At 39.9% G+C, this 70,248-nt stretch overlaps 8 protein-coding genes across 16 annotated transcripts; 7 read left to right on the plus strand and 1 right to left on the minus strand.

The window, feature by feature from the left end:
- The first annotated feature begins 943 nt into the window (after nucleotides 1-943).
- On the plus strand, nucleotides 944-4,988 carry LOC124111907 (scavenger receptor class F member 1-like). Of its 2 annotated transcripts, XM_046471811.2 has the most exons (5): nucleotides 962-1,430; nucleotides 1,725-1,780; nucleotides 2,023-2,065; nucleotides 2,360-3,241; nucleotides 3,510-4,988. In XM_046471811.2, exons 2-5 carry the CDS (start codon nucleotides 1,754-1,756, stop codon nucleotides 3,608-3,610), a joined length of 1,053 nt encoding a protein of 350 aa, XP_046327767.1. In that variant the 5' UTR covers nucleotides 962-1,430; nucleotides 1,725-1,753; the 3' UTR covers nucleotides 3,611-4,988. The 2 variants fall into 2 exon arrangements, with proteins under 2 accessions (XP_046327768.1, XP_046327767.1); XM_046471812.2 differs by lacking the exon at nucleotides 2,023-2,065 and having other exon boundaries at nucleotides 944-1,430.
- Nucleotides 4,989-9,556: 4,568 nt separating this feature from the next.
- On the plus strand, nucleotides 9,557-13,675 carry LOC124111902 (scavenger receptor class F member 1-like). 2 transcript variants are annotated; one of them, XM_046471796.2, is made up of 5 exons: nucleotides 9,557-9,740; nucleotides 10,786-10,863; nucleotides 11,040-11,082; nucleotides 11,810-12,595; nucleotides 12,858-13,675. In XM_046471796.2, exons 2-5 carry the CDS (start codon nucleotides 10,828-10,830, stop codon nucleotides 13,139-13,141), a joined length of 1,149 nt encoding a protein of 382 aa, XP_046327752.1. In that variant the 5' UTR covers nucleotides 9,557-9,740; nucleotides 10,786-10,827; the 3' UTR covers nucleotides 13,142-13,675. The 2 variants fall into 2 exon arrangements, with proteins under 2 accessions (XP_046327752.1, XP_046327754.1); XM_046471798.1 differs by lacking the exon at nucleotides 9,557-9,740 and having other exon boundaries at nucleotides 10,787-10,863; nucleotides 10,970-11,082.
- Nucleotides 13,676-18,773: 5,098 nt separating this feature from the next.
- LOC124111900 (platelet endothelial aggregation receptor 1-like) lies at nucleotides 18,774-22,092 on the plus strand. The gene is made up of 5 exons (XM_046471794.1): nucleotides 18,774-18,833; nucleotides 19,165-19,229; nucleotides 19,409-19,996; nucleotides 20,182-20,293; nucleotides 20,835-22,092. The coding sequence occupies exons 2-5, from the start codon at nucleotides 19,175-19,177 to the stop codon at nucleotides 21,484-21,486; spliced, it is 1,407 nt and encodes a 468-aa protein (XP_046327750.1). The 5' UTR covers nucleotides 18,774-18,833; nucleotides 19,165-19,174; the 3' UTR covers nucleotides 21,487-22,092.
- A 1,967-nt stretch (nucleotides 22,093-24,059) lies between these two features.
- On the plus strand, nucleotides 24,060-30,817 carry LOC124111908. 3 transcript variants are annotated; one of them, XM_048399843.1, is made up of 6 exons: nucleotides 24,060-24,718; nucleotides 26,394-26,458; nucleotides 27,738-27,820; nucleotides 28,021-28,074; nucleotides 29,235-29,337; nucleotides 29,585-30,817. In XM_048399843.1, exons 3-6 carry the CDS (start codon nucleotides 27,745-27,747, stop codon nucleotides 30,165-30,167), a joined length of 816 nt encoding a protein of 271 aa, XP_048255800.1. In that variant the 5' UTR covers nucleotides 24,060-24,718; nucleotides 26,394-26,458; nucleotides 27,738-27,744; the 3' UTR covers nucleotides 30,168-30,817. The 3 variants fall into 3 exon arrangements, with proteins under 3 accessions (XP_048255800.1, XP_046327770.1, XP_048255799.1); XM_046471814.2 differs by having other exon boundaries at nucleotides 24,060-26,458; XM_048399842.1 differs by having other exon boundaries at nucleotides 26,394-27,820.
- A 3,524-nt stretch (nucleotides 30,818-34,341) lies between these two features.
- Nucleotides 34,342-37,074, plus strand: LOC124111904 (multiple epidermal growth factor-like domains protein 10). Its single transcript, XM_046471800.2, has 5 exons — nucleotides 34,342-34,462; nucleotides 34,725-34,765; nucleotides 35,142-35,181; nucleotides 35,378-36,286; nucleotides 36,704-37,074. Exons 2-5 carry the CDS (start codon nucleotides 34,730-34,732, stop codon nucleotides 36,787-36,789), a joined length of 1,071 nt encoding a protein of 356 aa, XP_046327756.2. The 5' UTR covers nucleotides 34,342-34,462; nucleotides 34,725-34,729; the 3' UTR covers nucleotides 36,790-37,074.
- A 445-nt stretch (nucleotides 37,075-37,519) lies between these two features.
- On the plus strand, nucleotides 37,520-41,587 carry LOC124111905 (multiple epidermal growth factor-like domains protein 10). Its single transcript, XM_046471801.2, has 4 exons — nucleotides 37,520-39,145; nucleotides 39,325-39,364; nucleotides 39,560-40,471; nucleotides 40,792-41,587. The coding sequence occupies exons 1-4, from the start codon at nucleotides 39,113-39,115 to the stop codon at nucleotides 40,866-40,868; spliced, it is 1,062 nt and encodes a 353-aa protein (XP_046327757.2). The 5' UTR covers nucleotides 37,520-39,112; the 3' UTR covers nucleotides 40,869-41,587.
- Nucleotides 41,588-43,620: 2,033 nt separating this feature from the next.
- LOC124111903 (multiple epidermal growth factor-like domains protein 6) lies at nucleotides 43,621-53,759 on the plus strand. The gene is made up of 8 exons (XM_046471799.2): nucleotides 43,621-43,798; nucleotides 44,025-44,924; nucleotides 45,146-45,260; nucleotides 45,766-46,216; nucleotides 46,924-46,936; nucleotides 51,057-51,974; nucleotides 52,309-52,396; nucleotides 52,638-53,759. The coding sequence occupies exons 1-8, from the start codon at nucleotides 43,744-43,746 to the stop codon at nucleotides 52,771-52,773; spliced, it is 2,676 nt and encodes an 891-aa protein (XP_046327755.2). The 5' UTR covers nucleotides 43,621-43,743; the 3' UTR covers nucleotides 52,774-53,759.
- A 2,806-nt stretch (nucleotides 53,760-56,565) lies between these two features.
- Nucleotides 56,566-65,333, minus strand: LOC124111906 (scavenger receptor class F member 1-like). 5 transcript variants are annotated; one of them, XM_048399839.1, is made up of 5 exons: nucleotides 65,154-65,333; nucleotides 64,365-64,769; nucleotides 59,160-59,210; nucleotides 57,728-58,672; nucleotides 56,566-57,465 (listed from the first exon to the last, which is right to left on the minus strand). In XM_048399839.1, the coding sequence occupies exons 3-5, from the start codon at nucleotides 59,191-59,193 to the stop codon at nucleotides 57,389-57,391; spliced, it is 1,056 nt and encodes a 351-aa protein (XP_048255796.1). In that variant the 5' UTR covers nucleotides 59,194-59,210; nucleotides 64,365-64,769; nucleotides 65,154-65,333; the 3' UTR covers nucleotides 56,566-57,388. The 5 variants fall into 5 exon arrangements, with proteins under 5 accessions (XP_048255796.1, XP_048255798.1, XP_048255797.1 ...); XM_048399841.1 differs by lacking the exons at nucleotides 64,365-64,769; nucleotides 65,154-65,333 and adding exons at nucleotides 60,336-60,510; nucleotides 62,938-63,615 and having other exon boundaries at nucleotides 57,728-58,621; XM_048399840.1 differs by lacking the exons at nucleotides 64,365-64,769; nucleotides 65,154-65,333 and adding exons at nucleotides 60,336-60,510; nucleotides 62,938-63,614.
- Nucleotides 65,334-70,248: the final 4,915 nt, after the last annotated feature.

The following is a 70,248-nucleotide window of genomic DNA, read 5'->3' on the forward strand; positions in this document are numbered from 1 at the left end:
CAACATGCCTTTATCTGACGTGCCAACGTCCTATTATCATTTATACTATTCTTAACAATGAAATGATATAATCACGTGTACATAAAGTGTACATCACTTCTGTCTTTCCTTCCCCAACAACACAGCACGCCGTTAAATAAGTGAAATACTGTTCAAAGCCGCGTTATACCTATTCAAATTAGGGTCAGAATGTTATTTATCAAATACCTGCAATACCCCCATCCCACCTCACACACACACACACTAACACACACACACACACACACTCTCTCTCTCTCTCTCATACACACTCACACACACACTCACAGGCGCGCGTTCAGTTAAAAACGGACACATGTGCCCTCCGTTGCTTTGATCAATTCCGAAGTACTCCGTGGGAATTCAAGGGTATAGAATGGGGCCGATGTAGCCTATTCTTGTCGTGAGAGGCGATTTAGACAGATCAATTGTCAGATTGAGGTAAAGTGCATTTATATGTCACACGTTACATAAGCTGTGTATGTACAAACATTAGGCATATAATTGAAAAGTAAATTCCAGGCATTTAATGTTTATGATATACACTAAGACAGTGAAACACATATATACATAAAATATAAGAATGATACTATTTGTATCCTGTGTAAAACAATATTGCGCATGGTATATTTCAGTCACATCGTGAGGAGAGAAGGTTCTATATTAAAAGTAAATACTCTTAGACTGTATAAAATCTTGTCGTCGAAGGACAGTAAAATAACCAGAACATCACAGATTTTATTTATAACTAGTATGTAACCATAAAAAGATATTACTATACAGAACAATACAGATGGCCAGCAACTGAAGGTAGATCAGCATACTGGGGACCTTGCTGCGTGCATGGACCCCAACAGGATTTACACCATCCCTTCAGTAAAGGCGATTGTACGCAGGCTTAGCCACAATTAAAATGACAAATATTCTGCGCTCCAAGTAGTAGATAAAAATGCATGGAGAGTGTCTAGACAAATTGGTTTCCAGTATTAAAACGGGGCGTGTTTAAATATTCTTTGAATGACATGGACTTAGGATATCCCATCATGGGGACATTCATTTTACACTACTGTGATTCTGTAACACCGCTTTGAAAAACATTCAGCTCGTTAAATTCTCTTTCATTGTTGATACAGTTTGCTCTACGATTTAGGTGTTTCACCATTGAACCCACCGTGAATGGTATGGAGTAGTTGCCGGTGTCTGAAGACTCTCGTCATTCATTGCGTATTATTACTGCCAGTCACACATGTAGTGTGTGTATTTGTGCAACCAAAGTCAGAGGAGTCGTCGATACGGTTGTCAGATATGTGTACAGTCCCGCAACTATTTGAGTATTTGTACGTAAAGTGACAGTAACTCGTCAAGTGGATATTTCATTACATTACGGATATCATTAATTACGACTTTGCAAGGTACGTAATTTCACACAAGAAATACAGTTTCAACCTGATCTGAGGGTTGACGAACTGGTAAACACAACCTCTAGATCTGTGTCTACCTTTTTCCGGAACCCAGGTGATCATATTTCTAGAAATTGTTGATTTGTGTTGTCGTACTTCCACGATGTTGCTCTAATATCAATGACTGGTTTGTCTGGTCCAGAATCGGTTATTTGCGGGTCGCCGCTAGATAGCTAGAACATTGCTGCACGGCGGTGTTAAACAACACTCATTCATTCAAGTCATATGAAAGCAACTATGTTCCAGGTGCATGTCTCGAATGACAAGCCGTCACTATGGCCCAAATTGGACGAATAACTTTAGTAAGTGGATATCTTGTTTTTATATTTGCTTCAAATGACAGGTCTATAACGGTATATGAATATTAACAACTTACCTTTATAAAATGTACTTCGTTAAATTCATTTTAGCTATAATGGATGCTAAATGTAGGATATTTAGGCCCATTTTAGTTATTTCGAAATATTTGCAATAAGCCTTACTTAACGAATGGTCAAATGTTATAATGATGAGTAAATGAATTGTGCTTCATTTTCCCCTTTAGGGTGTTCTAGTGACAGTGGTTGGGATTGTCGTAGATACAGCAGGTGGGTATTAAGTCTGTGTTTCATAATTTCATATTTAGTATGGACAGTACTTGGATGGGTAATTAATTAACACCGAACTATGTTAATCTGCCTGGTTGGTCTCATGCTTGCTTCATCTTATAACGGGGCGATAGGGTAGCCAAGTGGTTAAAGCGTTAGCTCGTAAAGGTTCGATTCCCCACATGAGTACAATGTGTGCAGCTCATTTTTGGTGTCCCCCGCCGTGATGTTGCTGGAATTAACGGACGTTAGACCATTACTCACTCACTCACTCACTCCATCTTCAATTTTTAGGTGCAGCTGATGTGGACATTGCAAGGTGCATGAGAGAGTCCAATGGCAACTGTCTTGAGTGTCAGTACGGATGGTATGGGCCTCAGTGTTTGAATAAATGTCGATTTTGCTCGACCACTGGATGTGATCAAACAGGGATATGTGAACAATGTCAGGCTGGTAGCTCTGGGAAATATTGTAACTCCAGTTGCCCTGATCACTGCAGACCGGCTAGAGATAGAAGTGTGAACTGTGAACGGGATACTGAGAAGTGCCAGGAAGGATGTAGGCGTGGCTGGTGGGGGGACACGTGTAACCAAGCATGTAGCACACACTGTAGGGAGGGAGCATGTCTCCAGATCAATGGGGACTGTATCGGTGATTGTGAGGATGGTTGGTGTGGAGTCCAGTGTATTACAGCATGTCCACAAGGATGTGTAAATAAAAGTTGTTCTTTCCTTGGCAAATGTTTAGATGGTTGCAGTGCTGGTCTGTGGGGAGAGGAATGTGATAAGACTTGTAGTAAGGCTACCGCAAAGTGCTTCCAGGGTAATGGCACCCGTACGGGTGAATGTAAGGACGGATGGTACGGATTGCAATGCGATACAGTCTGTTCTGTAGGTTGCCTGACGGGGAAATGTGATGCGCGATCAGGGAGGTGCGAAGGTGGATGCAAAGTAGGTACCTATGGGGAAACATGTGAGCGTGAATGTAGCTTACAGTGTCGGGGTTCCCAGTGTGATAATAGTGGAAGGTGTGTGCAAGGTTGTGAGGCAGGGTTTCAGGGCAGCTCCTGCACAGCAGCATGTCCCTTCAACTGCCTGGCATGTGAACAAGACACAGATGTCTGCACAAAATGTAAAATAGCAACTCGTTGTCAATCAGCTCAGTCTGATATTTCAGGTTTGTATTCCTATGATTTCAAAGTACAACTGTAACATATCGTTCAGCCATGTGTATATATAATCAACAAGAGTTTTCTATAATGAGCTACGATGTGTGTTAAGCTATAAGCTATGTTCTAACAGTCGTTACATATATTTGCTTGTCTTCAAATTGAAGATGCCTTTCAACTTCAAGAAAAGGCAATGGTGATAATAAAACTAAGATATATGCATTAATGCATAGTTTGACACTAATGATAATAACATACCTATTCTCTCCCTTTCAGGTAGCAGATGCTTCCATATTGCTACTATTTTAATCGAAGCCTCAGTGATAATCAGTTTGATCGGTGAGGTCGTACTGAATAGAAGCACATCATCAGTTTGACCAAACAGAAAGAGGTATTACATTCAAGGACTGTTTGGCAGTTGGCAGTTGGCAGTTTCACGAGGCTGTCAACATCCACAGTATCAAGGAGAAAGCAAAATCGCTGCATTGTGTATATCTATTAAGCTTACCTACTACGTGACTGTTGATCTCGAAAGAGTGATCTGTACATAGTAACTGAACTGAAAATGTCGTTGTACATGTCGTTTATGAGCATATCAAATTCATATCAGGTGTCCCGGTGAAGTGGTTATTCATTTCAATGAGAATGTGTACATTTACACTTTTTTTTTGTCTGTGTATTTATTATTGTAAGTTGTAGCAGTAATAGTGTCAACAACGATCAGTTCTACATGCAAGAAGTTCCATCCGTCGTGAAAAAAACTGTTCCATGGGAATAATTCCCCTAGAGAAATAGAGTACAAAGAAATGGTTTCACTGCAGGAATGAACAATTCTTTGACGGTAGCGCATATCAATTATGTGTATTGCACATACGGCCGAAGCCCAAATTCATATTATGCACGTTTGCACATGTTAGATGTTGGTATACCAGTTTCTGCTTTTCACAGCTACATTGAAAATATCGAAACGTCGCAGCTCGTTTAGTTAAACAGTTGACTTATCTACTGATTCATGGATAAGATATTTACTGGGTATATACTCCCTTAAAACGTTTTCTAATCGAGGGGCAAATACACAGGACATGAAACAAGTCCTCAGTGAGGTTTACAGCGGGAACACAGGCGATGGGAGTAGGGCGCCCGACATCTTTATTCATTTGACTTGCAATTCGAGTACGAACAAAACAATTTGCAAATTATACAAAAATGAGTAAGCTGTAAGATAATTGTGTTATAGTAATAGCTGTTACTATTAACTGTATATATGTATCATATGTACATACTAGACCATTCCTTGAGGAATATATATGTTCCAGTGATGTAGTCTCGATATCAAGAAGTAAAAGTTCTGACCACCATAGCAAAGTGCGTTACATCGAACATCTCTTTTTAAAGGGCACATATTATCTTTCATATTTTTGCCTTTATGTATTCTTATTGATGAATAATTTGATTGTTTACATGTGTATACATCGTAAGTGTAGAAGAGAACAATTCAACAGTTTCACCTTTATAACTTATTGAACATTCATAGTATAATCTCTACCCATCGATATGTGCTACGTTATGTGTTATAGTCTTCTATATTTAAGACGCGAATCTACCGTTACCAATATGTATTATACTGGAAGATCTAGACGTTGTAAGATTATTGTGTCTGAATATTTTAGCTATTTTGTTCCATTCATTTTAACAACCTGTTAATAGTCAATGGAATAAATGGCAATGAATGTATATACAAAATTAAAGGTTTACTAAATGAGTGTGTATATTGTCTGTTATTGCTTCATTAAACAATTGCCTGTTGTTGTTTCAGTCAATAACAGTCCCCAACAGTCGTTTGGAGTGACGGGCGATTGAGCAGCCTAGTGGTTAAAGTGTTCGCTCGTCACGCCGAAGATCCGGGTTTAATTCCCCACATGGGTACAATGTGTGAAGCCCATTTTGGGTGTCCCCCGCTGTGTTATTGCTGGAATACTGCAAAAAGCGGCGAAAAAGGTTAATAACTACGCTACGCCAACTCACGTCTTCAAATTAATTGTTTGACAAAGAGAGTGAGTCAGTGAGTTAGATTAACGCCGCTTTAAACAGTATGCTTGTAACATTCAGCACGTGAGCTTAATGTGGAAGAAAATCCCGAAGTGATGTGAGTGTGTATGTGTGCGTGCGTGCGTGCGTGCTTGCGTGCGTGAGCGTGTGTGTCAAACGTGTGTCTATACTCGGAGGGACCTCATGTACAGTAACTGAGAGTACAGTGGGGTACAGAAATAGAAGGGCACATTTCAGTATTCTTACTCTCAAAAATAGATTAGTCTAATGATGTTGAAGCACTGTCAGAATACTGAATTTTGCCTGGCACTTCACATTGCACCTCCAAACTGAGGTCCACGGCTGACGTAAAAGAGCTCTCATAGAAAGTGTATGATTCTTTCAAGGCAGAATGTTATAGGTAGGCCATTTCATTCAATGTTTAAAGGACGAGCAATGATAAGAAAAAAAATTCACCCCCTGGAAATTTCACATTTACGAACGAACATATTTCTTAAACGTTTTTCTTTACTTAAATGCAGCAGAATTTCGCCAAAACATGCAAAACAAGCAGCCATATATTTTTTAGTTTCAACAAAACCAGGAAGCGCATTACTACAGGATTTTGCTGTTACTTGTTTAGAGGCCGCCGTCAACGTCGGATGGCAGAAGTACTGCTGAGGCAATAAACAAACATTTACTTTTGTATGCAAGTTGTGTGTGCGGCTGGTGCTACCGGTAGAACAGGATCCATTCATATTATTTTCACTGCTTTTTCGCCTCTTCCTTTCAACGGAATCTGTTTCGGCGGATGATCGAGACTGATTACTATTCGGCGTTGACTTTTTGTATTTACAGTTATTCAAACATGTGCTTTGGAAAGAAGAAATACACAAATGTGGCTACAGATACAGAGAGGTCGGTGGGGCAAAACGTAGAGTGCTTTGCGAGCAAGCAGACATTTTCCAAATGAGAAACCATTAGCTTCACACAATAAATTAAAATGTGGATAAGGTTTCGAACCTGTATATGTGGAGGACACATGGCCCAATGCTACCCATACAGCGAGCAATCAGTATGTACCAAAGGTGGGTTGTGGGAGTCCGGCAGAAAGCTACCTGTAGGTTGATCATTTGCCATTCAAGGTGTAACGTGAGGGTTTCCTCCCTGGAAGTTCCCCCGTTTTCGGGGCAAAGGCAGCAGACAATAATGACTTTTACACAGAAAACAACTGCGCAATGTTCATAGAGATGGTGAGGTGAGGTGAAATGGGGTTTAACGTCGCGTCCAAGATTATTGCACTTATATAGCGACGTGCATGCACGTGTGTGTGTTTTGTGTGGCTGCTTGTACTAGTCCGGACTGATGCCGATTTATAGTGCTAGCTCACTGAGATACCATGCCGCAGTTTAACATGAATACCCCACCCAGACACAGTATACTGACTCCGAGCCGACCAGTCCTTGTTTTAGCCCCTGAATGCCGAGCGCCAGACAGGGTAACAATCATAGAGATGGCGCAGAAACAGTTTGTCACAGCCTTTTCCAAAAGGTCCATTGGACAGTTCATCATACCACAGCGTGCAGCACCCAGACACAAAGGTGCCAGTCTCAAATAACCAAAAAAGGCGATACAGTGTCAATAATAATCCAAGTACTCAACAAGACTAAAACTTGAATGTGTTGTATTGTCAAAGGAAATGCAGGTAGGTATAATACTACGTTCAAACTGAACAATTTAAATTTTTTGTTGTTAAACAATCACTTGGTCTGGTGAGTGTAGCAAACTGTCAGAGACAGTTGACGGGCCCGTGTTGAGGACGCATCAAGTAACGTAGAGCTGGCCTACAGGTCGATAGATGACCTCAAGTCAACGGCTTAACCTTTGGTCATTTATGTAGAATCAGACAGTAGTGATTCGGAGTATGAATTTAGTGACTCATGTTTTGAGATGACCCCTTTTCATCCCAACTGTGCTACCAGTTGATGCGCTCCCCTTTGTGTAAAGACGTTTGACACAACTATGTAAATACAGTTTTTTTAACAGCCATTTCCTACGGACATTTCCAACAATCAAATTTAAGATGTGAGTTGATGTGAGGTATTTATTAACTATTGTGATGTCACTATTCAAATGCCACTTCTACTTTCTGTCTAAAGTTATGAATTCATCCGCGTTCCTTTGCTACAAACGGAGTGAACATGTTTGTCACGTCCTAGAGTAATAGTTTCTCTTACACAAATAATCCATCTCCGAGAACATTTTCAAGGAATTTACAACTGTGGCAGGTTGTTTGACTCAAATGTCTGAAAACCCTCTGTGGCGACTTTCTATTCAGGCTACGAAGGTTCTGTGAAGGCCCAACTCTCGAGGAGATGTAACGTATTACTTACTAGCCTTTTATCAAATCACGTCTATAATTAACATAATTGTCCAGAGCGATACGACACGACGTCATGAAGGAACACGACGTATGGTTTGTTAATGACCAATAAAATGTCATGGGTCCTTTGCCTTACATATCTGTGCAATAGATCATATGCCGCTGTACGAAGTGTACTGTCCTATAGCTAGTTACTTCAAGAGACCTTACGTCAGACGCTGGTAAACCACAATATATACTTGTATACTGCAGCGGCTCGTGTTTTGAACAAGCTATAAATTTAAATTGAAGACTGGTGGGGTGAGGTGAAATGGGGTTCAACGGCGCGTTCAAGATTGTACATTTAAATACTCTATTGACAATAACTGACGTTGCATGGCCTGCAGTGAGAAAGCATTATGCGCTAGGGTCGAGTCCGTCGAGACCGTCGTCTACACACATCGTTGCTACCGCATTACATTCAGTACACAAACCTAACTTGATAGCATAGATAAAGGAGTACGACAAATATATATGGATCGATTATCTGGTTTCCTTGTAAATTTCATGTTTTGCTTTGATGACCTAGGGTTAGGAATCATCATGCTATTGAATTAGTTTCACCCTTATCTTGCAAAAAAGCAACTGCAACGGCTTGATTATACATCACGCAGACATCTTCTCTACATGAGGAAGAAGATATGCAAAGTGCATGTATATATTCTATTAGCATTGAGGTGAAGTAAGGTGAAATGGGGTTAAACGTCGCGTTCAATATTATTGCCCTCATCTAGCGACGTGCATGCACGTATATGTGTGTGAGTGTGTATGTATGTGCGTGGCTGCTTGCATTTGTACTAGTCTGTTGAGATACATGGCACAGTTTAACATGAATACCCAACACAGTATACTGACTCCGATCCAACCAGTCCTTGTTTTGGCCCCTTAATGCCGAGCGCCAGTCAGGGTAACAACAAAAACATCTTTTGATGTCTTTTGTTATCACGGAAGCGGTTATTATTATAATTTAGACATTTGATATTTTGTTAACTGTTATCTATGGTTAATACGTTATGCATTGAATTAAATAGTCAATTGGGATTTATTTTTGATCATGTCTTCGTACCTTTGTTCCGATTACAACGATACTGATCTAACGGACGACCAAGTTGACATGTGACACGCGTCGGATAGATATTCAGGCAACGATACATGATTTAATCACGCGGCTATATATCCGTCCTGTCAACCCGGACGTTGTAGTGTAGACAGCTGATTACAGGTGATCCTGTTTCTCGGGGAGCCCACCCCACTTGGTTGTGTCACGTGTCACATCGGAGTATACGCAGTTATTATGCCTTATCTTGCCACCACAGTTGTAAACATTAACATTGAGGGCATCCTGGAAAAACACAAATCGTTCACGGGAATTCCAAGAAAAAGTTCTAATGCATGGCATTATATGTTTTAAGGTCTTAAAATGCGTTGTTATATGTTTGATCAACGTGAACCTACTGTGGAACTTTTCTGCATTACAAACTGTAGACAATTTATTCAGTAAATTATATCAATTATATTGTCTTCTTTGAATTATGATGATGCTGGTGTTAGTCAGATGACGTGTGGAAGATGTGGATGTGCAGATACCAGCATTTGTACAGCATGGACGTGTGACATTATCAGGTTATAAACCTTTTACAAGGCCTCCATCATATTCAGATTATATCTTGTTACAGTTTCTTTACCTTACTTAAAGCAGATTTGAATACCTTACAGTGCATGCCCATTCAAGACTACTCATCGTATTCAAAACACAGTCCCTCTCATTGTACTGTGTACAGTACATCCACGCTGATGGGCAGGATAGACAACTAGGACGTAGATAAACGGCTGTGACGTACATAGCTGATGTAATCATCTATATATACCCCATACCGCTGCCTGTGTATACAGTACTGTTTTAGTAGTCAGGTGTCCACCAAGGCTGTCGGTTGTTGACTGCCCGCTTCATGTGAAGTCAGGTGAGGCCACCCTCGCTGTTCTGCAACCCAAGCTCGCTGCCGTGTTCTCCTGTTCGCTGCTGGCTGCTGCATGACTTGGGTTAAGAAGATTTAACTGCAAGTATATTCTTTCAGTTTTTGCACGAGCGTTGATGGCGACTTGTTTCTTATTAGAGACATTACATATATTGTTATTAGTCTGGCCAACTATGCATCACTTATCATGACTTTAATGATAACTTTTTCTCTCTGTAAGTCGGGCCAACTCAAAATCAGAGTGACATCCCTTTGCCATCCCAGGATCTGATGGTCGTGAATCAGATGCTTTGTCTGTCAGCATTATGAACTCGGGGGTTTCTTACCTGAGATGAGAGTACAGATGGCCAACTCGCCTTCTTGACGTTTCTTCATCTGCTAGCTTTGGACCGAAATTTGGTCATTACGTAAAAGTTTGCTCTCATATGTTGTTTTGGCTCGTTTGTCTAAAATGATTGACCTGTCAACAACCTCTCCACCTTTAGTGTGTGAGTGAGTATAGTTTTACGCCGCTTTTAGCAATATTCCAGCAATATCACGGCGGTTGACACCGGAAAATTGGCTTCACACATTGTACCTATGTGGGGAATCGAACCCGTGACGAGCCAACGCTTTTAACCGCTATGTCTTCTCCACCTTTAACGCCGCGTGTACGTATCCGGACTAATGCAGACTTCAAAGTTCTAGTTAACTGAGATACCATGCCGCAGAATAGCAGAAGCTCGGACACAGTATACTCCGAGTCCAGTCCTCTGTTGAGCTCCTAAATACCGAGCGCCAGTCAGGGAACAACAAGTACCATCTTTCAATGTCTGTTGGTATGACGCGACGGGATCGAATCACCAACTTTCCGCTTTCCGGGCACACGCTCGATCTACTTGACCACGGAGGCGGCACTTTCAGCTTTTGAGAAGAGGAAACGTGTTGTATTCGGGCGACAGAAAATATTATAATTTTTTTATATCTCTCCAATTTGTAATTAAAATCTCCACAATTGACATTATATATGGAGCGTTGCATATATAGAATGATATCCCCTTGATATGTCTTAGTTTTAAGGCATTTATGACGTATCGCTACCCTTCCCTCGATATGATGATATTGTAATTACCCCGTGTTGTTTCAGAATCAAGGATACTGAGGGTTAACTGAAAGAGACACCACCACCATGACACGGCTTCATCATATGCCACTAAAACATCTAGTAAGTAATAACAACCGTTTTAATGTCAAATATGCCAACGATGATTATAAGCACCAATGCAGAGACCTGAGTGTTGTAGTGTATCAGTAATGCGTCTATGTTACAGTTACAGGTGATTCCTACACAGCTATATGAAATTGGTAAAAGAAATGCCTCAAGTCTTTGTTTCTTCCTAGTGTTTGATGCTGACCATGTACGCTGGACCAGCAACAGTCGCAGGTAATTATGTGTGTTATCATACTTCTTAGAAAATGAACTACTCTGGAAAAGTTTTAGTTCTAGCCTTCATACAGTGTTATAATACCACGTATATCTCAACAGTACTGATGGGCATGGGTGGCCATGTGGTCTGGGTTGTCGAACTTGGCTGCGCTGGACATGGCAGCGTCCCAGTCACCGTGTGAGGATCCGCTGATTGAGGTTTCGCATCTCTGGTTCTCATTGGTTAGCATCACCATGAGTTTCACCAAAGTGGAACATATGTTTTAAGTTTTGAACGTCCTACAATTAAGCTAACAAAGTAAACTAACATACACAATTATTTGTGCTGTTTATTTTGCTATCATTTTAACTGGCGCCACATTGCAAAGTTTGAACAATATATTATATCGTTCTGATTTATCCCATTTCATGGATACGGGGGTTTTTGAACTACACATGACCCAGTGTGCTCGACGGCAATATGACAACTGTGTGGATGGTTACCAGGTGGGGAGGGGTGGTGGGGAGAGACGTGTAACAGAACTGTGAAGTCAGAACATGTTATCAAGGCACCGGTAATTGCATTGGTAACTGTAAAGCGAGATGGCACGGCCAGCGTCGTAGGAAAATATGTTCACATATGTTCCTTAATAAAATTGGTGAAACTATGTAAATTAGCATGGTATTAATATAGTTCAAGATACCAAAAATAATTTGTGAATTGATCTTGATCTTACCATTACAGGTGCTTCCAAGATACACAGTCCCAACTGTGCGAGGTGGCATAGTGGTCAATGTGTGGAATGTTACTACAGGTGGTTTGGACCTCAGTGTGAGAGAAAGTGTGACAGGAACTGCTGGACCACTGGGTGTTATAAGGGTACAGGAATCTGTGAACAGTGTGTGCCGGGTAGATACGGAAGACACTGTAACACAAGATGTCCTGACAACTGTAGATCGGGTAGAGACGGGACTGTGAACTGTGATCGGGGTGGCGGGAGATGCCAGGAGGAGTGTAAGGAAGGTTGGTGGGGAGACACGTGTAGCAAGCGATGTAATAGTAACTGTGAGGGTGGAGCATGCCATCAAACATCAGGTCATTGTATCAGTGACTGCACACATGGCTGGCACGGACTGCTCTGTGACAAACGGTGTTCAGTTGGGTGTCGTGGAAACCGCTGCAGTTGTGTGACAGGGGTATGTACGCATGGGTGTGAGAAAGGCTGGTTAGGTGAAACATGTGAAGAGCAAGAACAGCGAAGAGAATGTAGTGCCACGTGTAAAACGCATGAGTGTGATACGAATGGGAGGTGTTTGAAAGGATGTATAAATGGATTCAGAGGCAGCTCCTGTAACGAAACATGTCCGGTGAATTGCCACATTTGTCAACAAGACACAACGTCATGCACGAGATGCGAACACGGATGGCAGGGACCTATCTGTACCAGCAGAACTATCACACATCATCATCATCGCCCGTCCAAAAAGGAACCGATATTCGACTCACTTGATTCCCCATCTGTACCAAAAGGTATGTGTATCAGAACCAATAGTGAAGCAGCCAGTCTAATCAAAATGAATGTTTCGGTCCAACTGCTTAACAAATGGATCCATCAAATTATTGTACTTTAATGGACCATTGGACATTGAAGTTGTTTAGCTGAGGAATATATCCTGGTTAGTTGAATTCAATATATTGATGATGTATGTTCCTGTAACATAGAAATGAAAACCAAAGACGAAGAATAATGCCTTTGCTTGTTAATGTTTTGGTATCATTCTCTTCCTTTCAGGTAGGGCGAACAGCAGGAATAATGGCAACGTGTTGCTGGTCTTGGTAGCTGTGATTATCAGTGCGATGGGTCACATTGATCTGTCATGTTATGCCTATGAAACAGTCCGAATACAAGGAACCGTACGATACATCTTACAAAAGTTACGGCTACACGTAAAACGGTTGTGTGTGAAGATTGCACGCCATGAGTGTACACTAGTTCATGCGTTTGTAAATTGGCGGTTTCAAAGGCCGTCAATATCAGATTGTATGTCCAGTGGTACGGTAATATTCTCACCGTAGTTTGTTCTCACATGATGCTTCAATATCACCTGCATCGAATGCAATCTTTTATGCTAACTGAAAACATGATTGAATTTCTATCGTTAGATTTCTTAACTATTTACAACCCAAACATCGAGTTGGTCTCACATTTAAGAATGTGTCAAGGGAAAGTAACTCCAACATACTTCACCGTCATAGTGACATTTGGTTTCATCATCTTTTACATTCTTCATACCATTACTTCGAGAACGTATCAACTCAAGCTCAAGTGTGTTGACCATAGAATAGAAACATAGGAACTGATTGGCCGTCAAAAGTGGTATTTCTTATGATGACAAATGTGCACCATGAACAAAGTAAAAATATTCATTTGTTTATTGTTTTCATTAGAACTACGTGTGGGAGAATGAGGATTCGCCTGATTGGTCTCCTGATTTGGCAACTGTTGTACAAAGAAATAATGTGCTGTCAAGCATTGAGAATCTGTTTAATCCTGGACACTGAAAGTCCAGATGTATATGATTTTAAATAAAAAGATATTTTTTTAAAACATGATGAAGTTGGTTTTATGCTGTCCTGGCTTGTACATGTACAGATTCGATTACATGTGTCTGTCATCGTGTGCAGAGTTGCGCCCCTTAGGCGGGCCAGAAATCTATGTCGTGGGTTCGAATCGCCCTTGTCAGCAACATGCTCGTGTTTGTGGGTTTCACCAATGTGGTAAATGTCTAAAGCCTGCATCAAATGGAACTCGCCTGATATGCCGTGATATAACTGATATACTGTTCAAAGCGGAGTTAAAGTAAAATAACTCACTGACATGAATAACAACCATGGAAGGGAAAAACCAAGACATATTATTTGGAATGGAAGTGAAAACTGTGTGATGTAAATACTTCATTTACTGTTGAATATTGTATCTGAATGTGATGGTTTAATACGTCCGCTAGATCTCATTCGTATAAGCACATACTACTTTTCAGTATCTTCCTTAATGTCCAGCTCGTTTAATTTTCTGTTAACCTGTTACTTGTATACCACTACTATGAACGTATCAGCAATTTCACATCGAAATTCACCCTTTTCATTTAATTTAATCGACTTGATGTAGTAGTTATTGACTCAGTCATGCATGGTTTCCTTTACACACACACACCCTTCCCAATGTCCCAAGTGTGACACGTTTGAGCATGTGTAGACCTGTTTCTTTTGTATGTTCAATGTTCCATCAGTTAAAACATAAAGCGAGGGTGTCCTGTTAGAGGAGGTCCAGACTAACGAGATTCCGCTTTGTTGCATCCAGCTATGAAATTCTCGAAGTCTGATTCTGAAATTGATACTATTGATATTATTTTGGACGAAAGCAGTATAGGATTACTTCATTTATCATTAATGGCTTTCGATAGCGCCTCGTGTCACGGAAATAAAATATTACTTAAAACTGAATTCCTACAGATATCCATTTAAACTCACCTCAATCGGTCATTGTATGGTATGAAACAAATATTGAACTATGTTGCCTTGTGAATGCATCCCATTGTGATGCTGACAGGGTTTATCAGTCTGTGATAGCCAACTATCTACATCTTCGAGAATCCTCCTCGATAGATATGTGACGCGATGCATTTAGCACTGCATACCTCCGTGTTAGATCTCCATGTTAACAGTGCAACCACGAACTGAATCATTTATCATATACAGTCGAACCTCGTTATATCGAACCTAGCGGATCCGTGTTGTAACTTTGTGATATCCGGACATTCGAGATAATGAGGCATGAACATTATATAATAAAGTGGCCTGGACTGGAGAAGAGGTTTGAGATATTAGTACGTTCGAGATATCTTGGTTCGAGACAACAAGGCTCGACTGTATATGTTGGTTGCTAACATGGGGATCATGGAGGCATATACAAATGTATGTATATGTAACAAAAGAATTTGACTCTATGCCTGTCGGTACATGAGCTCTTAAAACAGCGACACATGATCTTCACCCAACGTATAGGGGATGTTGTATATCAATACACTTCATCACGCTCTTAAGGAACGCAGAATAGCTTATAACATTACGTGAAACTACATAGTGTCATTAAATGCTGAAGTTGAGCACCGATAAATGTTAAATAAACAAGAGTTATTATTGCCGTAGTTGGAGATCACTTACCTGCAAAAAAGATAATTAATATGACATATCTACCAGGTGTGTGGACCTGCGTTTGCACAATCCAACAGTCACAAAAGCAGTACTGTAAGGATCTCTTCAATGATTGTACTTACATGGTACCACACTGATATACACATAAGTGAAATGAAGAACACATATGACTAAGATATGTCATTAAACACCTGCTCAATTTTTTTCATTTCATTCTACACACACACATATTGCATGCACTAACGTATGCACATGCACATGTACCTACACATACCCATACAAACATACATGTACGAAGGTTCGATCCTACACTTTATATCGCAGACTAACCTAGGGAGTATGCAGCAGTGAGCCGATCTCCAAATATCCGAGGGATCAAACTCCACTACTTGCTGATTCAGCACTACAACCACCACAAATCCAGGTGAGGGGCTTGTGCATTTACAGGTGTGCACAAAGCGGAAAGTTAAACACACCTGAAAATCATGTTTCGTTTCAACTAAGATTTTGAAAAATTTTGCGCTTTGCAGGTCTGACATTTATTGAACTAACAACACTGGGATTATGCTTGTTATTTGTAGATGTGGGCAACACTGAAATTATGCATGTAATATGTAGATGTGGGCAACATTGGGATTATGCTTGTAATTTGTAGATGTGGGCAACATTGGGATTATGCTTGTAATTTGTAGATGTGGGCAACACTGGGATTATGCTTGTAATTTGTAGATGTGGGCAACACTGAGATTATGCTTGTTATTTGTAGATGTGGGCAACATTGGGATTATGCTTGTAATTTGTAGATGTTGGCAACACTGAGATTATGCTTGTTATTTGTAGATGTGGGCAACACTGGGATTATGCTTGTAATTTGTAGATGTGGGCAACACTGAGATTATGCTTGTTATTTGTAGATGTGGGCAACACTGGGATTATGCTTGTAATTTGTAGATGTTGGCAACACTGGGATTATGCTTGTAATTTGTAGATGTGGGCAATACTGAGATTATGCTTGTAATTTGTAGATGTGGTCAACATTGGGATTATGCTTGTAATTTGTAGATGTGGGCAACACTGGGATAATGCTTGTAATTTGTAGATGTGGGCAATACTGAGATTATGCTTGTAATTTGTAGATGTGGTCAACATTGGGATTATTCTTGTAATTTGTAGATGTGGGCAACACTAAGATTATGCTTGTAATTTGTAGATGTGGGCAACACTGAGATAATGCTTGTAATTTGTGGATGTGGGCAACACTGGGATTATGCTTGTAATTTGTAGATGTGGGCAACACTGAGATTATGCTTGTAATTTGTAGATGTTGGCAACACTGAGATTATGCTTGTAATTTGTAGATGTGGGCAACACTAAGATAATGCTTGTAATTTGTAGATGTGGGCAATACTGAGATTATGCTTGTAATTTGTAGATGTGGGCAACACTGAGATAATGCTTGTAATTTGTAGATGTGGGCAATACTGAGATTATGCTTGTAATTTGTAGATGTGGGCAACACTGAGATTATGCTTGTAATTTGTAGATGTGGGCAACACTGAGATTATGCTTGTAATTTGTAGATGTGGGCAACACTGAGATTATGCTTGTAATTTGTAGATATGGGCAACACTAAGATAATGCTTGTAATTTGTAGATGTGGGCAATACTGAGATTATGCTTGTAATTTGTAGATGTGGGCAACACTGAGATTATGCTTGCAATTTGTAGATGTGGGCAACACTGGGATTATGCTTGTAATTTGTAGATGTGGGCAACACTGAGATTATGCTTGTAATTTGTAGATGTGGGCAACACTGAGATTATGCTTGTAATTTGTAGATGTGGGCAACACTGAGATTATGCTTGTAATTTGTAGATGTGGGCAACACTGGGATTATGCTTGTAATTTGTAGATGTGGGCAACACTGAGATTATGCTTGCAATTTGTAGATGTGGTCAACACTGAGATTAAGTTGCGTTAAACCCAACTCACTCACACTCTTTAAATTTCTATATTAGATATGTCAACACAAGTGGACAAAGGTTTCTTCAAGCGCATGTCCCAATCTTAGAGGAAAGCGTCAATGTGATATAGAGTGAGTGAGTGAGTAGTTGGGTTTAACGCCACTTTTAACAATGTTCCAGTTATATAACGGCGTGTGAGCTTAATGTGGGAGGAAAGCCCGAACAGATGCAGGTCTCCAACGAATCCGGCCCATGAGCTTAACGAGCCAGACGAGTCAGTCCCTCAACCACTAGGCTACCCCACCGCCCCTATAGTTTGGTTAAAGATGTTGAGTGCATTTATGAGCTTGGAACAACTCTAAAATAAGATATTAATAATTTCCCCCGACTTTTAATAGTCATTAACGTTTTACTTCCTTTTTAGAAACATTTTCATTGTTTTTTTGTTTTTTCATATTGAACTACACGTACCCACTTCCGTAACATATGCATGCTGAAACATGCTGACCCTGGATGGCTCGTCTTATATCTGTCTAAGGATTTATGAAGCATAGCAATTTACCTGACTTACCCGTCTGTTAACACATGCTTTCATGATTTAAGTCAATCAATGCAGTTATACTTGGTAGTTTGACATAATAGTATAACAATTTCACACAGGGGATAATACATTAGTACAATGTCCTGTCTTCAAATAGTAATCGTCGAAAGGACCCTTGTTAATATTAATCATGAAACTGGAGCCTGACCATACTGAAACTAAAAATCATGCTTTCTAATTGATCAGTTTGCTAGTAATCACCTTTTAATTTCACGTGACGTCATTCTACTTTACAACGAAATGTGAATGCCATGTCCTTGTATGCTAACATCGTTTAGCTCTGTCCTCAAAACATACCTCATATATTTCAAATACTAGTAGTTGAAAATGTTAATACTATTTTAAAGTATAAAGATGGATGCAAGAATATGTTTTCTCTGTACATTGATCTGTAGGTAACTATTATGCCAAAATATTGAATTAAAAGTTGGTTTATGAAGGCAAACCATTTTGCGAAAATCAGTAATTGGATAGTCCCAGGTGCAGACGAGTGTGAGTGAGTTAGCTTTTAACAGTATTCCATTTATATCGCAGCATGTCAGCTTAATGTGTGAGGAAAACCTGATGCAGGTCTCAGAAGTTTACTACTTCGGTGAAACCCACGAACACGGGTATGGTGCTGACAAACCTAGAAACATAATCGGGGCGAACCGGGATTCGAACCCACAATCATATGTTTCTGGTGTGCCCAAGGGACGCAACTCTGCACAGCGAATCGCGGCGCCCTTAGACGACTGGGCCACCCGTGCCCCCGGGTGCAGACGAAGAAGCACACTTAAGAGGAAACATTTATCAAATCAGTGTAGGTTAGTAAGAAACAGATATAATGAAACAGATATCTTCCGCAATATTCCCTTGAAAACTGAGTCACTGCACTTCGTTGCAGTTCCTGTAACAGGCTTAATTTCCTTTCTGAACAGTTTCCCTCAAGAATCAAACAACTTTATAGTTGTCAAAGCAGGACGACACACGAGAACGCGTACAGAGGTAGAGTAGCCTTTACTTCTAGACAGATGTATATTGAAGCATAATGTAACTGAATAAATAAAGCCTTACGGCTAGTTATATTTAATTCCACCTCAGAAGGAAGTTCTATGTAGTATGTATCTTACTAAATATATTACTTAAGGGGCATATGGATACTGACTTGACCCCGACACACTTGGGTAGGCAGTGCATACAACTCGACCAACTGGTGTCAGAGCATTCACTTTACAACGATTCACAGATGTAGGCTTATGATATACATAATAATTGGCAATATCGTATAAATAACTCTGGTTAATTCAATGTAAACATACGTCATCATTGTTTTCAGTAGAGGAAATATGGATTTGACTTGGATATTGTTAATCTATTCATCGCTTGATGTCGGAAGTTGGGGTACGTATACATATTACTATATATATATATATATTCATTTGTCTAAATACACATTGTTCCTTTTAAATGCTATGCATTCATATCAATAAATGACTTTCTCATAACCTGTTTACTTGGTACCAATTCACTTCCTGCATATGAAACAACATCATTCTTTGCTTAAATCGTTTTTGTTTCAGGAGGCAATGATGTTTGCAAACATATTCACGAGTGCTGTCTTTATAAAGACAAACAGTGTAAAAGGGAAACGTCGTCAGATATTTGCAAAGTCGAATGCAGTAAATATCATGATTGTTCCACAAATGACGTTCGGCTTTCGAAAGAAGGGATTGCATGTAATGCAAATTGTACAAATGACATTGGGGCATGTGATGTCGAATGCATCCCTGGACATTACGGTACAAAATGTCATTTTGGATGTAATGGTAAATGTAGAATGCATAAGTGTTACAGAGATAATGGCTCGTGCGTTGACGGTTGTGAGGCAGGCTACTTTGGAGATAAGTGTGAGTCGGCATGTAACAGTAATTGCAAGGACAAAAAATGTGACAGGAGTAACGGAAGCTGCATCAATGGGTGTTCTCCTGGCTATTACGGTGAAGATTGTCTTAGTAAATGTGAAACATCATGCCGTTATCACGTTTGTGATGGGAAGACTGGCAACTGTCTTTTTGGATGCACTGAGGGGTTCTATGGGCTTCTGTGCCAAAAGACTTGCTCTGACGATTGCTTTCTGTGCCATCCTGAAATTGGGGAATGCATCATTGGTAGGTACATATTTGCAATAACTTTTGAAGTAAGTGCGAATTCAGAGCTTATCAGAGGGATTCGCGTATTGTGATACATACTTAAGTAACATAACCATATTATGTGGATAACAGATTAAGAAAGGTTCTATATACCTTTGTGGATTCAGACAATAGCTCCTGGTAACTCTCTTGAATTGTTTCAGATCATATTCCTGAGCTCGAGGGTACTCCTTGCACCACGAAGATACTCGTTGTCTTTTGGGGGTCAGCTGGAGTGTTCATCCTCCTTGCTGGAGCGGCAGTGTTGATGTACAGGTAATTCACATTATTGTTTAATGTTTATGTATATTCAAACGCCAGTCTACATGTTGCCGTACATACGTAAGATAAACATACATGATGCCATTGGTCCAGATAATCAGCTATTGTTTTAAAACTGTTGATAACAGTAATGTTCTATTTTTCAAAAATATTTTTATCTTCTTTCATTTTCAATAACATGTCAAATATTAGCCCTGCTAACAATAAAATATCAACATTTTAATCCACTTAGTCAGATCACCTTTTGACTGTTTATGACCCATCAGTGTAGTGATGAGTTATAACTTGTTTCCTAGTCATGGCTTAGGATAATTCCTTTAGATCAACCATGATCAGCACCTTAGTCTTATTTTAGTTAATTACCTAAGTTAATAAATCTAACAGTAAAGTTTGCAATCAATACAATACAAATGGGCTGATAACCTGACGCGTATACATTACTTTTGAAACTACACGTTGTCCGTCTGTATTGGTACAGTTAGGATAAAACAGCAAACAAAAAACGAATAATATATTTCGTATTTATTCATCACAGGAGCCAAACTTGTAGTTACACTCACAAGAAAAAGAAGAGAGGATTAGACACGCTGTTCATAGATACTAGAGCTCCAATGGGCTTACCCAACGTGCCCAGTCAGGACACCAGATCAAGCCACTATGAGGAAATCATGTGTGGTGACACAGATCGTCACTTTCAGCATATTAGTAAAAGTACGGGTAGTATAAACCTGAGAACCTTAATCAACACCATGAAACATCCAAACCAATGCAACACCGCTAAACGTAAAAGAAACAGGGCAAACGTCGGGAGAAACGCAATGTCACTTGCGTCATCGGTGCACACAATAGACAATTTTCCAACGTGTTGGCTAGGATCGGAGACTGATTTTGATGAAATGTCGGAACATCCTGATAAGAAGGAAGCACCTCTGGTAAGATCCCTTCAAGCTTCCCAGAAGGAAGCCGTGCGTTTTTCAGATGCCCCAAAGGATGAGGATGAAGCAGAAGATATGGATACATCCGTGAAGGAAAGAGAGGGAGAAACTAAGTCACAGGCTGACGATGTGCCAAGGGAAGAAGCTGGCAAGAGATCCTACATCTCCGCTGTTTTTAATGAAACGGATGAAGATACAATGATCGATGATACATGTAAAGGAATATATCCGGGATTGAAAAAGGAAGACTAAACAGCCTTGTTTAGGTGTTTATTGTTTCTTTAAAAGGTTCAAAATAGTTTGTGGTAAACAGTCTGAAGCAAAGTGCATATATCTGTTGCAAGGGTGATTTCAAACTTCATATCTTACTTCCTCTTCTCGAACGAGGTTGATCAAACACGTTTGACTTTCTAGACATTAAGCCTTTTCAGCGTTTCCATTACATCTGGAACGTTCCCTCATTAAATGGTCACATAGAGTTCCACCAGGTGTTGACTGTAACATTGAAGACAGCACAGAGATTTTGCATATGTGGTCGCCCTTCTGTTTCCTGGACATTGTTGGTCGTACAATGTTTGTGAACCATATATATTTTGACCTTGACTTGATGACATGATGACTTTTAGAGTAATTCGTGATGATTCCATTTTTATTTGGTGATATTATATTATTAATTCAAAGGTCTTTTTACTCTAATCATTATGAGTGCGAAAACGACGTGGGAACTTATTTGTATGATACAAATGCTTGATTTCAATTATAGCTCTGCATTTGTGTCGATATAACATGAATATGAAGTTATTTCTGTTGAACCCAGTATGCGCTACATGCTATTTTATATCAATAAAATTAGTTTATACTAGATTTCTCCCTCTTGTACTTTTTATTTGTCATTTTACATGTTGAGAGTTTTCAAATGTGTAAATTGGTACGTGTTGTTTTATATAAAACTATATATCTATTTTTTGCCGAGACTTATTCATACACTTAACGTGAATTCGAAGTATCTCGATGGCTGCATGAATCCCCCAGTCTCACCCATCAGTTGAGGCTCAAAGGAACTATTTTATGTATTGTCACGTTCGAAATGCAATACAGGCAAAAAGATAGATGCAAAGGGAGTTAGTATAAAACGTCACAATGTGAGTATGTAGGACTCTACATAATATCCTTTCGTCACCTTGTAAACAAATTTATGTTTATTCATATAGTTTTATCTATTATTGTTATTGTACAATAATATCTGCCAAAATAAGACGTCGAAGGAGCTACTTGCAGCTATATTCATTGTTGTCAGATTAGTAGTTTTTGTAACGAGTAAACACCAAGCAATATATATTAACTTGCCTTCCAATAGCGTTGTGGGTGCTCGCATTATCCCTTACATTACGTAATTTGTAATTTTGTACGTTTCAGTACACGTCTTCAAGTGATAAATTGATTTTTACTATCGCTAGTGCCCATGTAGTATCGAAACGAGGAACTAAAAAGTACACAGCAAACAGTACATAAACAAGTTTGATTATATTTATGAAACCATGTCACTAACGAAACAGTTAAATTGTTGGTATGGAATAAACACACTCTTCAATGTCAAATCAAAATTGATCTCAAAGAACTCGGTGATTCGACTGATTCCGAATCAGCACAACCTTATTACATCATGTTTGTTTCCTGTATTAATTACTCATGCTGTTTACTTGTGAAACATCAACCAAATACCCTTGATCAGTTTATGACTAAGATTCGGTTTATGTTTCCCGTTGATAAGTCTCTGATGTCTGTGCAAATATGACATACCAGATTCTCATACCCGCCCGACCTTCCAGATACCCCACGCCACAACACATTATATTTGGAGTCTTCGTCATGTTCAGTTCTTTCACCAACGAAACTAGGAGCTTGTTTACGACCTTTTAAATATTCATAATAGCAGTACAGATTTATCGAGTATTATGTGCTGTCAAAACCTACGTCAAGTGAACGAACATATAAGATAACCGACTTGGTCAATGAAACTGTGACATTTGCGATAAAACATCACTAGATATGATGCTTTACCATTTCAATTGTATTTCCTGTTCAGGTAAGTGTTGTTTCATATGCAGAATTTACGATTACCGTGTGTATTAATCTCTTAAAATAAGCCGGAAATTGCAATCAGCTGTGCACACATTTTCTCCCATTACCACCGGTGATTCAGTAAAAAAACATTTACAGTCAGTTAACTCCTTTGCTTCGGGAAGATGCACTTTAATATATTGCCTGATGTCTTTACGCATGGAACAGTTTGACGAGTCCCCGTTAGAAGCTTCCCGCGGACTTGGATGACGAAAACATATTATAGTCTAACTACGACAAATATGACTTATTACAAGTCAAAGTATGGCATCTGAGATATTTTCCATTCTCTGTTGTTTGTGCACCCCTCTATACAGCTGTATGTTTGTGCACCCCCTCTATACAGCTGTATGTTTGTGCACCCCCTCTATACAGCTGTATGTTTGTGCACCCCCTCTATACAGCTGTATGTTTGTGCACCCCCTCTATACAGCTGTATGTTTGTGCACCCCCAATACAGCTGTATGTCAGTGCACCCCCAATACAGCTGTATGTTTGTGCACCCCTCTATACAGCTGTATGTGTGTACACCCCTCTATACAGCTGTTTGTTTGTGAACCCCCTCTATACAGCTGTACGTATGTATGTACGTATGTACGTATGTATGTGTGTGTGTGTGTGTGTGTGTGTGTGTGTGTGTGTGTGTGTGTGTGTGTATGTGTGTGTGTGTGTGTGTGTGTGTGTGTGTGTGTGTGTGTATGTATGTATGTATGTATGTATGTATGTATGTATGTATGTACAACAGGTACAAATTAGTTATCATAAACTTAGTATGATATGTAAATCCCGTCAAGCAGAGAACAAATAACCAGAAAACGTACATGTATAAACTTGTATTGGGTCCACAGTGCGTCGTTCTGGACTGGAGTCTGCAGTAGAAATCTGCGTAATAAGAACATTCACCTGGTCCCCTGTGTCAGTTCACGTCGACAAAAGGATCGTTTAACGGGAAAGTAATTTTAACAATTGTGATGACTATCTTTATGAAGGAACGTTTGGTGGGTATCTGTTGGAGATCAACACCATCCAGAGAATTTGTCAGTGTCCCCATGTCACGATAGGTCTTTGTTTTAAAGCCTCATAGCGCGTCCACGACTTAGCATATCACTATTTCCTTACATAACAGAGTGTCACGTATACACAGCCTCTAGTTTCATAATATGTCATCACCGTGAACTCCCAACATGCGTGAAGAGGATCCATCAACTGTATTGATCAGCATAGCGGAAATGAAACTTAATGAGTTTCTTAATAAAATAATCATTATACGGCAAATACTGACGACAGTAATGAAAAAAGATAGATTTCCTCGGATTTGGGATACTATAAGTCAAATCCTGTAGGCAAGTTATCGATCGCCTGGGTATGTATCAATTCATTACAGGTTCAGTCAAAGCTCTTAAATGAAATAAAATTTACCTTATACGTTTGAAATTAATCTTTTCAAATAACTTCTAACATTCCTTTTGAATACCACAAATTGTGGGAGCCTATTATAAACGATAATCATCTTTAGCTTAGAAGATGATACTAAATTAAGGCAGAGGTTATATAAACTGACCCGGAACTATTGTCAATTTATGAAAGCATTCTAAAAACGAAATATCATCTACGTATATGATACTTATGCCTACATGATACTTCCATGTACATATATGATATTATTATCTACACAGAAGAAAGTATCATCAACCATCGAACTATCGTCTTCGGTAACAATATTTTCGCGAGTAATTGACTATAGTTCCGGGTCCTTGTTTTAGCCCCTTAATGCCGAGCGCCAGACCGGGTAACAATAAGTACCATCTTTTAACGTCTTTTGGTATGACGCGGCCGGGGATCCAACCCCGGACCTTCCGCTCTCCGGGCGGACGCACTATGTGTGTGTGTGTGTGTGTATTACATGTATATTCAATACCAGTAGATGAATTCAGTCTGGAGAGTTTTATACAAAGCTATTTGCAACTGTTACCTCCTCTGCGACATCTCAATGGAATGTTTATCATACATTGGATCTTGTTATAGCCATTATATCTACCGTGTTAATGGGGGTTAACGTCGCATTCAAGATAGTGTGTGCGTGCGTGCGTGCGCGTAGGCGCGTGCGTGCGTGCGTGCGTGTGTGTGCCACTCACACTCAGACAATATTGTTTTATCGCCCTAATTCCGAGCGCCAGGCAGGATAGTAACAGTACATCTTTGTACGAGGATCGAACCACCCATCTGCCGCTCTCCTGGCACATCCACTAGACCACGGAGGCGGTACTTTAAATCTTTGAATGTTTTGTGAAATTTGAATTTTGAAAAAAATAACAGATAAGACTTATATTCAAATCCCAACGATGCGAACACTCTAACATCAAGAATCCCGCTGCTTAGAAATGTAGTAATAAAACTTTGTGAACATGATAATAGTTATAAGAAGATCTCGATTTGTGGAAATTTGAATTCTAAATACTTATAGTGAGTTGGGTTTAACGCCGCCTTCAACGGTGTTCCATTTACGGCATGTCAGTTTAATGTAGGGGGAACGTCGGAAGTGCACAGCGAATTGCGGCGCATCAGACGACTAGGATAGACGTGCCCATAAATACGTTTGATTAAAAGTGACTTACATTAAATTCATATGATGATAAACAAAATATTTATTTGGACTAAATGGTGTAAGATTCTCTCGGAACAAGCTAATAAGCCCTTTCCCTGTAAGATCTATAATAAGGAAGTTTGAACTGCCCATAAATAATTCATTTGAAATATTTGATAGGAAAATAACCCCTATTTTAAAGTATGGAAGCGAAATATAGGGCTTTGTTTACAGAGAAAGTATGGAATGTGTCTGTAGGAAATTCTGTAAATTCCAATTAGGTGTGGGGTATAGTTTTTCGAATGCGGCCACCTATGGGGAGTGTGGGAGACTTTCGTTAAGTTCTAATTATTATTGTTAAACTGCAAATGTTACATTTAAGTCAAAATATCAAATCTTGAAAAAGAACAACAGAATATACGGAAGTAGTGTCCATGCAACGTTGCATACAAAGTTTCAGAGCGAAGGACGTCTTTTGAGAGAGTTTTACAGCATATTCGAGGGTATCAAAGGGAGAAGGTAAGTACATAAAAAATTATATATTATCGAAAAATAACATGTGTTGAGCCCCGGCACTACTAACTTCGAACCTTTTGAAAAATGTCATGATCAGGTGTCATTATTGTTTTGAGAAGCAGTGTGAAGTTTGAGCTTCATTGTTCCGGTGGTTTCTGAAGAGAGAATGTTCACAAAACCTGGGATGCTTTTTTAGAGAAATAACAGCATGGTCAAGGTGCAAAGGTTAAATATAGGTCAAACTTAAAGTTCGAAAAAGAAACCCAGATTAGTATGTTGAGTAACACCACCAACTAAACACACAACGGATATCATTACTTTTGAAAAACATGGTAAGGGTTATCTATATAGCTGACGAGGCGAATTTCGAATGTTTTGTAAGCACATTACACAAAACACATGTAGCGACAAGTTGTTTGTCGTTTGCAGTTTTAGGGGAAAGACCCTTCTTTAAAGCTGCAGAGTCCGTATCATTTCAGAATTTCACAATCTCCACAATCTAGTATATTTAAATGTTATTGACTCTCACGTCAGCACAATCTATTTGGACGTTTATTATCATATAAACAAAATGCAGGTAGAGACATATCGCGTGACTGCATTTTACTGGAGCATGTAAAATGGAAATGATATTAACATTTGTCACGAACACGGCCCATGCCTTTTTATATTTTTCAATATTAATTCAAAAGAATTCACTTATTCTTTGAAAGGTCCTCTTCATTCATTATACGACTTGTCATACATTATGTAGAAAACAATGGTCGTTATCTTGATCTATTAAAGAAATAGCACCATTGTTCATGAAAATCAATCAAACGATCATAAAATGCACGCATAATATTATTGCCACGTAACTGAAATTCAGGCTGTAAAGTTTACGGATCAAGAAACAGATTACAAATGGAAATACAAACACATCTTGTTATTATATTGCAAAATAATCCAGTATTTTCCGTAAAATGATAACACATGAACTGTTTCCTTTTGAGAACATTCAGTTTCCTTTAACATTTGATTTAATAGCCAATGTTTTTTTTATAGCAGGCACAGTTGGAGAAGAAGGAATGTGTCCTATGTACATTACGAATATGAGTTGTGTGGTATATGTATCAGTGAATAGATAGAAGATAAGAAGCATAACAAGTTTAAACATTGAATGTGTTTATGGATGTAAGATTATTCAACATATTCAGGCAATGTGTCGCCATAGTGGTAGTGTCTGTTTTTGTGTTCGTGATAGTGTTCCCATTAATTGGGTTACTATCCTCCTTTTCAACAGGGGAAACATGGACCTAATTTGGATTATGTACTTCTGTCTAACTCTTGTTCTTGCTCAAGATGACAAAGTGACCGGAAGTAAAGGTACGTAAGCGTTTAACCCATGTCACTATATTTCAAATACACATATAAATATTTATGTCTGCATGATTTCCTTTCAATGCTTTGACGAAGACATACACCAGTCACATTTAAATATTGAGTAACAGATGAGTAACAGTTTACTTGTTCTCTGTCAAGTATCAATATATCACGCGAACCTATTTTACTCTTGTTTATTTCAGGAACTGTGAATGACAACCTGATAGCGCCAGCACAAGACACCACTACTGTCCGAGGTAGGTCAGTAGGTTTCCGGGATCAACATTAGGGATGTCATTTGAACAGAATTGGTTAGCAATATGACTAGATGTAACGTCACACGCTCTGATTGATATTATGGTACCAAATGTCAATGTAGTGATAAATGTTAAGACACTAAATGCAACAGAGATACTGGCACTTGTCTTGGTGGTTGCCAGACAGGTTACTTTGGAATAACTTGTGGTAGAAAGAGAGCAACCATTTGATTTTAGTATGAGATCAGCATTATTTCTAAATGTTTCGGAGATCAATCTTTTTTTCCAACATAAACAGGTGCTCAAATTATTTAAATATATATATATTTTTTAAAAACACTTTAATATAGTCACATCTACAGGATGGTTAGCTCTCTCTCTCTTTTTTTTGGCATCCGTTGAGCTCGGGAGTCCATGAATCCGCGCCCGTGTTGAAGTAAGGTCTTTGGCACTGGCAGAGCAGCCCCTGTGGCGGTTGTACAGGCTTACTCCGGAATGGCAGTCGCTGAGAGATGGCGTCCGTTGGCGCTGTACTCTTCGTTGGCGCTGGTCTTCCGCTCAGCCGGTTTTTCCTAGAAGACTTGCTGCAGCTTGGCCTCGCCTCTCTTGAGTCCTCTGCTGATCATGACGTCCTGCACGTCCTGCCTCAATCGCCTGCAGACGGCGGCGCGTTCCTCCCATCGCTCCACGTCCATGTCCGCTTGCAGACGTCTTTGAAGGGGGGGGGGGGGGATAGGGACGTCCATGTGCCTTTTAGACAGAGGCGAACTTATTCGGGGTCCTCCCGTCCTCCATGCGGCGGACGTGGCCGAGCCAGCGAAGACGGCGTTGTTAGAGCAACGGAGGTTCAGGGGAGCAGGGAGAGAACTTCAATGTTTGTGACACTACTGCTGATTTTGACGATGCGCCAGGCTGCGCTAGTGAAAGGCGTTGAAAATATTTTCTTGTCTGGAGAAGAGGGTCCAAAACTCGCTGTCGTACAGCAATTTGCTGACGTCACACATTCTCTTCGTCAATTTTGTGAGGACGGAAGACGCTTTGCCGACCCGCCTGTTGATCTGAGCATCCACGGGCAGATTGTGTGCGACGGGGGAGCCGAGGTAGGTGGACTTATATTCAGTTGTGCCTTGACATAAATGTTCTGGCTTGGTATATTTCAGAACCCGAACCCGAACGTTCTTGCACAGCAGAGATACTCGCTGCTTTTTGGGGGTCAGTTGGAATGTTCATTCTACTTGCAGGAGCTGCAGTGATCATGTATAGGTAAGTCAGGCCAGTGCACATTAACACTGGATGAAGAGATATACTTAAATGATGTAATTCAATTTTAATTTCAATCCCATGACTACCTGCAGTAACGCTCCTTTGCATATCAATTATGATGAAAGTAAATGTATGAATATATGACTGTACTTGCATTTGTCAAAGCATGTGTGTGTAGTTTTGTATGTGTGCGCGCGCATACGCTTTGCTTATCTTCCAATTATGATAAACATTGTTGTTCCCACAGGAATCGAATGCTTACTTCCATTGGGAAAAGGAGAAAAAAGGGATTAGATACACTGTTCGACGACACTTCCTCTCCTATGCGACCTCCGTCCAGGGCCCATCGAGAATCCATGTTAAGTGGCTATGCTGACGTAATGAGCATCGACACTGCCTGTCACTATCGTCGTGTCAGCAGAAGTCTTGGCAGTATCAACTTTAGAACGTTCAGAGCGAGCACCGTGAAGGGTTCTACTCTGTACAATACTAAAAGAAGTAAAATGAGCACAAACGCCGCAGTGGACATTACCATATCAGTGGAGCCCCCACAATTTAAAATATACGATCAGCAATCGTATTGGTTGGGCACGGAGACGGACTTTGAAGACGTCTACAAAAGTTCCCCAAAGAAAAGGGCAACTCTTCGCAGATACTATGCAGGTCTTCAGGAGGACACCCGTACGGATAAAGATGAAGAGGATACAGCATCGGAGGAACCACGGGGAGCCACTGGGACGCAGACTCACTGTGCATCAAGGGATGTACGAAGCAAATTTCTTTACATCTCCCCTGTGTTTAACGAAAAAAATGCAGAATCAAAGACATGAAAACACTTTCATTGATAATATTCGGTAAATCAGGACAAAGTGTCGGCAGTCACTGAGTATGAATATCTTCATCTGTAAGTGTCAGAAAATCTTAACTATCAACTTATTGTGCATATACCTGGTGACTGGAGACATACGTTACTGTCTAAATGACGAATTGTACTCTTTACGTCATCAAAGACAAAGACAACATGTGCGATATGTTTCGATATCAAGTATTGTATGGACTGTAATAATCTATTAGTGATCGTGGCACGCATGTGGTGTGATGTTAATGATTAGCGTAGTGCGTCGCCGTTCTAATATCACAGGCTAGAGAGCAATGACTCTTTTGCTGTCTCTTTATTGTCAGTATAGCACCCCCTCGTTAGTCTCCAAGTTATCTCGGAGAAAGTCAACCTTAACCTCTAGGTTTTTCATGCATGTTTTCTCATGCGAACTACCAACTGTATCGAGCTATATTCTTAAAATGAGTATTTAGGATTATTGTATTAAATAAACACTCCGTGTAAATACATATTCAGCTTACATAAAATGTTCCATTATTAATTATGTCATAAAGAACATATTTGTAAATAATTTATTCTATGGATTATACGATGAGCTAACATGTACAAGCCTCAGTGTATACATTAAAGTTGAGTAATTTATAGATATTGCACTTCTGTTGCGACGTGCATGTACATGTAATTACATGTATGTACGTGTGTCTGTGTGTGTGCGTGTGTGTCTGTGTGTGTGTGTGTGTGTGTGTGTGTGTGTGCGTGCGTGCGTGTGTGCGTACATGCCGGTGTACGTGCGTTCGTACGCGCATTAGGCATCTTGAGATACCATGCCGCAGTTTAACATGGATACCCAACTCAGACACAGAATTCTGACTCCGCGGTGAGCTCAATTATAATGCAAGTACTTTAGAGTGGCCCAGACGTCTAAGGCGCCGCGATTCGCTGTGCAGAGTTGCGTCCCTTGGTTCGAATCCCGGATCGCCCCGATTATGTTTCTAGGTTTGTCGGCACCATACCCGTGCTCGTTGGCTTCCCCGAAGTGGTAAACGTCTGAGACCTGCATCACTTCGGGCTTTTCTCCCACATTAAGCTGACACGCCGCGATATATATCATGTAATACTGTTCAAAGCGGCTCTAAACCCAATTCACTAACTCACCCACTCAAGTACTTCATCGCGATCGGCTTGGTGTGATGAAACCAAGGAGCTTCCGCCCTCCGGGCAGGCGTTATGGCTCAAGCACGAAGGCGGCGCTCTATACAATACATGACCCAAATGTGTAATCTGTAATTGTCCTGACTTTACTTTGGTGTCTCCTGTTTAAGAGGAATATAGACATCGGTTTGTAAGCCAGGTTTTGATTATCATGGGTTCGAAATTCAAGATACTCTCTGATAATCTAAATCTTGGTTTCTAAGCACCATTCCGTGCTTACGGGTCCCACCAGTAGTGATCAGCGTCTACTCACTGTCATCGCATATTGCATGCAGCATCGGAATATTGCTGAATGCGGCCTTAAACCAATAGTGGAGATCTAGACTGGCTTAAACCGGTGTTACATCATGTAAATCGTTTATATTCGTCTAACAGTATATTTTTTAGCTTTATAAGTTTATTATGTTAACATTTTTCTTCATTGGACTCTGACCCGTGAAGATGCGGGGTAGAATGGGTCTTCAGCAATCCATGCATGACGTAAAAGGCGACCATGCTTGTTGTAAGAGGCGACTAACGGGATCGGATGGTCAGGCTTGCTGACTTGGTTAATGCATGTCATCGTATCCAAATTGCGTGGATCACGCGATGCTCGTTTTGTCAATCCCTGGATTGTCGGGTCCAGACTCGATTATTTACAGACCGCCGTCATATAGCTGGAATATTGCTGAGTGCGGCATTAAACAACAGGAAACAAAACATCAAAGGACTTGACCGCCTCCGTGGTCTAGTCGTAGAGCGTCTCCCCGGAGAGCGGAAGGTCCGGGGTTAGATTCTCGGCCGATACATACTAAAAAACGTTAAAAGATGGTACTTGCCTGTCCGGCGCTCGGCATTAAGGGGCTAGAACAAGGACTGGTCGACTTGGAGTCGGAATTCTGTGTTTGAGTATTCCTGTTAAACTGCGGCATGGTATCTCAGTGGGCTAGCACTATAAAAGGAGCATTAGTCCGGACTAATACAAGCAGCCACACAAACACACACACACACACACACACACACACACACACACACACACACACACACACACACACACACACACACACACACACATGTGCATGCACGTCGCGATACAAGTGCAATAATTTTGGACGCGACGATAAACCTCATTTCACCTCTCCTCACTTTCATAGAACTCTGGTTTCAATACGACATGCTTATACGCACATAATACAAGTATGTCCTCCAGAATATATTAAATGATCTAACTTAACTAAACCTATTGTAAAAACGCTACGCTATTTCTTACTGTTAAACATGTCACTTTTTAAGTTCCTTGACGCTGATTTTGTTAATCCTCTCATAACAGGCGTACAACATTGTAAATCTGAATGTTTTGAAAATACTTAAATGCACTATTTCACATACGTCCAACTTTTCTATAATTGTTTTCGTAGGTTCTAATTTAAGGCGTCTTTCTGTAGGTCAATCAGACGCTCATTTACGGACAGGTGTGGCATTTCGTAATGTTGAATAATTGCGTAATTTTGTTGTTTTTCTGAGTGGCTGTTGTCAGCACGATGCTAAACAATGCATATGGAATCCCGTAAACGCACATGTTTTTATACCCATTCTTGGGTTGTGAAATGCATGGGGCTTGCATAAAAATCAACTTTTTCATGGAATGCATGCTTTTCTGTAGCAGTTGCGTTTTTTTGTGACTTGATTCCATACATGTACTACAATAATGAAAACCAAACTTTACTTGTTTGAAAAATACACTAAATAATTGGTGTCACAGGAACTTTTGTTGTTGAGTGTATGTATTCTATATTTGAACAATGAGGACAATGCTTAATGGCAGTGTATATCCTGTTCCCAACAGCAGGATCAATGTCAGTACAGAATATCCTTGCATCCCTCATGGTATTCCAACTCAGGCACCTCCACACATCGAAACACTCCTATACTATGCCGGTGTTGTGCAATACATACCATGAAAAAAACAAATATAGAGCCCGGCTTACTCATATCAAACACATGTACAAACACAAGATAATTTCAAATTAGTCAATTAATCAACACCTTAGCAATGATAACAATAACATCAATAATATTAATTAAAAAATAATACACTTCCTGACAAAAGAAAGTATACACTCATGTTTGATGGTGGCTAAAACTAAGACAAATAATAAATGGTTATTCGATGGTGATATTATTGATAAGTTTGCAGTATTTCGGCGACTGTTTTCATCCCAGTAATCTTTGGATGACATTTGTCATGTGATGTCCCGAATCCACCCACCGATTCATGCACTAAGAGCTACCTCATTATGTCCCTGGTAAAACACAGCTGGGGAGAAAACCACACAAGCTGCCTGAGGAGGTACTAGAAGGTTTAAATCCAGATAACCATCTCATCCTACCGGGTAACCCTTCATTGCTGGGTGGACTGAGTGAACAAAGTCACTTGACTTAGTGTGGGGCGTGACCGAAGCCTCATAAACCCTCAGGAGTCCAGCTTGTCGAACACGGTCACCACAACTCTACATCTCCACAACCAACGTCGCCTGATTTGCAACATGTGCGCTGTCCACAGGACCCCATGCCACGTCCCTCTTACCATCCCAAACAACAGGAAAAACAGAATGGTTGCCCAGGAAATATTGTATATAAACACGATTTACCATTTATTACTGTCCTATGACATTCAATGTTTCATGATGTTCACGGACATTAACTGTTTCGGTAATATATCACCGGTTTAATTTCTCCCCTAAAACATAACATACGTAGATGGTACTTGACGACAAATGATGCAGGTCATATTCATGCAGTTATACACGCGTTTATAACGAAAACAGATTTTCTTTGTATTCCCTGGAAAATTTCTTATAGGGGCAACCCACCCGAGTATTGGGTAGTGCAGGTTATGTCAGCCTTACATTGTAAACGCACAGAGTCACGACAATGAGTACTGAGTCATGGTGGTAGATATGCAGACATGTACTCGTATATATATAACCTCTGCTCAGAAAACTGATCTAATTTTATACATGACTACATTCAATCGCTAGCAATGGCCGACGCCAAGCCGATAACACTTGGACGTTAGACAACACCACCCGGCCTGTAAGTTTACAGTAGCATAATGGACTACCTGTTTGTATCACACATTTCATACGGTATTTATTGTATCAACATAATGTATCCCCATAATCATCATCATCATAAAACTCGGGCTTGACTTCTATGGTGTCTGTATCTTCTGCTCTCGGCACATGTCACAACAAGTAACATGCATACTATCGGTAACAAGTAGATGTCCCTGTGTGTTCTTAACGGTTAAGTTATTATTTTATTTGTATTCCAAAGTACTTATTTATATTTTCAGATGCCATGAGGGGTCAATGTTGCATGCACGTACTTGGAGTGGTAAGTTAGGTATTTGTTTCTAATCTATACGATGGATATACATGTAAGTTTGTTGTCTGTACGTGTTTTTTTCTAATGCTGCACTCGGCAATATTCCAGTTTTGTGACGGCGGTCTAAATAGTCGAATCTGGATCAGACAATCCAGTAACCATGAATCTATGCAATTAGCTAGTAAACGATGATATTCATCAACCCTGTCACCAAGTCACCCGATCTTTACTGAGGCAACAATAAAGTGGAGGTCGGATGACAATAGCGCATGTTTGTTGTTTTTTCACTCTCGCAATGTTTTACTCTGCCATTCATCGTGCTCTTACGTTTTTACTTCTTTTGATGAAACAAATGATTATATACCTGATGTAATGGGTTTTGCAGAGTGTAATGGTGGGATTGGGATCTCTGTTGATACAAGCAAGTGAGTATTACATAATTATCATTGTCACATATTGTATTCTTTATGATCAGGAATCACTGTAAAGGTTTCATTAACACTCCTATGTGTATCACTGCTATATGATATTCCAAGAGTTCATTAAAGCAAAAACAATATCGAATATTAATGTCCTGAAAACTATGTATGTTTCATAAATAAGTAACTGCTGTCATAACAGATGAGTCCTGCAACGAGAGATGTTCCTATTGTGTGGGGACGAAGTGTCGGGAATGCCTCTACGGCTGGTATGGACGCGATTGTAATGAAAAATGTAGTGAGTTTTGCTGGCATGGTGGATGTGAGAGGATAACAGGACGGTGTCACCAGTGTGTTCCTGGGAGACACTCTGGCTACTGCAACCAACTCTGCTCACACCACTGCAGGGAGAATAGCAAGGGTCAGGTCAACTGTGACTTATCAACTGGAAACTGTTTGGAGGACTGCGTAGAGGGAAGATGGGGTCCACGATGCCAGCACAGATGTCATGCAAACTGTAAAGATGAACTTTGCTACAAAGAAGATGGAGGATGTCTGAAAGGCTGCCTTGATGGACTGTATGGCGTCAAGTGTAAAAAGCAATGTTCAGAAGGTTGTTTGAGCAGCACGTGTGAATGGTTGACTGGTAAATGTAACCAAGGATGTAAGGTTGGTTTCCTTGGCTCCACCTGTTCGTACCCCATGACTAGACACTGTCTGAACCAGGCTTACTATGCAGAGCATCATACCATGGCGTGTACCGATGGATGTGAAGATGGTTACACTTCAGCAAGTTGCAACGAAACATGTAATACCAGATGTCTTAAATGTCATCAGTATTCACAGACATGTCAGTTATGTATGTCTGGATTTTATGGAGACAAATGCCAACTTGAATGTCATACGAACTGTCAGGAATTGAACTGTGACATGTCTGGTCGATGTGACAGAGGGTGTAAACGAGGTTTCCGCGGTGGATATTGTAATGAAACCTGCCCATACAACTGTTTGGCATGTAGTCAACATTACAAGACTTGTACTGAGTGTAAAGTAGGGTATACTGGTGCTACGTGTACAGAGGTGGAGTCATACAACAAGTTAGACGTCACAGGTAATGATGCTACATATCTATTCTAAAATACATTGTTAACAAACCTTGGTGAAAACCTTAACTGAAAGAAGCGGAATTAGCGTCGATGTGCATACATAGTGTTAATACATTTGACGTGATACCGTTGGCTACAACAATAAAACAGATATACGGATTAACGAATCTTTGTCTCAGAGTATATCCTCTGTATACATTTAGATTTTCCCTGTACAAGCATTTCTGGAAATTCGGGGTCCGGCATAATGAGGTTTACTGTGTAATGCTCTTTCTTAACAGTTCAGTATTACCATGTAACCCATTAAATGTTCAAGAGTAGTTACATGTTCTTGATAGTTCTCAGACTATATGAAAATCGCATGTAGCTATGCTTAACATCTATAACGTTTGTTTCAGTCAAAGTGTCTTGCCTCGTTTCAGATACGGTGTCACACAGCAAGGCCTGCATCTGGTTAACACTAACAATGTGGACTGTAACGTATCAGTTGTCCTCGTGCATAACGTGAAGGAACATTGGAACACGATCTTAGATGTTTAAATCAATCTTTGTGGACTCATCATCTGATGTGACGTGACAGTTCTTTTTGCTACCAACTTGATGTCTCGTTTCTCGTTTTTAGTTACAACGCTTTTCAATTTAGTACTCTGTAGAGTACAGCTGCCAGTTACATTTATTGTGACATCCTCTGTTGAGTGACCACTAAAAGGTAAAATAATATAATAGAATGAAATCGGACAACATGCTGCACACGCATTTATTATCACTTTCCAATAAAATAGTTTCCACTTAACTGAAGTGTGTTGTTCCTTTTTTCCTTCACCGCCTACGTACACTCAACTTCACCACATTATTTTGCTTCGGAGGAGTTCCATGAAGTAACTTAATGGTGGCGTGACGGACAGGGAGAAACAATGAACCATTTATTACATTCTGGTGCCTTCCTTCTATTCTTTATCAACCATGAAGCTGTTAACATGTCAACGATTTTGAAATGTACAGAACACGTTTTAATCTTTCACTTTCAAATGAGAGTGACTGAGTGAGTTGGGGTTAACGCCTCTTAACATTATTCCAATGTCAGCTTAATGTGTGAGGAAAACCCGAAGTGATGCAGGTCTCAGGCGTTTACCACTTCGGTGAAACCCACGAGCACGGGTGTGGTGTTGACAAACCTAGAAACACAATCGGGGCGAACCGGGATTGGAACCCACAATCAAAGGGTTCTGGCGTGTCCAAGGATCGCAACTCTGCACAGCGAATCGTGGCCCCTTAGACATTGTACTGAAAGCAGAAGTATATAATTACAAGTATGCATATTTTGTATGTTTCACTAGTTGAGTTAGGGTTGTATGTGTTGGGCTGTAATAATGCGCATGCAATATCTCCCCGATATCGAAGGGCTGATTGAGTAATCATCGATGATGTATGTCGAGCCGCATGGTGCATAAGTGTATCTCATGTTACATTAGATCCAAGGTCCATTTCCATCCATATTCCACATTAATGTCTAAGTTCTCGTCACGATATGGCTGAAATATGGCCGATGTGACGTTAATGTTTTACTCACTCACTCACTCATTAAAAGGTCTAGTTGACAGGTGTTTGATGTGTACAAATCACGTAGATGAACCATGTCCCTATTGCATTCATGATTACTGCTACCGTTAATGCAGATCAGACATCATATCATTGTTTATGTGATTAACACATATACATGTTTTCATAACAAAAGTACGCGACAGTTAACAATTATATATATATCGAAGTGTTTATTCATGGCACTCAAAGTATGCAGTGAATACGACAATACAACATGTTGTCGTCACAATTTGTTGTAAATCTGTTGTAGAGTTGCGTCCCTTAGATGACGATATGGTGATATATGGGACGGGTGAAATGAGTGTCTTGACATGTGCTAGTAGTGTGTGGGGGAGTGCAGGGGTACAAACCTTCGCTCTTCACGATTCATTACACCGATACAAAGTGTGAAGTCCATTTCGGATGGTTGTCGCCTTGAAATTGCTGCAATATTGCTAAAAGCGGCATAAAAAAAACATATTCATTCACTCTGGAATTATGCCCCCAGAAGATAAACAAGAGCGAAGGAAGATGTGAATGCTGCATATGAAAATCGTCGCAAACTGTTAAATCCATAGACATTGAGTAGGAAAGGTCCATACTCTTATGAAGTCACCTAAAACGAAAGTCTATTCGAATTCTGAATTGTTAAACACAAAACTCACTACTAAGTTCATTTTCTTTGGAAAGCAGATGACGATTCAGAAAGGTAGATCAGGTGCACAGGCTCTTTCATTTACAGGCCGTCGCCATGTAAAAAGAATATGGCTGAACAAAAAAAGGCGAAACATGAAACCCCACACTAGTGCAACATGTACCACGCACTCACAAACAAGTAATCTCTTTGCCTTCGATACAGGTCAATGCTGATGACACTTATCATTGAAGTTGTTGGAACGTTTCCAAGATGTGCATCAGAGATATATATTGCCCTGAATATGTCAATAACAAGTGGACAACGTTGATATGTGTGACTCACAAGACTTTAACTGTAGGACATGCTGCCTCAGCTACAAGTGTACAATCTAGGTATACACAAGTGCTGTACGTGTGGTCTATATTTATACATGACTTCACGACTGTGTACTGTCGCCATTCATTCAAGGCTGGGAGCAATACACACCTCTGCTTGGTTGACAATGTGATACTTTTGCCACGAATCAAACTTATAGAGTCTTTATTCCATCCATTTCAAGGTCGACGTTGTCCTGGATCTCTGTCTTACGAGCTTATTGTGCTTTACAGATGCCATGACACTGCAACCCTGGCTTGTTGTCGCAGTGGTAAGATTGCTTATTGCTTTTCCATGAATGTTTCATATCGACAATGACACTCCTGTTAACCAACTCTGTTTACCTCATGCGTGTATCGTTCTGATATATAATTCATATGCAAATGTTGAAAAACTCAAATGTGTATTATGTTTGTAAAATAATATATATTCATACATTTTTCATTTTAGTGTTTCAGTTCAGTGTTCGGATTTTCTTTGGTACATGGAAGTAAGTATATCTTCATTGTTATGTTTAAATAGCTCCAACAAGTTATAGCTGTATATCATAGTAACAACACGTTTTCGCTTTCGTAATAATATACTTGTATTAAATATACAATATATTTATTGAAATACAGTTAAATATCCGGAATTTCTGTACTCAAATACTGGTAAATAGTATACACACATGGTATCATTACAGGTGAGGTTTGCCACGAGAGATGTTCCTATTGTGTGGGGACGAAGTGTCGGGAATGCCTCTACGGCTGGTATGGACGCGATTGTAATGAAAAATGTAGTGAGTTTTGCTGGCATGGTGGATGTGAGAGGATAACAGGACGGTGTCACCAGTGTGTTCCTGGGAGACACTCTGGCTACTGCAACCAACTCTGCTCACACCACTGCAGGGAGAATAGCAAGGGTCAGGTCAACTGTGACTTATCAACTGGAAACTGTTTGGAGGAATGTGCTGAAGGAAGATGGGGTCCACGATGCCAGCACAGATGTCATGCAAATTGCAAAGAAGGTCTTTGCTACAAAGAAGATGGAGGATGTTTGAAAGGCTGCCTTGATGGATGGCACGGCGTTAAATGTAATAACCGCTGTTCAGTCCGATGTCTCAACATCACGTGTCACTGGTTAACTGGTAAATGCACACATGGATGTATCAAAGGTTTTACTGGCTCAAAATGTTCCCATCCACACACAAGACACTGTGTGGACCCTGAGGCATATCACACAGACGATCAGTCCGTGGTGTGCGAGGGAGGATGTAAGCCTGGGTGGACCTCTGCCCTCTGTGAAAACAAATGTGAGGAGAGGTGTGAGACATGTCACCAGTTTGACAAAACCTGTCAGTTGTGTCAGCCCGGATTTTATGGAGTAGCATGTCAACTTGAATGTGGCATGAACTGTAACCAAACACACTGTGACATGTCGGGTCAGTGTGACAAAGGGTGTATGAGCGGTTTCCGTGGTGTGTATTGCAATGAAACCTGTCCATTTAACTGTTTAAGGTGCAGTCAATTTCAAAACATATGTACAGTCTGTAAACCAGAATACAAGGGCGACCAGTGTCATGAGACCACCACTCCTAAAGTTGGCCACGCTACAGGTACCTCTCGTATTGATTATTCTTCATAACTGAAATGTTTCTTCCTATCAACAGCCAAGTGGCATGCCTCACACATTTCATTTATCATCATTAACGTCATCACACCGATAAGACCAGTACCGTTATGTAAACTGTCGATGTCATATGACAACAGTGATATCAGATCACAGCCACAGTCACAATGTCATATCGGAAAAAGTTATCCATAAGATATGTAAGAATATATACAGTTCATGATTCTTGATTATTCTTGACATTTAAAACTGTTTACCCAAATATTGACACTTATACTAACTGTTGGCGTGGGTTTTCTTTTTCAGACGAGGGCGTACACAAACAGGCGAGCACCCTGACAGTAGTATTTCTTTATTCCGTAGCTCGTATTATTACAACCTGACACATGTCAGCGAGTGTGTGATTTTGGAGTTCAGGGTAGTATTTCCGTCAAATTAATCCCTATGTTTGAAACCCGGGACAGATCAAAGAAGGCTGTCAACATTGCCCCTCTCACTAGATAACCGTATGCAAGGGAGGCAGTTAACAGTGTGGACCCAAAGTAACGGATATCTAAGATGGTTTACCACTCTGGTGAAGCACAAGACATGGTGCGTTTAAACCAAGGAGGAGCGTGAAAAAGCTTCGAACGCACGATCGAAAGATTCCAGCTTGCCCTAGGATCGAATTCCACAGTGCATTGCATGATGCATGATGCACGAACCATTGTAGGAGTGGTTAAGAAGACGTGAAAGGTGGTCAACATCTCAGAAGTATGGAGGATGTCTGTGTGAACATGTCCGTTTCTCTACGTGGAGTCAAGCGAGTATGTTTCTGGTGGTCAGTGCTTCATTAAATGACACTGCCGTGGTTCCAAGCGTTGCGAGTGTGTCAAGGCAAAAGTAAGGTGTAACTATAGATGACTCGACAGCCTCGACTGTTGCAATAAATAGACATCATGTCTTCTGTGTCTGTACCTGTGCATGAACACGTTAGATATCAAGAGATAATTTAAGTGTCAAGCTATAAATATATATATATATATTGTATACACATTATGTATTCTGTGTATGGAGATTCTGACAAGAGTTTATTCCGACAGAATAAAGAATTTGACTTGCATTTGTTATCGTTATCCATTATGTGAGTTAGTGAGTGAGTTGGGTTTAACGCCGCTTTTAACAGTGTTCCAGTTATATCACGGCGTGTCAGCTTAATGTGTGAGGAAAGCCCGAAGTGATGCAGGTCTCAAACGTGAAACCCACGAGTACGGGTATGGTGCTGACAAACCTAGAAACATAATCGGGGCGACCCGGGATTCGAACCCACAATCATAGGTTTCTGGCGTGTCCAAGGGACGCAACTCTGCACAGCGAATCGCGGCGCCTGAGACGACTGGGCCACCCGTGCCCCCTCATCCATTATGTATTTATTCATGGTTATGTAGGGAATGAAGCGCACACAATGTTATTGAACATGTCAAAAGTAATTCGGGGATTTCATGAGATGACTGACCGAAACGGGAATTTATATGAAATTACTGAAATGTTCAGGGATTTCCCGAAATCTCTAGTTTTGCTATCTTACTGTAACATATAAATAAGTGGGCGACTCCTCCATCCGTGACCTCCAACCAGAAATGCACGAGAGCTGATATTTAGTTGACGCACAAATGATCGGGATATTATCAAGTCATTTAATAAGATAAATTCACTACGAATGAGGTCGCCTTATGCCATGGTTAAATGTCAGCAAATTTCAATGTATTGATGTTTCTCATATATATATATATATATATATATATATATATATATATATATATATATACACACACACACACACACACACACACACATATATATATATATATATACGAGTTTATAAAGTCATTTTTTCTATGCAGCTTTAAAATATAAATTAATTTTCTTTTTTTATATGTCAGTTCAAAATCACATGACATTTCGTGTTACATGATCGAATAAAATATCTGTTAATATTAATAAAGTGTCCATTTCTCAATTTCCACCAAATTATATTTACTTACGCATCTGCGACATACATGTAGACGTAGTGTGCAAAAAAGTATTTAATTAAGATTTGCATTATCTACACGTGTGTTTAGTTACTTGTTGGATTGACGAACGGGTAAAAACAATTATACCAAACTCAACACGTAATACAGGAAGACAAAAGTCATTACCAATATTTACAACATCCTCTTCCCCATTTCGCAACCTAGTGACATGGCATGTATCACACATGAAGTATTTTAGAAATGTGTACAGCAGTACAACTGCAGAACCCTTCGTAGTCCCTATGATGGTTGTCACAATGCACGCCGTTTACACATCAGACGGTTGGTGGTTTATCCCCGGCCGCTTCATACGTATACCAAGAATACGTTACAATATGGCGCTAGTCGTTACCCTGCCCTGCGCTTGACATTAAGGGAATAAAACAAGGACTGGATCGGCCCGAATTCAGTATACTGTATCTGAGTGGGGTAGCCATGTTACACGGCAGCATGGTTTTCAACCGGCATTTGTCCGGACCAGTACAAGCATCCAAACACACACTCATACATGCAAACGCACACGCACACGCATAAACACACGCAACCGTGGTATATAAGTGCAAAACTCTTGAACGAACTTACGTTCATTTCACCTCACTTCATCTGTTACACATTTGTAATAACAAAGAGACTGCATTTACAGTCGGATACAGTAATGTACATCTTACGGATTTTATTGTTTTGGTAATGTTTCAATTTTCTTTTCAAATGTGTAATATTACACATTATATTCATGTAAATTAATTTATAAGATATACATAATATAAGCTTATTGATCGCCTTGGACACATGGCGAAAACTCTGCCTTGTAGTCTTGATTACTCAATGTTTACATTCATTAACACTACGTGACACAATCAATCCCCCCAAAACCTATTTCCGTCTTCCTCACAAAAGGTTCCTTTTTGCAGCGCTAAGGTAGCTATCGTGTAAGAGAAATAAACGCTATTGTCGTATCGTGAGCGTAGTTAATGCTTTCCCGACTCTACATTTTTTTTAAATAACTATAAACGGAAACATAATATATGAATTTCAGTTAGAATTTATCTTTCAGGTTCACACCAACTGCTACGACCTTACACCGGAAGAATTTCACCGTTGACTGTGGTCGGAGGTTAAAGTACAGATGTTTTGTTAATTGTCCATATCTGTCATTTACAGTTACATTTTGTAGCTGGAAAGGTCCATCGCACCTTCACGAAAAATGTTTACCAATGCACTTACTTGTTTAACACTCTTCATCAGTGGATTTATCAATGGTAAGTAACCGGGCTGCAACAGTTTTAAGTTTTTGAAGTTTATAGATGATCAGAAATGAAAGTTAAACTGAAAGTAACTCATATCACAATCACAAACCGCAAATTGTATATTGAGTATTTACTTGTATGCATATTCATTCCCGGGAACAATCAAAATATACAAATGTGAGCTACTTAGTAACTGAAAGCGATATTGTCTTGAATTTGTATGATTGTTTCATTGCAGAATCATCTGGTAAAGATGAAATCTGCGATGGAACTGGCTGTACAAGGGGCTGCAAAGATGGCTTCTACGGGCCCCAGTGTAGATATCGCTGCACTGGCAATTGTCTGAACAACCGCTGCAATACATCTGCATTTGGTTCAGCATCTTGCACAGATGGATGTAAAGACGGCTTCTGGGGTAACAGGTGTATCAGTAGATGTCCCCACTTTTGTAAGAGATGCCATAATGACACTTCGTGCAGTGAATGTGATGGCTTCCATTACGGACCAAACTGTACTACAATCTGCAGAGGAACATGTTCAGTGTCAGGTTGTAACAGTGACGGGACATGCAGGAAGGACAATCACACGATGTATCCATGTGGCTCCAACTGCCTGCTGTGTGACGCCTCGACCGGCAGCTGCAAGAGCTGTAAAATAACTTACGCAGGAGTGAAATGTGAGGTCTATTGTGGAAACTGTAACGGAACTTGTTCAGTTGATGGCTGTATGGAAGGATGCTCGTCGGGATATCGGGGACCGTATTGTGAAGATACATGTAGCAAAAGGTGTTCCGAAAATGTCTGTGATCAAGAGACCGGGAGTTGTTCGAAAGGGTGTCGTGATGGATATACAGGGGACATCTGTTCCAAAATATGCCCACATCACTGTCTACGGAACATCTGTCATCAACATTCAGGACAATGCAAACACGGCTGTCAGAATGGATATTTCGGACCTTTGTGTAAATCTGTTTGTGAAAACTGTTTTGATGACGCGTGCAACCGCAGCACCGGTCGGTGTGAGTACGGATGTGTGGACGGCAACTATGGGTTGGACTGTAACCATGTGTGCAGTGAGCTGTGCAAATCTGGAAGATGCCAGAGGGAAGATGGTGCGTGTTTAAAAGGAACGAGCGGAAGTAAGTTGCTTAATGTCACATCTATGCAATCTTCCCTTTCTTCATCTTAGTGCATACATGTTGTCTAACTCCCTATTAATTATCATTATACAATAACAGTAACTGTTGTATTATAAGCAAATACAAAAGATGTAATATGGAATTATCCAGGTTCAAGTTTGACATATAGCCTTAACAACGAAATTGAATAATTTTTCACAATACGCTTCTTTCGTTTGCAGATTCTACCCCAAAACCACCCTTAGATGCAACAGTCAGTGCCAATGTGTATTTGATCCTTGCGTCAGTGGGAGTATTCTTGCTCTGTGTTGTTGCAGCAGGGATACTGATGATCAGGTACATATGACAATGGTCCCGTGAAGATCTGGATTAGAATAGGGCTTCAGCAACTCTCGTAAGAGGCGATTAACGGGATCGGGTGGTCAGTCTCGCTGACTTGGTCAATGCATGTCATCGTATCCCAACTGCGTAGATCGATGCTCATGATGGCAATCACTGGATTGTCTGGTCCAGACTCGATTATTTACAGACCACTGTCATATAGCTGGAGCAATGCTGAGCGCGGCGTTAAGCAACAAACAAACAAAACAAAACATAAGACAATGAAGACAAAGAGACTATGGCCCTTACGTAGAATGTCTCTTGATGATGAATTCCACTTTCCTATTACCGAAAACATACAGTGATTTGCGAAATAATATTAACCATGGACATATATGAAACTTATTCACAATATAAAGTTAATTACAACAGTGGCTCTCTCTCTCTCTATTGTAACAATTAATTGTTGTTTCAAATCAATGGTGACCTTCACTAAACACTGTTATTCCTATTGCCACAGGTTCTGCCGGTCTCCCTGTCTTAAGAGGCTGAACAGGAACAATCCTCCACCGTCAGGTCGCTCACTTCCAGACCCGCCCCCACTACAGACCAGCAAGAACATGTACAGTGTTATATACGAAGACCAAATGGACCCGAGTGCCCAATCTCTTAGAAGCAACACCTTAACTCCTCCTTCGCGAAACCCTGGCCTCGATAGGTCAAACAGTTTGCCCCTGTCCAAAGTCGATCCAGAAGAGGGTGTGTTCTCAACCTCAGGTGAGGTGCTCCAAATGCGATCTATTTGTGATACAACGCCATCAGAAGAGCCTGAACTACACAGCCTGTGTGCGTCTCCTGACCCTGACGGTTCAACTTACGAGAGTCTCTCAAGTAGTGCACCAGGACACAAACAGACAACTGTTCCTCGTCCTTACATCACTCCAGTCACTGATGATCAACCCGAACTATCATAATGAGTGAGTGTGTTTGGTTTTACGCCGCTTTTAGCAATATCCCAGCAATAACACGGCGGGGGACACCAGAAATGGGCTTCGCACATTGAACCAATGTCGGGAATCGAACCCGGGTTTTCGGCATGACGAGATAACGCTGTACCCACTAGGCTACCCGACCGCGCCCTGACCTTTCATAAATGTGTTTTGAGTAAATGTTCCAGCTCGATCACGACAGCCTGTACATATATTGTTTGATAGGCATTTCTTAGAAGTTTGACAAAGTAGACAAAAATGCTTTATGGACAACAACCTTATTATACAGTAATTGCGACGTTTCGGTATAGACTGCTTGACAACAGTATACGAATCTCGACTGAAACGTCACAATTACCGTGTAATACAGAAGATGTTATCCACAAACCATTGTTGTCTACTTGGGCCTGTAAATAATCGGTTCCAGATCAAACAAACGAGTGATGTATATTATGAGCAACGACTCTTGCCAACGAGGTGTGAAATAACATGTTACCTTTGTTCCTGTCTTCTGCTGTCGACATGGCTGATGTTAAATACAGGATCGAGACAAAATGAGCAAAATATCCTCGATAAATCTTTAAATGTAAGATAAGAATATTCTGAATATGTAGCCTTGCTGTAGACATTAAAACTGACTTGCCTGGTGATTTTTGTGTAAATGTTTTTACAATGTATCTAAAACACAGAGCTGTCAGGAAAGTAAGTGGTATTGGAATTGAAGTCAGAAATAAGTATTGTGAGTGAGTGAGTGAGTGAGTGAGTGAGGGTGGAGGGAGGGAGGGAGGGAGGGAGGCCCGAAGTGATGCAGGTCTCAAACGTTAACCACTTTGGTTAACTCCACGAGCACGACTACACTCAGTTAACCTCATACCTCACATGATAATGAACAGGTCCAAACTCCATGAAACTAGAGAACAACGTCAGTACAATCAAAACTTGAAATAAAGCCGAACAATTTAAAATATCCTGCTATGGAGTAGCTCAGTAGTAAATAAAGGGAAGCACTCTTTGGATAATTTTAATATAAACAGCATAAAATCACTGATCATGCCGAAGACGTGACTTACTAATAACAACAGAAAGTTGTTTTTTTCTCACATAGGAGTTCAACACCAAGGATTAAATCACTTCTCTGCTTTGAATGAAGAGATTTCTGAAAAAGCACTGGGAAGTCAATTAATTACAAGTATTAGAATATGTGTAGTAAGTAACTTACTATAACACAGAGGAGGAAGACGGTGCAGGTAGTTCTAAATGGCGAGGTACAGACAAAACAATACGCGACTGACATGTACATGTGTCCACTGGAGATGTGTTAGACTAACACTATGAAAATTGTAATTTTATTTCAAACGAACCTTTCCTCCTCTGCTGTAGAATCAAGGAAACTAGCTAGACTTGGATTAGTTTGATCTAGACTTGCCAAGGCATTTATATAATTCCACAGTCCACAGTACAGGATGTTCGGGTAAATGTACAACAGTTGACGGGTTTGTTACAACCTTTGAACAGCGGAAATAGTTCTATGGATATACAACTTCTGTACATTTTATGCGTCGCATTCATTGTAATAAAGAAGTTGTATATCCATAGAATATCTCCCAAGTTCATTATACCAACTTCTAAAAGCCACTTGAAGTATAACCTTTGTTTGAAAAATATCTATTCCTTCAAAATCATTCTTTAAATCCTATATTAAAATCGAGATCTATCAATAATAAATCATCAGTAGAAACCCCACCCCCACCGCCTGCCCCACCCCCATCCCCAACCCGACAACGAAAACAAATATGTTAAATGTTCATGTCTCGATCTACACATTAAAGCAACTGTTGACTACAACCAAGTTAAGGACTTGAGAGATCTCACCAAAATGCCTTTACAATTAGTAAATACAAATAATTTGTGAGACTGTTATAACATTGCTGCCATGGTGTACATATTGTACATGTTGCCACTTGCTATTTAGAATAATTAAGTTTACTTAAGTTGAGGTAGGTTTCACGGAAACGGTCCCACTATAGTTCACGTTGTTTCCCTTTGTTATTATTTACAGTTGTGTTTTAGTTTGATAGGAAACCGAAAAATACAATATTGAGCAGTGGCCATGGATTTTTTTTATCAACACATTAAAAGAATCGGTTTCAGCACATGTGTATAAGGAATAAGAACGCTCTAATACTCGAATCAAGGTGAAGGTCGCTCACACACAAATAGCTTCCCTGTAGGTCTTGGCGACAAGGTATGCAGTGTGGCATACAACCCGTGCATGTTCCCGGGGAATGACGAGACACCTTGATCACCTCGGCAGTAATATAGAAACTATGTACCCCCTTAGCGCTTATCACGTATGACCTAGTTTTGCACACTGACACGTGATCAACCATTTGTCATGTAATGCATGACAGTTTCAGTCAAACTGCCGGGTAACTTCACTTGAGTTAGTGCACGTTGTATCTAAAACTCATATGGATTTGTTTAAGAGATTGTATCGATACTACAAAATACTCCTCAAATGAAAATTAATACACGAATAGTAATCATAATTTTCTTAATTGTTTAGTCAGAAGGTGAACCAACTATATCTATGACTTTCCCTTATACCTCACGCCAGTATGTGAGGGTTCCAATTTAATTAGACCCGAATCCCACCGCTTTGTCAGGTTACATGTGTGTCTATTCATGTCACGTGACTACCTGCGTGGTGTAGTGGATGGAGTGAATGAGTGAGTGAGTATGGTTTTACGCCGCGTGGTAAACCAGAATTGGACCTAACCATTGTCAAGGTTTCATTACTGGTAATGTTTTAAATTGAAAAAAAATATTTATGAAATGTATTTGTTTGTTGTTTTACGCCGCACTCAGCGGCGCACCCAGCTTTATGACGGCGGTCTGTAAATAATCGAATCTGGACCAGACAATCCGGTGATTGACATCATGAGCATCGATCCACGCAGTTCGGATACTATGACATGCATCAACAATGTCTGCGAGTCTGATCATCCGATCTCGTTAGTCGCCTTTTTACGACAAGCATGGGTTGCTGAAGACCTATTCACCCCTTATCTTCACGGATCTCAAATGTATTTAATGGTACGTTTAATAGGATAAAACATGGTACATATTCCACACTGTGTACATTTATGATCATATAGCATGATGTTTTGCAAAGAAATGCGCTTTTTCTTCGTAATTTTTTCTCCGATATAATGTTTTAAAAAAAAAAAAATTATTCAATTCAATTCTCTTACACCGAGCAAATTGCGAGTAAAGGGGAGTAACTCCTACACTTAAACGTTTCATGGGCTGTGACCAACAAGAGCACCGTCCCGTCTTCACTGAGTGATTGAGACTGGTTTAACGCCGCTCTATGCAGTATTTCAGTTATAGCATCATATGATGTTATGACATATTAATTAACCATTTAACTGTATGTGTTAACATTCGCTTCAATCATGGCATGCATAATCTGTTCACTGAAATCTAACTGTGCAGTTTACCAACAATTGAGTTTTGATAAATCGACTTGTAAATGATTGGAACCACCTTGAGTATTAGGATACAGAAGCGACAATGTTACAGTTCAATCTTAGTTCAATTTTGGCAAAGATAGTGTCTTCATAGTATTACATATGTCTTGTTGAAGACACAAGTCACTATTTTTGATTTTAATAAAATATATAATTATATCTCATGATATTTTGTTTATCTTTTCTAACAAACACTACGACGATAGTGATAAAGGGAACTGATAAACTGCTTTATGTATCTAGTTAACCTCACTGGATGAGTCGAACCTTTTTGTTTGTCCTATCAACTCAGCTGATCTTTATAGTAGGTGGAAAGATCTGTTAGATAAACAAAACCTTTGTTCCAATGACCTGTCGACGATGGATTGGGTAGATATCTAACTCACAATGTTAGCATAGAGATAACGAGAGTGTAAGCAAATGCAGTTGATAAGATAGCGTCGTGGACTATGTCGCTTGGTCGACGTGGCTGAGTCATGTTGTGAGTATTCCTATGGTAAACGATAGTCGTCCATTTCTGAAAATATTGCCATAATGTTTGATATGTAAAAAGGTGGTGGAAGAGAATAGTGTTTTATTGTGGGAACGTTTATACAAAACGTAGTAATCAATGCTTTGAGGTCTGAGGTAACACCTCTTCCAGTCTACCTCGTTACAGAATACAAACACTGACCCACCTGCATTACTCGACCTCATGACATTAAACAACAGACATGTCCTGGTGTTGCGCTGTGTTGGTGTTGGCTGCCGTTGTTGGTAAGTAGTTTCATGTCATTGTATACATTGATAAAATATATATCAGTCGATGTTTATCAGAACACATTATTGTCCAAGACGAATCACAAATTCAAAGTCATGTCTGATTTAATTCTTGTATGTGGACTGACTGTGTCTACTCGTTCATTTCAAATGTTATCAGGCCCTGTTTCTCCACTGTTAAGGAGTGAGTGAGTATGGTTTTACGCCGCTTTTAGCAATATTCCAGCAATATCACGGCGGGGGACACCAGAAATGGGCTTCACACATTGTACCCATGTCGGGAATCGAACCCGGGTCTTCGGCGTGACGAGCGAACGCTTTAACCACTAGGCTACCCGACCGCCCCCCACTGTTAAGGAAGAAACGTACATTGTATGTAGCAATAGTTTACACGTCGTTTTAAGATTAAGATGATTCAACAATTTTATGAGATAAGATAGCTCAATATGCACGTGAACACATTTAACTGGTATCAGACATTTATGGAATACGTCTGTTTATGTTTTTAAAAGGAATTATCTCATTTTCAGAGACGTCTCAATACAGCAGTCACTGCTTAAGATCAACCGAACCCAAGCCGTGTATGTACTGTGTGAGGGGGTGGTTTGGCGAGGACTGTAGCCGAAATTGTCCATCATGTGACAATTCTGGTTGTGACAGAAATACAGGCATATGCGTCAACTGTGCAGATGGGTTATACTCAGAAAGCTGTTCCTTGAAATGCCCAGATAACTGCAAGACGAGAAATGACAGCCAGGTTCGCTGTGAAAGGATTACAGGACATTGTATGGAAGACTGTAAATCTGGATGGTGGGGAGACAAGTGCAACAAGCGTTGTAGTGACAACTGTCTCCGTTCAGACTGTTTCTTCTATGATGGTTCGTGCGCTTGGGGCTGCAAGGATGGTTGGACGGGAAGCATGTGCACTGACAACTGTCCAGAAGAATGCTCCTTGAACAAATGCTCCCAACGTGGAAAATGTACTATTGGGTGTAAGAAAGGTTTCTACGGAGAAACATGTGACAATAAATGCAGTGACACGTGTAGGAATAACAACTGCTACTTTGACAACATCATCCATTACACGGTATGCCGAGATGGATGTAGCGATGGGTGGAAGGCAGCTTACTGTAATGAATCTTGTTCTACCGGTTGTAGAAAATGTAATCAACATAATGGTGAATGTTCCCTATGCATGGTTGGTCGCTGGGGTGTACAGTGTGAGAAACGCTGTTCAACCTGCAGCAACTCACTCTGTGATATCACTGGGGAGTGCACAGAAGGCTGTCAGAGTGGTTATCATGGACACATGTGTGACCGAGTATGTCAACCCGACTGCCTTGAGTGTCGCAAAAACGATAGCGAGTGCCTCGTATACAAACCTGGGAAGACGGATGAAAGTATTGATACTATTCTGGAAGATCTGGGTGAAAACCCCAATGATAGAGGTATGCAGGTACATCCACAGAATAGCGATACATTGATCCAATTAACTGAGATATCCCCAATCCAGGACAAGTAAAACATTCCAGATAACATTCTATTAGTTTTGTTTGAATTTTCTTCTGTCAAAGATACATTGTGTCTTTATTTGTGAGTTGAAAAATAAAGAACAAATATAGACCTATTATGATATAAATACTCGACAACAAGTATCATTCCCCTCCATCTTACATACATCTATGCCACATAAAATTTATTTATTTTTATGGTCTCTGGAGCATGCATAATGACAGAACGTGTATAGGCATTTTAACCTGTATATACTTATGTATCTTTCAGGCGACGCTCACGTCCTGAGGATAGCAATACCGGTCTCCGTCGCAGTGGCATTTGTTGTCTTCATAATTGTATTCATTGCCATCTGCAGGTAATGCTATAAAGAATTATATCCTTTGTGAACTTTCACCATTCTTGCCAAGGGAAAAGTGTATAGTGTCTCGTACTGACGATCTTTAATGTTTTAATCTGTAGGCAGTGCCGAAAGCAGGGTAGATGATGTGTATTTAAGTAAAATCAATTTTTTAGAGTAATGTGTGGTTTCGGGGATAATTCATGAATCTATTAAATGTGGGTGTACATGATGTCTTATGTGCTACAATATGTTGCAGGTGGAGAAAACTACATAAACGTGGGCATGTTGAGGAACAGCGTGTTACAGAGACACTCTCGGACTCTGAGACAGAGTCGTTTGTTACCCCCGAGACACAAGTCAAACGAAAGGCAACATCCCTGGAGATGTTGTAGACGTCGGACGATACAAGCTAATGGCGTCCACTACTCTACGTAGCTCTAATATCATTGGTGACGCCATCCCAAGGATTCCCCATGCGGTATCTAAAAGCACCAGTTTGTCTCTGAAATGACGAATAATGTGAAGTACCACTTGCATAATGTTTGAAATTCCTAAAAAAAAGTTAAGCCCACGAAAATTAGAAAGTATTGTTTGGGAAAATGCAAAATAATTTGCTTAAAATTAATTATTCACATCACGTACCTTATTTTAGTTTCATACATTATCTTTTCCAAGAAATATTTTCAAATTTCCATAAGCGGAATTGATTACTCAATCACATCTCAAAGAAGAACTAAAATATAAAAAGTAGATTTAATCATCTAAAGCCTCCACAGGAGATATATTTGACATCGCTAATCTCTATACCACTGAAGCCTGGTTACACTTACACGTTGGTTATTGCTGTCTGCAAACTGAAATTTTTGGAAGAATGATGTTGGGTGATAATCTTGCTGTGAAATATATCAATACTCGTCGATAAAAAATTATAAACTCCTGGGCAAGCCTCGTGGTTTTAAACTTAAGTCGACTCGTGTTGATATCAAAGACAGAGGGGTGCGATTCTCTATACACCTCATCGTAACACCTTGAACATATATATTGTTGTCGCGGGTCTTATTTGGCACCAGTTCAGGGTTGGGGTTTGTCATTTTGACCCACCTAGATTTTAGATTATGGAATTTCTTAATAAAAACTTCAGTTGTAAGAAAATGTTGGTGCATACATAACTTGTTGTAGCCGCTACATAAATTTTGGTTTCGTGACTAATGTGCTAATGTGTTTTGTCAATATCACACATCCAATTTCGATGTCTGTCGGTTCAAGGGAGGCAACTCCTTTCGTGATAATAACCAGTAATCACACCCATTAACGTTCGTCAGATGTTCATGATCAATGTTGTGTGCGATTTGTGAAATACATCTACTGAATACGTGCCCGTACGTGTAGTTTATGTATAGTGTGTAGCAGATCGACACCTACCGGATCAATATGTTTAGAATGATAGCCTCACGTATCTATATGGCTCGTAAACATACAAGTGTAGTTGGATTTCAAATTTCTATTTTTGATATCATATATTACCAAAACAATATTTCACGAAATTATGCTTTGCTCAACACCAGGAGAACACTGACAACACTGAATAGAATTATGCATGCTTTCATTGTTCATGTATTGAATACCATATTGGTATGTTTGTGTATGGCATGGCACTGGTAACATGTACACTGACGCCAACCTCGCTTGACCTTCTATAATACTGCCAATCAGGCTGTCAGTGCATATAATGCATGAAGTATAGACACGTTTTGTATCATCTTATAAACAATAAACATATGTGTCTTGTCTGTTTCAACCAACGTGCGTGTGGAGACTTTTAAATGTTGTTTTTTTTGCAATTCGAGAGCTCATCTATCTACTTAGAAAGTTTATCAAACCGTATGTACACAGAGTGGCTAATGTACCTATAATATATATTCCACATACCTACAACATATGCTTTGAGCCTAACCCATGTAATATAAAAACACGAACAGATAATACTATATTTTCGTCATATGTCCTTCATTTGCAATTTGAATGCCTTGTACAATAATCACGTGGTATCATTGACATTGTATTTGTGAATTGTGGAATCCAGGTGGTAATGTGGGTGCATAAAGAATAGTACGCACATATCGATAGTCCAATCAGAGAACGTTTCACAAAATCAACATCCCGGGTTCCGAAAATATATTTTATATATTTGAGTGCACAATTCATTGTTTTCGAACGACTCAACATTTATCGCAGTGACTGAGATGCAGTGCTCTTTCAAGACGACCCCTGCTGACCCCTGCGATGTGCAGCTTTACCTGATACAATGTAGTCTGTATTCCAATATTATTTCAAAAGCGAAATCTAATACGTATATTTACTTTGGTAATCTGTCATTTTGTGTGTCTGTCAGGTATGACATCTCGAATATATTTTCGTTATCTGATCAACCAGGTCGTCTTAGTGAAGACATTCGAAATAAGAACAGCGATCTGACCGGATATCGCGTTTTCATCACAATGGACATAACTCGTATTCTTCACGGGGTGGCAGGCTGGCGCCAAGACAAGTAAGGGTAGAAACTAGGGCGTTAATATAGGCTAGTGGACACTCTTTGCTCAGGAAGATAAGTACCAAGTAGGTATGGCCACTATGGTTTAAGCTTCAGTTAAATTCCATCTCTCTGAATTATGAGGTAGATATCCTCGTTTACTTCATTCATTTTAGTTCCACGTTATTGGATCAATCTAAGTAGAGTATCAGGGCCTGAAACACTATTCGGATAAAGCATTTCACAAGCCAAGTGATCTGAGCTCTGTCTTTTTATATAACATATTGCAGTGTTTTGAAATCACAACTTGGCAGGGTCAATGGCTCGTCAGCGCTTAAATGGTCATTGTATTTTAAAGCAATCAACCAGGTCAAGTATTGCTAGTGACGTGTATTGTGAAATGTAACTGAACCATAACCCAAATAACATCTTCTGAAACATGTCCATATTCATGTAACTCTCTATCAAAAGCAGCTTCGGCCGTACGATTCCGAATATATCATGAGCATGCGTTTATCAATCACTATCAAACAGTGATGTGCCAGGTGTTCGCGAAAAAGTGAGCGTATCCTGTCCCACCGGTGGCATCCGCACAAACACATGCAAAGGTAAGTCAATTGTTCATCATACTTATCACGTATGCGTCAGGACAACTGTTGAGGCTCCAAGTGTAAAAAATCCGATTGTAATATATATTTGTGTATTATGTTGTTGAAATTATTTTTGTACCTCTGATGCCGCTGATAGAGGCATGAGTGTAAATAAAAGTTCAGCTCAGTTCAGGTAGCCTTGCATGCGCAGTGGTTGGTCTTATAATTAGCATGTGGGTACTTGTACCTATAGTTGATATAACTTTATAGCTTATAGGCTTTCTGATTTACAACAATAGAAGCTATAAAACGTTTGGAAAATTGAACAAACACTGACATGAAAGTGTACCTTGTTACATTTGTCATTTGTATTTACTGTAACAGTATTCAATACTAAAATACAACAAATTGGTTTAAATTAGGAACATATTTGTTTATGTATCAAGTTTATTGAAGTCTCCAAGTTGAAATTAAAAGTGTGAGTGGTGTTACGTTACAGTCATAATTGTTCCAGCTATGTCACTGCGCCCCAGCTGTCTGGATCAGTTTTCGGAGAAAGGCTGATTTGACACCCCAAAGACACTGTACAAAAAATAAATTTTAGAGTCGGGTTTTCGCGATAAATCTTGAGACCTATCCCCATTTTATATCGGCTACCAGTTACAAGTAAATAAACTTCTCGACAGCAAGGGATGATATCTATTATAGTGGAGCCCCGTTAACCCGGACACAATTCCCACTGAATTCGTCCGGAGTAAACAAATATCCGGATCAACGAATCATTGTCAATGAGTATTTTCTTTTTTATTTCGAGGTTTCCTTGTATATGAAACAGACAGATTTTATAAGCATCTTGGTGACAAAGTAAGGTGTCCAGTGACAGTGGAGGGTACATGACTGATAATAGGGTTGCGAACACGAATTACCATGAGGCTTTGGGTTGTGTTGATACAGCAGTTGATATATATGTGACATGTACGGGCTTCATTACTAGTACGCTCTCTTATGACTCCAGACAACACCCTGCTTAAGGAATTATGTAGAAATAAAGATCAACAAAGTAGCTGGAAATACTATTTATTTGATCAATAAATGATAAGAAACTTAAGAACAAATACATCATCTTTACAATATCTTTTCAAGAATAAAAACAACAAGAACTTTTCCATAATCATAAGAAATTTCTGCTCAAAGAAGAGTACATTGTACACAAATACGGGAAATGGTCTAAGTCAAAATAGGAAGTTGCATCGGACATTATGTTGGTTATGTTTGGAAGTTTTACTCAGGTCCTCAATGCTGTTACCGTGATCAAACTTGTACTCCCGAGCAGAGATTCCAACTCATGCGAACAAAAGAAAGAGATGAGCAAGGGTGGGAGGAGCATAACTGTTGCGCAGGGGGATGCCTATATCTTGCCTAATTGCCTGTCCCCAAGTTCCACATAGATGCTATCTATGAGGAAGTCAAGCATGTTTCTTCAATAATCTTCAGATGGCATTTGATTTCATTTTTGACATCTTGTCAGGCACCTTTTAAGATACAGATGTAACTATATCTATGGTCACCTCGTTTAGTGACCAATGACCCATGGATCGAAGAATGACGTTTGTCGTGTGGGCTAGTTGTGTACAGAGAGAAAATTAAATGTTTTGACAAACTCTAACTTGGTTCTTTGTTTAGCTTACAAATGAGCCAAGCAAATACTTTTGAGTTTTTGAGAATTACTAACCTCTTTTCTATCTCCTGTCCCTCTTAAACCCCATGGCAAGCAAGGGGTCATTTGTAAATAAACATTTACAGTGGGTAATAACACTAATACATTCATGGCAGGCAATAGATATTGCAACTGACTAAACAATCACCCTAATTAGTTGCGTATCTAGTTTACTGTTTAAAATTCAAACTGAAAACAACTACTGTAACCACAACCAGTGCATCATCCCCAGGCCTGCATGATCCACCTGCAAGAGAATATTTGTATTGCATTAATGCATTTGTATGTACATGAATATGTTTATGATGATGTGCCGAAGTACAAACACAAAAGTCTTTTTAAAACAAAAACTGATACAATTGATGGAAAGCACTATCCACTGTTATATTGTGTTACATGACTTTCATGAAAAATGTGAATGAAAACTAACTTCAAAGAATGTCTAAAAAATAACTAACGTTGACTTTCTTATGCAAAGAGGTTTTTGACTGAATGTGCTAGTTGCTTACTTGTATTTACGTCGTCCTCATCTGGACACTCCTGAGAGTCATGTGTGATGGGCAGACATTTGACGTCGCATTTATCTTTACATCGACATGGCTCATGCGTCTCAAGGCATCCGTCACAAGCAGTGCCACAGCGGTTCTCACAGTTGTCTTCATGGTAACCGAGTTGGCAACTCCTGCATTTTCCATCTCTATCACATGTCTTCCTGGAACACTTGGCACTACATGTTCTAGAGCAGTCAGTTCCCCAGTAGCCTTGCTTGCACCTGGAACATTCCCCAGTCTCTTGAGAACATGCCTCACAGTTACCAGGACACTTCAGCTTACAGTCGAGTGACATCCAGCCATCCACACAGCCCTGTCTGCAGACTGTAGACTTCATACTGTGGTCATAGAAACAGTCCTGGTCTCTACAGTGTCTGTTACACTGCTTATTGCAGTGATGTCCGTGAACACCGTGTTTACAACCTCGGGTACACTTATGGCTCCCGTATTGTTCACATGTTTCACCGTGACATCCCCCTGGACACCTGGTGTCACAACTGTCACCGGCCCAACCGTTCCTGCAGCCTCTAGCACATGAGCCGTCCCAGCCGTAGCATGAGTTGTTTTCACATCCATCACTGCACTTGTTTTCACACTTCTTTCCCCACCAACCGTCTTGACAGTTTTCCAGACAGTTTCCCGTCTTCCGGTTACAGTAGGGCTTGTCACCATGACTGTATCTACAGTTGGGAGGACATGTCTCTGTACACGTGGTGGCATGGTACCCAGCCCCACACTGTTTACATCTCCCTGTGTCCTTGTCACAGCCGCCGACGTCGCAGAAGCCGGAACATTTGTAGCTGCAACTGTCACCATGCCAGCCTCTCTTGCAGTCAGCGCAACGACCGTCGTCTGATGGCCAGAAACAGTTGGAATCAGTTGACGAATGATGTATAAAGAATACTGAAACAGATATAATATTGTTCATATTGGTTGGATGCCTAGATTATGTTTTGTCAAAATGGCCTTGAGGTGGTAACTAGAAATACTTTTATTACATATTAAGGACATTTCGATGCATTGTACTCGTATCGTCACTGGGTCAAATGTATCATGGACACACGTACATAATACAAACCAATTACAATAATAGAATATCATATTGCAATAAGTGTAACATTAAAATATGAATCCATAGATTTACGCATATCTAAAACAAAACCACGAATAAATAAAAATATTGCGTTTCCTATGCTTTTAAAATTTCATGGTGACTCACTGCAGATAAACTTCAATCAGTGAGCAAGTCTAGATCTCGCCTGACAACCATCCTGGCAAGAAAGACGGACAATGTATCAATCATTTAAAACTTAATGGAATTATTTCATGCATGACTTTAAAGAAACGTACTACACTTGTTTCAAGTGTCATTGACAGTTTTTGCACTTACACAGTACCGGCAGTGGGCTTCTCGTCACGTCCATCTTGATACAAGCATTTACTGAAACGGAACATATGGAATATAATAGACACCTTACCATCACAAATAGATCAACCACATCGAGGAATATTGCTCACGGGAATTAGCTTGAGGAAACTCCATATCGTTGATGCAAAATATCTCAATATCTACCGTCTACCCATATACAGCGAATACTACACTCATTCTCGTTAGATACCATTTTTACGAAACGAGTGGACTTTCTATGGTATCTGACCGAGCGAAAGTTCACGACTTCGAGCGAAGGTCACCGACGGAATAAGAAAGACAACCGTGATAAACTCAGCGTTTGACGCTAGAGATAGGTAATGTTATTGTTCATATTTTGGGATATTTTTGGCCACATAATCAGAAGTCAGGCACACTTCGGAGTTTTCGAATGATTTGTATCGGAAATGTTCACTTTAAGTGATCTGGTCGTGCAGTCGTGAACAAACAACTCCCGAAACGGTGCCACAAAATACGCTTCGAAGGGGACACTGGTGACACAACCGCATCATCCCAAATAAGCCTAGATATCGGACCAGATAGTTTAAGTTTACTTCATTTTACCACGCTTATCCTTTTACGTTAAATCAAATTGAAAGTTGCGAAAGTGGTCGGCTGCGTCACGCTTATGGGGACCCTCGATCTATTAATCGGTAGTCGTACATTGTAAATGGATATAGCTCGAATATATAATGTCTGTAGAAGCTCTATGCATAACGTATTTAGAATGCAAACCGAATTTGATACGTGTGGCCATCTTGTTTGGTTTAATGAAGTGTTTGTAAATATCTCTCGCTCTCACGAGATTGCTTCAGTTCTGCCTTGTAGTTGCAAAATGAATGACGTCTCGCGATTTTTTATAAATGAAAAAAGTAGTCCCAGTGTGACAGGTCACGGTTATCCAATCAAAACGAATAAAAAAAGGTCAACTTTGTACGACCACCTGTATCTTCACCACATGGGTAATCAATCCACATAGCAAACATTATCGGTTTTACGTGCATATCCATTTGAACTGTCAGTTCCCTGAGATGCTGCGTTTCAGGAGACACAATAGAAGGTTCTCAATTCACACCTCCATTAGATCCTTGCTGATATTCAAGTATCTTGCCCAAAGAAACATCATACGTAAATTACCTGTGTTTCAGTTTGGGACAGACAGAAGCCCTCGATGGGGCTCAAAGGGGCCAAAAGTCCAGGGGTCAAGTTTGCCGATCGCTGCCAATCACCCACTACTCTCCGCCGCCAATGTGCTTAACTTTAATTGATTAACTCACTGTAAAAGCAACAGCAGCAGATGGACTGGCTTGTACTGGAATGTGTAGATACTAGTATTAGTCATTTTTTCATGTATTGATGAAACATGTAATACATACACTATTCAACAATTGTCACATAATTCTCGTGTTCCGAATATATATCCTCGCCGTAATTTATCGCTTGCCGAATATTCGCTCTTGGTTCACACAACTTCTCTTTACATCTCTATCTACATGAATATACCATTGGAAATGGGTCCGCGATGTATTATGTCTGTGTAAGGTGCTACTAGGTGATCAGGTCGTTTCAATGTGTGTGCTGGCTGAATGTGTGGGGTCGTACGATGATATAAAGCTGATCTTAACAATTAGATAGTATATTTCGACCGTTATTTGGTTGCACATGATTACTATTGATTACTTAAATATACGTGTCAAATCGTATGGGAATGTGAAACTATTTAAGAAGGGTAACACCATCGTCGTTGTGTTGATTTTGGGATCGAGGTGAAGATGTGGACGATTATGAATTGTACCTTCAGTGGTAATAATTGACATCGCGAGTGGTTATCAAGCCCAGTATGGTATGGTGTTTTATCTATTCCTGGTCTGATTCAAAGAAGGTTTTATAATTCTTTAATAATGTCTTCAGTGTTTCTTCAGTGCATTTCTTTAATCGTCAAACATTTCATCACCTGATAGTACTTTTCTGTTGTAATTTCATCGTAATTTGTTGTTAACGATTTTCATATATGCATAAGATATTCATAAGATATACTTATATAACTACTAACACCCTAGACGCTCATTCGGTTGTTCACAGTCGATTTAATTGGTTAAGAAACCCTTAACAGCCTTTAGCTGTATTCTTGCCACTGAGACATAATTCAAAGTGTATTACTTTTATATAATACCCTTACACTTCTCTGTATATTTATATTCATAACAAATGTCAGCTGTCGTGTTTGTTCAAAGTAGCAGTGGTAGTCACTCGACGTGTTTTATCTCCTTAGCTATTGTATCAGTTTGACACCTGTAAGCGTATTTTGTATGAGTCACTGTGTTTGCATGACTTGTTCATGTAGCAGAATGACTAAGCACATCGTGTGAAGCTTTTGAAGATTCATTTATGTATTACATTCAGAATTTCACGCACTCGTGTGGATCCCGGGTAAGAAGAAAGGTCCCCACCCACCTATACTTGTCGTAAGAGGCGATTAAATTGATCAGTGACTTGGCTGAAAGCATGATAATCGCATCTCCATTGCGTGGGTCTATGATCATGGTACCAATCACTGGATTGTCGAAACCATACTGGATATTAACAGACCGCCGTAATATAGCTGGAATATTGCCGAGTGCGGTGTTAAACAACAAACAAACGACGTTCATACTAAACCTTATACTGGAAGAAAATAATTGTAAATATAGTTCTAAGCATGTGTCCATATAGCTATTTGAACACAAACTATAAAGTTATCACGTCTATAACTCAGAATTGTATTCATATCGATCGGTTTATCTTTTGACAAACATAGTTTGTAATCATCATTTCAAAGTGGGAAAGTAGCCACTGGCAATGTCCCAAACTGAGAGATATCCATTACATACTCTTATTTCTACAAGAACAATATGTGAGAAATGTGGTTTTTTTATACACCATCAATGTGCATAGACTCACTGCTTGTAACGTCTCAGAGAACTATGACAGACCATTTTCTCAGGAAACAATTCTCTGGGTATTATGATGGAACGACATATGCTCACTTATCCTCGCGAACTTGATGAGTTGTTTGCGTTGGGATGTACAAATATACTGAACATTGTGATCAAGCATCACTTTTTCAATTTCTCAAACAAAAGAATCACCAGTGCAGTGAGACGAACAGTGTGCTCAGCGATGTCATAGACGTTAATAATAGCGTCGGCCAAAAAGGATCTACCGTTGTGGGAGTCCATCTGTACAGAATCGTCAACACACCAAGCCATTTCACTGTGTTTTATATACCAACCGTTAAAAATGATGCCAACGGCGGCAATATTTCAGGTAAATGTCTCGATTGTATAAACACAGCCCTAGACGATAATTACAAATTGCCAACCTATACTTTCTTTTGCAGCTTAGTTTATAATAATCTAGGAAATTATTTTTACCATGCGTTACACTCGTTTACGATGAAATGAAGCATATGGATAAGACAGCGAATAATTAGCTCAAAACATTTAGAACAAACTTATGTCAACCAGAATATCGACTTATTTTATTACGATGACGGTGTCAATATTAGTTTCCTTGAAAACATTATTAGAAGCAACTCTGAGAAGCTTATAGATTTTGGGTGTTTTCGGAACAGTGTGAAGTTACTAAACGGGCCATGAATATGCCAAGTCAATACATATTGATACATATTATCGTTGGAAGGGTACGTAACTGAACAAAATTAATAAATATACAGGAAATAGTGAAATGTGTAACTCACCGCCTTAATTAAGGAAGTACCGCAAGTCACCTGCACTTTCATAAATTGAAAACTTCCATGGCAGATGATACTTAGTCTGGCGTATCTCCCGAAACAGATTCCATTGGGCCGTTAGAGGCAAAATAGTGATGAAAGTTATATGAATCGATCACTGAAAATCAGGGATGACACCGGGTATCACGATAAGGGTAAACATGTCCTGCTTTACCGGCAGCACGTGTTACTCACACAGTTTTCATACCAGAAGTGTGTGTTTGTTGCCTTACGCAACACCAAGGAATACTCATCTGTAAAGCATATTGCATCAGACATGTACTTTATCACATGTCCCATACAAGGTTCATGTAAAGGTTATCTCTACCGTTGATATATGACGCAAAGCACTTACAATGATACTGCGTATATACAAATCGGTCATGGTGACTTTAACTTCGCGTTCAAGATCATTGCACTTATATGTATATAGCGACGTCAATCGGTCATAAACAGGACAGAGGATAAACCAAATCTTGACATACGCATAGGAATATTAATTGAAATTGAAATTTGCTTGTGTACAATGTCCCATACAGAACTATCTATGTCCATACATGAATGTGCTCACTCAACTTCGTGAACTGCATGTCACTAACGTCCCGTGGCTGGTTGTCGATTATGTACAGATAGCCTTCCTATAGCTGGAATATTGCTGAGTGCGGCGCTAAACTAAAACGAAACAACAAAATGTCACTAAAATGGAAGTATATATAAGAATATATATATATATATATGTGTGTGCGTGTGTGTGTGTGTGTGTGTGTGCGTGCGTGCGTGCGTGCGTGCGTGCGTGCGTGCGTGCGTGCGTGCGTGCGTGTGTGTGTGTGTGTGTGTGTGTGTGTGTGTGTGTGTGTGTGTGTGTGTGTGTGTGTGTGTGTGACCTGAACTGCTGAAGTTCAACTGATTCACGCAATACATGCTCTGCTTTTTGTCGACTTTCCTAATTGAGATTTAAATATCAAATTGAGTAATCACATCTTTACCTTTACTTAATTATAATTTTCAAGGGATTACAAGAACAATAATATAGCTATGAAAATCCGTTTTTTTTAATAAAGTCACTGTTACTTCTAATTTATTATTTCTAACTTAATTGCAACAAAAATATGTCACAATATTGTATCAACACATGGAACCTTATGTCTCCTTAACTGAACTGTTGTTAAATGATAAAAACAAATGCTTGAGTCTCCGTTAGCCTATCAATGCATACCACCCCACCAATCTCCCTTATTTATATGTATTTTCCATTTTTTTTATTTTTTATAACAAATGTCTTAGTGTCCATGCCGTTGGTAATAGCAGTTTACAGGGATGTTCAACATCAACGCTTTTCTCAACATATGTTCTGTCATAACCTTTTATGGAAAAAAGCATAAGCATAAGCGTACTTCTAAAACTTTCACAGTAGTCGATGTCCAAACATTATGTTTGTACTTCAGACAAACGTGTTCAAATCCGCACAACATTCATCTTCGTCCATCTTGTTGTTTCCAAGGTGTGCAGCTATACAGATGTATGTTGGTTCTTCTGAATCAAAGGGTTATTGTGGTCTGTTTACTGGATGAAACCAATCATCTTTGCGTCGCTTCTCCGGGATATCTGCTTTAGGGTGATGCTTTGTCGTGCTCCATCTTCCCCCAAGGCCTCATTTTAAACAGATGAAATTAACTGTGGCACTGAGACCAGGTCAGTTTCACGTATCTTCAGTGGATTCATTATTAAGCGTTCCATTTCTATCCACTACGTCCATGGTCGAAGCATTCTGATCACTAGCAAGTTGATTTGTCTCCAATCTAAAAATACAAATACGTTGTCGTAATATTTAAGCACTCTGATTTATTAACGTAATAGTGAAATAGTGATGTTGATATTTACATTGTATGCACAAACCTTTAATTGTCAGTTTATTAAAAGTAAAATTAATAACGTTAAATGTTTAATGTGTGGGTGAGTGAGTCAATCAGTCAGTCATATTTAATCAACACATACATACATTGAAATATCTTTGTACATGTTCCTTTCAAATATTTGACATTTTATGCACAAACCTTTAATTGTCAATGTATGAAAAGTAAAATTATAACGTTAAATTTTATTTGACGTCATATTTCATCAGCACATATTCATGGACATATCTACATACATTCATAGTTCATTTTAAAGTTCGGATTTCTTACTTTCATCTCCTCCCTTTACGACATTACATGCCACGCCCTGCTCCAGACACATCGTGTGGCGTTCCTCCCCACATCCGCAAGCACCATCCGCCTGGAGACATCTCTCACAGTCAGTCCCACAATATGTCTGGTGCAGTCAGTCCCCAAGTAGCCTTGCTTGCATCTGAAACATTCCCCAGTCTCTTGAGAACACGCTTCACAGTTACTAGGACACTTCAGCCTACAGTCGAGAGACATCCAGCCATCCACAAAGCCCTGTCTGCATACTGTAGACTTCATTCTGTGGTCACAGAAACAGTCCTGATCTGCATATCAGTGATGTCAGTGAAGACCGTGTTTACAACCTCGGGTACACCTATGGCTCCCGTACTGTTCACATGTGTCACCGTGACATCCCCCTGGACAACTGGTGTCACAACCGTCACCAGTCCAACCGTTCCTGCAGCCTCTAGCACACGACCCATCCCAGCCGTAGCTGGGGTTGTCTTCACATCCATCACTGCACTTGTTTTCACAGTCAGTCAGCCGACAAATTTTCAGACAGTTTCCTGTCTCCCGGTCACAGTGGGCTTGTCATCATTACTGAATCTGCAGTTGGGGGGACATGTATCTGTACAGTTGGTGGCTGTCGCCGATATCACAAACGCCGAAACATTTGTAGTTGTCATTGTCTCAATATCAGCCACTCTTGCAGTCAGTGCAACGAACGTCGACTGATGGCGAGAGACAGTTAGAATCAAAGAATACTGAAACATATATACTATTGTCCTTTTTTTCTCATACAAATGATACATTGATGTCTTTTGGGTTTATTGAACATGAGTCAATGTGCCAAACAAATATGCCAGAAGGTTCGGGGTTCGATCCCGGCCGCGCCATATCAAAAGACGTTACAAGTTTGAACTTGTTGTTACCCTGTCTGGCGCTCGGCATTGAGGGGCTAAAACAAGGACTGGTCGGCTCAAAGTCAGTATACCATGCATCTCACCAAAAGCTTGAATAATCGCTCACATTGAATGGCCCATCATCAAATAGGGGTGGTAGAATATTGGTTCATGCTGACTATCAGTATACAAAAAAACGCCACAAAGACACGACCTATTGGAGATGTCTACAAAAGGAAGGTCTTCTAAAGCGACATGAAGAAGCGTACAAGAGAAGAAGTAATTCCAGTCACAAGAATTATACAAGGAAGATGTTTTGGGTGAGAATTATCTTTTATTATGTCCTTCTTATGAAACCGTGTTTTATCAAATATGGCGACACCAACTTACTCCGCTTATATAAGTTTTATTATTGTTGGCAATAAAGATGTACAAAAAAGAAAAGAATAATATAAATTTATGAAAATCTAATATGTCTTGTCACCAGGTATCATTGTTATGCCATTCTGAGATCCAGCTTTAGGGCCATTGGCGACAGACCTTTTATTATAGATGCTCCCATGGCGATCCTGACTTTCAATATATGTACACGAGTGTCCTTTGAGTGTCATGTGCTTTTATGTATCTGAAAAATATTATAAATGTTGTACAAGTCAGTCTATATATAAAAATAAAATCGTTTCATAAATTTTCATACAAACTATGTCTGGTGTGAGATGGAACAGACTATACTACAATCCCCATTTGTTCGGCCAATTAACACCTGTGTTGCAACTGACTGCGTTTGAGCTCAAATGGGGTATTTAAGATTACTTTTCTTGGATGGATATATAACCTTTCATTCCTCCATAAAGAAGAGTACAAAGAAAAAGCAGAAAATAATAGATGAACATCTATCAGAACAACATATTACTTTGCATTATATATGCAGAATGGTAATGCTGATATATTGAGAGTTAGTTGAACACCGTTTTAAGCATTGGCTTGACATATTTAACACACACTCTTGCAAAGTCATTTGCATCTTTATCACATAGTCTGTAATCTGTTCTGCAAGACAACATGCATTCAGTGAGCTTTGCTGATTCCATACCATGCAGGTAGCAGCTAAAGTCGACATCACCGATATTGATCAACTCCATCCAGAGCTTATCCCGAATGTCACACGTACATTCACACTCAACAACTGCATTTGTCACTGGATCACGATACACAAGACCACATTTGTGGCACAGTCCTGTATCACACATGTCCTTTGCGGTGGCACACGTCCTTATCACAAAGTTAGGGTTCAGTCTCAGAGTTGGAGTCGTCTAAGGAGATTTGCCAGGCTGGATGGACATCATATAGTCGATGGATTCGACTAAACATCTGGAGTTCTGGATCAGCAGCAAGTCTCTGCCTCCAGGCAGAGACATGGTGAGATTTTAGAGCTTTACTCATTAATCGTTTCCATCTCTGTTTCCCTATGAAGATACCATTCCGCAGGAACGACAGCAGAGGATCCATGAGATTGTATTTGGATAACAATCTGATGACGTCTGGAACAAATCCTGATGATGAGGTTGTCAGGTGGTGAATGTAACACATCAGTCTGGTCATGAACAGCGGGTGAGGCAGGAACTTCGGGTTCATGTTGATGATGCGCTCCAGGAAATACAACTTTCTTTGATCTATATGGTATTCAATGGGTAGAACACCAAGAAGACTCAAGCAGACATCAGTACGGGTCAGTCGCGGCAAGTCTTGGATAGATTTTATGACATATCTGAACGATCTCTCCAGCATCAGCAACCCTTCCTTTGATAGATTTGACCACAGTTCTGATCCATACAGAGTCCTTGGGAGGTACATATTATTTACCACAATCAAGTTGGTTATAGGATTCAGGAACCTAGGATGAAACCTCGTGAAATCAGCGTTCTTACTCCTAACCTCAGGTTGACTGAAGCTTGAGTAACATGTTCAAGGGATGACATGTTGCCAGAGAGTACCAAACCAACATGTCTGATGGTGTTCGTCCATGGAATGGGTTCACTGTACAGCTTCAGTTCAGATCTGTGTTGAGTCCCCTTGCGGCAAGGGAATGATACAATCTCACTTTTGGAAGACGAAAATATGTACCGTCAGTCACAGCTGTAGTCCTCAGCTGTTTTCAACATTAATTTCAATGCTGACACTCTTGATGAAACAAGGGCTTGCGTCGGAGAACAGGTATTCAAATCCATAACTACAGCACCAAGTGTCGACTTCGATAGTTTCTGGCGTCAGTGTACAAGAAGTACAACTTCCCCGACAACACAACCTTGTCCTATTCCCTCTCTCATGGATACGGGTCTAGACCACATTGAGTCCACACACACACGGCTAACCATCTCTGTGTACATGTTGTCAAGCACTAGCCATAGAGACCCCTTGATTCCGAACTCGAATATCTTGTACTTAAGACCACTATACCACACCATGTCAAATGCCTTACACGTATGGCTTCGAATGGCGTCACAAACATGTCTACAATAGCAGACGACCTGGTTCATCAGATGACAAACCAAATTCACGATTCCATCCTTAACAGAAAAACAAAATAACAGATTACCATAGTAAAGATATGTAGTACTGTCGCATTCCAATTGGCTGAATGTGTGTGTGCTCTTACCCCGACGTCATCAAGTTTTATTCTCTAGTGAGGATATAACAATGACTGAATTATGACAGAACACGACACCTTAACAATCAGATAGCAAATCATAGCCTTTATTTGGTTGATCCTGATTATACTTGATTTATCCCCAATATACGTATCAAATTGTATTGGAATATCAACTTAAGTAAGGTAACACTGGCGTCGTCTTGTTTGTTGTGTGATCGAGGTGAAGATATGGATGATTACAAATGGTACCTTTCGTTGAAATACTCGTCATCGCGATGAAGTGGTTATTAAGCCCAGCATGCTGTGGTGTTTATCCACTCCTGGTCTGATTTAAAGAAGGGTTTAAATACCTAAATACCATTTTCAGTGTTTTCGGACAGTGCATTACTTTACACATGAATACATTTTATGACTTCATCTCCTGATGTGATTTCATTTCACTATAAATTGTGTTTTTTGCGCGCAGTTTAAGATACACTTGCTAACACTTTATAGACTCTCATTTTTAAGACGCTGATTTTTAAAGTCCATTTAATGTGCTGAGATATCTGCCTTTGTGTTGTATCCATTTGCTACCGTCACATGTGTCAAAGAGCATTATTTCACAGTGCATTTGTAAGTGCAGTTTCATTCAGTGTATTTCGGCATGATTTTCCAGGCAATTTGTCGCCTGCAATCTTATTTTGCATGAATCACTTTGTGATTACATGTGAGGTTTAGTTTGTGTCATGTCCTTGAGTACCCTGTGGGGGATATGTCTATGGAGCGGAGGTGTGAAGTATTAGGTATTAAAGGTCCCAATCAACCCATGCTTGTCCTAAGAATCGATCGGGCGATCGGATCGGGGACTTGGTTGATAGCATGTCATCACGTCTGAATTGCGTGGATAGTCTGAATTGCGTGCTCATGATTTAAGTATTTGATTGCCTCGATCAGACTCGATTACTTACAGACTGACGTCATACCTAGAATATTGTTGAGTGTGGTGAAACAAGTAACAAGAAAACAAATATCGAAACAAAAGAACAAACGACGTAAGCCTACTGATCGTGTTATGGAATATTGCAAATACACTAAATATTGTTATCAACCGTCAACCGACATCAGCGTCGATCGACAATAACAATATCGGACAAGATATCTCTGCCTTCATGGAAGTCCATCTGTATAGAATCGTTAACACGTTGAGGGTCACCATCTAGTCTTTTCACGTTCAAATGTGATGGCAACGGTTACAACATTTCAGGTAAAATACTCGTATGTTTATACACTAGCCTCAGCGTTAAAGTTATGGGTATTATGGCGGTGTTCTGAATTTTGCACACGACGTACACTCACGGACACTAAAATGATAATCTATGACAAAACAATTACCGCCAAAAGTGGGAGGACTTCTTTTACATGTTTAGACGACAGAACGCACGGGTAGTTCTCTCCTGTGCTGTCTGTTTATGTTATGTCCTGTGCATTATGATTGTGATCTCTTTTTACTGTTAGGTGTTTGCTGCATAATAGGTATATCAACTGAGATTTGCTTGCGTCGTCTACATGTTGCATCGTC

This window comes from Haliotis rufescens, unplaced genomic scaffold (assembly GCF_023055435.1).
Source record: "Haliotis rufescens isolate VD_foot unplaced genomic scaffold, xgHalRufe1.0.p SCAF_2, whole genome shotgun sequence".
Classification (NCBI taxonomy): Eukaryota; Metazoa; Mollusca; class Gastropoda; order Lepetellida; family Haliotidae; genus Haliotis; species Haliotis rufescens.

Bases quoted from the DNA above. Each gene is read 5' to 3' on its own strand.
- LOC124111903 (XM_046471799.2), top strand. From the start codon at position 43,744: ATGTTTACCAATGCACTTACTTGTTTAACACTCTTCATCAGTGGATTT. The intron at 51,975-52,308 runs GTATGCAGGTAC...TGTATCTTTCAG, and splicing joins TGAAAACCCCAATGATAGAG to GCGACGCTCACGTCCTGAGG. The intron at 52,397-52,637 runs GTAATGCTATAA...AATATGTTGCAG, and splicing joins GTATTCATTGCCATCTGCAG to GTGGAGAAAACTACATAAAC.
- LOC124111902 (XM_046471796.2), top strand. From the start codon at position 10,828: ATGACACGGCTTCATCATATGCCACTAAAACATCTA. The intron at 11,083-11,809 runs GTAATTATGTGT...TTACCATTACAG, and splicing joins TGGACCAGCAACAGTCGCAG to GTGCTTCCAAGATACACAGT. The intron at 12,596-12,857 runs GTATGTGTATCA...TCTTCCTTTCAG, and splicing joins TTCCCCATCTGTACCAAAAG to GTAGGGCGAACAGCAGGAAT.
- LOC124111900 (XM_046471794.1), top strand. From the start codon at position 19,175: ATGGATTTGACTTGGATATTGTTAATCTATTCATCGCTTGATGTCGGA. The intron at 19,230-19,408 runs GTACGTATACAT...TTTTTGTTTCAG, and splicing joins GCTTGATGTCGGAAGTTGGG to GAGGCAATGATGTTTGCAAA. The intron at 19,997-20,181 runs GTAGGTACATAT...GAATTGTTTCAG, and splicing joins AATTGGGGAATGCATCATTG to ATCATATTCCTGAGCTCGAG.
- LOC124111906 (XM_048399839.1), bottom strand. From the start codon at position 59,193: ATGGACGTGACGAGAAGCCCACTGCCGGTACTGT. The intron at 58,673-59,159 runs GTAAGTGCAAAA...TATCTGTTTCAG, and splicing joins AAGCCCACTGCCGGTACTGT to TATTCTTTATACATCATTCG. The intron at 57,466-57,727 runs GTAAGCAACTAG...ATTCTCTTGCAG, and splicing joins TGAGGACGACGTAAATACAA to GTGGATCATGCAGGCCTGGG.
- LOC124111907 (XM_046471811.2), top strand. From the start codon at position 1,754: ATGGCCCAAATTGGACGAATAACTTTA. The intron at 1,781-2,022 runs GTAAGTGGATAT...TTTCCCCTTTAG, and splicing joins AAATTGGACGAATAACTTTA to GGTGTTCTAGTGACAGTGGT. The intron at 3,242-3,509 runs GTTTGTATTCCT...TCTCCCTTTCAG, and splicing joins AGCTCAGTCTGATATTTCAG to GTAGCAGATGCTTCCATATT.
- LOC124111905 (XM_046471801.2), top strand. From the start codon at position 39,113: ATGACACTGCAACCCTGGCTTGTTGTCGCAGTG. The intron at 39,146-39,324 runs GTAAGATTGCTT...TTTTCATTTTAG, and splicing joins CCTGGCTTGTTGTCGCAGTG to TGTTTCAGTTCAGTGTTCGG. The intron at 40,472-40,791 runs GTACCTCTCGTA...TTTCTTTTTCAG, and splicing joins TAAAGTTGGCCACGCTACAG to ACGAGGGCGTACACAAACAG.
- LOC124111908 (XM_048399842.1), top strand. From the start codon at position 27,655: ATGTGTCGCCATAGTGGTAGTGTCTGTTTTTGTGTTCGTGATAGTGTT. The intron at 28,075-29,234 runs GTAGGTCAGTAG...GGTATATTTCAG, and splicing joins AGACACCACTACTGTCCGAG to AACCCGAACCCGAACGTTCT. The intron at 29,338-29,584 runs GTAAGTCAGGCC...TTGTTCCCACAG, and splicing joins GCTGCAGTGATCATGTATAG to GAATCGAATGCTTACTTCCA.
- LOC124111904 (XM_046471800.2), top strand. From the start codon at position 34,730: ATGAGGGGTCAATGTTGCATGCACGTACTTGGAGTG. The intron at 34,766-35,141 runs GTAAGTTAGGTA...TGGGTTTTGCAG, and splicing joins GCATGCACGTACTTGGAGTG to AGTGTAATGGTGGGATTGGG. The intron at 36,287-36,703 runs GTAATGATGCTA...GCCTCGTTTCAG, and splicing joins CAACAAGTTAGACGTCACAG to ATACGGTGTCACACAGCAAG.